General features: G+C 36.9%; 1 protein-coding gene across 2 annotated transcripts; it reads left to right on the top strand.

Annotated features, from left to right (window-relative positions):
- The first annotated feature begins 1,359 nt into the window (after positions 1–1,359).
- Positions 1,360–29,005, top strand: LOC100916972 (zinc finger protein 852-like). Of its 2 annotated transcripts, none has more exons than XM_023498014.2 (5): positions 1,360–1,505; positions 9,641–10,135; positions 21,869–21,995; positions 22,724–22,831; positions 26,970–29,005. In XM_023498014.2, exons 2-5 carry the CDS (start codon positions 9,755–9,757, stop codon positions 28,427–28,429), a joined length of 2,076 nt encoding a protein of 691 aa, XP_023353782.1. In that variant the 5' UTR covers positions 1,360–1,505; positions 9,641–9,754; the 3' UTR covers positions 28,430–29,005. The 2 variants fall into 2 exon arrangements, with proteins under 2 accessions (XP_023353782.1, XP_031815934.1); XM_031960074.1 differs by having other exon boundaries at positions 22,721–22,831.
- The last annotated feature ends 31,943 nt before the right edge of the window (positions 29,006–60,948 follow it).

Raw genomic sequence — 60,948 nt, 5'->3', positions numbered from 1 at the left:
TTTGACAAGAGCTGTAGTTATGTGACCACTATAACTTTGTAATCTTTGTTGATGGGGCCGTATGAGACTTTGTGTGAAGCATTTCTTTTGTGTGGAGAAAACAAATGCCCTATGCCTAAGCTACGCTGTAGCTGAAAACCTTTCTGTTCCCTTTTGGAGAGACCCTGGTCATGAGCCAAAGCTAATTTTAAGTAATTTTTCTCCAGGTCTCTGGGGTGGGAATGTAAAGAGGCAGAAAGCTCCATAAAGAGGCTAATTGCTCCTCTCTTTAGAGGGTAATACTGAACATGGCCCCTGCCCCTTGGATTCAGAGCGGAGGGCCTCTTTAGATAAGGAGAGAAAGCACTTCAGCTTCCCTGTGCCCATCTGTAGCTGTGTGTGGTTACACCCCTCCCCCACTTCTGCTACCCAGCTTCTTCATTCAAACAGTGGGCACCTGTTTTACCTTGCCTTTGGGGCAATGTTTAGATTCTAAGGAGATCCATCTCTTTAGTGCAGAGTGGGAAGAGGCTGGGGCTATTACAGGTATCAGGATCCCGATCCTTCGGCATCAGTGGCAGAACGCTGCTAACCTCTGGGGCAGCATTTTGCTGCGGTCAGACTTTCAGTCTTCCAGGGTTCTAAAAGACTTTGCCGACACCCCACAAGGGGAGAGGGAAGATAGCAGGCATCTGACTGCATCCCTTGTCCAAAATGCAGCCAACGCATGGAAGCCCCACGAGGTTAACTCTATTCGAGCCTTCCAGCTTCCTTGGTGACACTCTGAGATTCTTAATCTTGTCAGTAAACTTATTTTGTTGTTTTTAAGCATTTTGACAGCTATCTTTCAGTTAAACCGCCTTTTTTTTTTTATTATAATAACTTTTTATTGACAGATAAACCGCCTTCTTTTGTAACTCCATCTATTTTATTTAAAATGTGATTCTGGGAAAGGGTCCCTAGGTACTATCAGGCTGCCAAAGGGGTCAAAGACACTATTTTTAGGAAACCCGCAAAAGGAAGGGGCAGGTGTGGCGGCTGGAGGAGCTCTAAGGGAAACAACCTGTTTTTCAGGGACTCCGAGACCAAGTCTGTTTAATGTAAACTTCTATGCAAAGCCCCAAGTGTGCGTAGTCACCCATCCCCCATCGCGGGCGCTTTCTGGGGTTCAATATGATGCTAAAGGATCTGGTTTAACGTCTGGTCCCAGCCGGGGAAACTGGGGCTTAACGTGGGGCGGAGGGGATGTCCAGACCCGAACAAGGCCTTTCCCCTATGAGAGGGGGACAGGCCCCTTCTCTCTTTCCCCTTTCCCATCCAAAAAAGCAAACGAGATGCCGGCACCTCCGGGGCTCCTAGAGCGCAGCCGGAAGCCACCGCAGAGCCAGGCAATGACCGGCGCCCACTTCCGGTCAGCCATTGTTCTTGTTATCCTCCCGTGAATGGCGGAGGTCCTCGGTCCTGTGCCCTGCCCTTCCCTCTCCCTCCCCGTCGGGACCTTGGAGGTCGTTCAATCGCTGTTCTTTGTAAGTGTGGGTCCGGGTCCCAGGGAAGGGCGCGCCGCTGCCTAGGCGGCTTCCATCCTGGTCTTCAGGGGGCGGGCCCAGTCGCTCCCTCCTGCCCCCTCCCCGGCCGAAGCGGGGTGGGGAGGAATTAAGGAGGGTGGGGGAGGAGGCACCGCAGGGGCTGCTGGGAGGAGCTTTAGCCTCAGCCTCCTCCCCACCCCCACTCCATCACTTTCCTTTTACCCTGTTCTCACTCGTGCCTCCCCACCCCCACCCTAGAAACCGACATTGTCCCTCTGCCCGCGGTCCTTTGAGCGCTTGGGAGGAAATCTCTAATGTGCTTTGTAAACCTGGACGTCGGCGCTCGTGATTATCACCTTGCCAAAGCAGTCGTTTGGCAGCCAGTCTAAAGGAAGCATCTGTTAAGCACTGACCATGTGCCCCGCACTGGGGCATTCAGAGCAAGCCAGAAACCGGCGTTCCGTGCGTTGATACATGAATGACTCATTTCAGGTGGCGCGCTGGCTTTGGGCGAGGGGAGGGAGCAAGAGAGAGAAATGGAAATCAGAATTTCATAAAAGTAAATGCTGAAAACTCTATTTACATGTAATTGGGAAAAATAAAATGCGATTAAGTGGGGGAAACTGCGCTCAAGCCGCCCAAATGCAAACAACTGTTGTGCAAATAAGCATCATATACAGGATAATCAGTGGAGGGAAGACACCTACATTAAAGGAAGATTAGAAAAGGCTCCTCAGAGAAAATGGGATCTTAGCTGGGACTTTTTAAAAAAAGTGATGTGGAAAAAGGAGGGAGAATATTCCAAGATTAACGGAACGGTCATTGAAAATGCCTGAAGTTTCTCAGTAGGTGAGGTGAATTGGGCTGAGAATTCCGAACTCAAAATTTCCCCCAGAAATGAAATGTTAGGAATAAATAAGTAATGTATTTTGAAAAGAAGATGCCTTGTTTAAGGAAAGGAACTGCAAAAGAGACCAATGTTCCCATAGGCAGAGCATCTGGGAGGGAGTAGGGTTATCAGAAGACTGGAAAGGTGGGAAGGGACCAGGTGGTGAATTTTACCTTGTTTCTGGAGTTGATAGAAAGTCACTGGAGTTTATTGAGTAGTGGGGTGACTTAGGTCATCATCCTTTTAAAATCAGTCCCTCCTTTTCTTGACTTCTCTATTCCAGTTACTGCTATCTCCAGCCTCCTTGCACTTTGGGAAGATTAATTTGACAGCCTAGGGGAGGATGGATTAGAGTGAAGCATTTTATAAAGTGTTTACAAGAAGGGATCATTTGATAGATTTATTGGGCTGTAGAGCTGGAAAGATGTGTTTCTGGGATCACCAACCCTGTGGCATTGTGCCAGCTGGAAAAAAATTTAAATACTTAAAAACAAGAAACAAAAGAATTAAGTAAATGCAGCACTTAAATGACATTTTCTAGTAAGATAGATGTGAAGATTAAAATTATCCCACCCTACAAAAAGAGAAACTGAGGCCTTCTAGGTCTGAGGCAATGGCATTTTATTAAAGAAACAAGAAACAAAAGAATTAAGCAAATGCAGCACTTAAATGACATTTTCTAGTAAGAAAGATGTGAAGATTAAAATTATCCCACCCTACAAAAAGAGAAACTGAGGCCTTCTAGTCTGAGGCAGTGGCATTTTATTAAAGAAACAAGAAACAAAAGAATTAAGCAAATGCAGCACTTAAATGACATTTTCTAGTAAGATAGATGTGAAGATTAAAATTATCCCACCCTACAAAAAGAGAAACTGAGGCCTTCTAGGTCTGAGGCAATGGCATTTTATTAAAGAGTCCATGATTTCCTCTAATGAAGTGGATATCAGATTTTCTTCATGATCCAAGATGCTTCTTCCTTCCAGGGCCCTATTTGTATAAAGCTAGATGTCCGGTCATTCTGGAAGAGCTATACCAAATACAGAATAATTCCACTGAATAAGCAAAATAATGTGTCAGCAGGGTCAGAAATTAGCTGAAGCAAGGAATATCTCCATAAGATGCCCAGACCTCCTTAATTTGGGCAGGAGGAAATGTTACAAGCTGTCAGTGTCCTAAGTGGTTGTAAGATAGACATCTGCTCTTAATGGGCAAGTGATTAGTTTGGAGATACAAAAATATTTGGAGGAACTTTCCATGCAGTTGTCACTTCTGCCAAACTGGCTGGGGTCATCATCACAAGGCAAAACCAGGGTAGAGGACTTTTAGTTAACGTTCTATAGTTAAACAAGTAAAGTTAGAATCTGCAGCTCACAACTGTAAATTGATTAATACTAATTACAATAGAGTAGGGTTCCACAATGAATTACTTCTCTCATAGAACTGACAATGGAAGATAAATTGAGAGAATCTCTCAATTAATTTTCAATTAATTTTTTCAATTAATACTGGGTATTCTTGGGTTTCTTGAACCTGGCTCCCCAGATATCTCAAACTATTTAAGGGAACTCGGTTCAGAATGTATTTGTTCAATAGCTACTGGCATACATAAATAATACACAAATAACTGGTAGATTGTGATGAAGAAGAAAATGAAATAATAGTTTTTTTCTTTTCTGGGGGCCTTAAATTGTATATACAAATAAATGTAAAAGGGCAGAATGTAATAACTATAGGATATTGCAAGGTGTGATAAGAATCTAGAAGTGGTAGAGATAATTTACTACTGGAATGAACTGGGAAACATTCAGGGAAGAAGTTCAAGAATAATAGTGGATTTGGGTTATAGTGGCCTAGGAATAGAAAAGCATTTAGTTAACTCTTTTAATGCACTAAGCACAAGGATTATTAATAGAAAGTCAGTCCTTACTCTCAAGGAACTCACATTCTAATTTGAGGGGACAGCTCCTAAAGGTGTTCTTGATGGATTAACCAGATAGTTCTTAGGTTCTCAGGTAAATGATCAGGGCAGTAACTGGGGAAAAGAGTATGAATGGGTGGTAAAGGACATTTCAAGAAGATAGATTGTTGAGCAAAAGCAGAGCAGTGAGAATGCACATAGTGTACTCAGGTTGATGTCATATTATGAAAGGCTTTGGCTGTTAGATAAGGAATTTGAATTTTGGTATTGCAGGAATAAGGAAGTAAGGAAGTTTTTTGAGCAGGGGAATCAAATTAATTTGCATATTAGACTTTTTGGTAGAATGCAGGCAAATTCAAAAGAAATTGGTAACTGATTGGATGTGGAAGATGAGAGAGATTAATTGAAGATATTTATAGTGATTGGGAAGATAGAGATATGGGTGACTGAAACAGAAGTCAAGTACAGGAGAAGTTGATTTTTCATCATTTCTTTTTTTTTTTTTTTTTTGCTGCTGAGGCAATTGGGGTTAAGTGACTTGCCCAGGGTCACACAGCCAGGTGGTGTTAAGTGTCTGAGGTCAGATTTGAACTCAGGTCCTCCTGACTTCAGGGCTGGTGCTCTATCTACTGCGCCACCTGGCTGCCCCTGAGAAGTTGATTTTTAAAGGATGATCGGGATCTTTATTTTTTTTTTTAATAATAGCTTTTCAATTTTCAAAATATATGCAAAGATAGTTTTCAAAATTCACCCTGAAAAATACTGTGTTCCAAATTTTTTTCCCTCCCTTATCCCTTCCCTAGACAGCAAATAATCCAATATATGTTAAACATGTACAAACATATTTCCACATTTATTCTGCTGCACCAGAAAAATCAGATCAAAAAAGAAAAAAAAAGGAAAAGGAAAACAAAAAGCAAGCAAACAAAAAGAGTGAAAATGCTATATTGTATTCCACACTCAGTCCTCATGGTCTCATTGTTGAAAAGAGCCATGTCCATCAGAAATGATCATCATATATAATCTTGTTGTTGCTGTGTATAATGATCTCCTGATTTTTCTCATTTCACTCAGCATCAGTTCATGTAAATCTAGGCCTTTTTGAAATCATCCTGCTGATCATTTCTTATAGAACAATAATATTCCATAGCATTCATATACTATAACTTATTCAGTCATTCCTCAATTGATGGGCATCCACTCAGTTTCTAATCCTTGCCACTACAAAAAGGGCTGTTACAAACATTTTTGCATATGTGGGTCCTTTTTTATGATCTTTTGGGGATATAAGCCCAGTAGAGACACTGCTAGATCAAAGGGGTATGCACAGTTTGATAGCTCTTTGGGCATAATTCCAAATTGCTCTCCAGAATTGTAGGATCATTTCACAGTTCTACCAACAATGCATTAGTGTCCCAGTTTTTCCACATCTCCTTCAACATCCACCATTATCTTTTCCTGTCATCTTAGCCAATCTGAGAGGTGTGTAGTAGTATCTTAGGATTGTCTTAATTTGCATTTCTCTGGTCAATAAAGATTTAGAGCATTTTTAAAAATATGACTAGAAATGGTTTTAATTTCTTCATCTGAAAATTGCCTTTGACCAAGGATCTTTATTTTGGATGTATTAGGCAGAGAATTTCCCAGGCCAAGGAAGCAGGTGACTATAGAATGTGAGAAACTGCCTCTTCTAGACCCTCTGTGTATAATTACATTGGTAAATCTCTCCTGCACATATTTTTAGAAGATCAGCAGCAGCATCTTGTCATAGAAAGAGCCCAAAACTTAGAGGCAGAACAACTGGCTTTCGAGTCCTGGTATAATTCTGGGCTGTGTGCTCATGGACCAACTGCTTAACCTTTCTGAGTCCATTTCCTCATTTTTAAAGTGGGGCTTTACTTCACAGAGCCATGAGGAAGGCATTTTATAAGCTGTTAAACACCATGTAAATGAGGACTATGATTTCTGGTATTAGAACAGATATCTTTATTCATATAATATTTTATCTTTTCACATGCATTTGTTTCATTTTAGCTTCACAAAATCCCAGGAAGGAAAAAGAACTTCTGGGAATTACTCCATTTTACAAATGGAAAATCAGATTCAGAGAAGTCAAGTAATTTATTCAAAATTAGATCAAGAAATCTGGGAATAGACCCTAAGTCTTCTGAATTTTAGACCAGGGTTCTCATCACACCATCTTTTCCCAATAACGCTGTCTTTAAAAGTGGCCTCTTAAAAGTATTCTATAAAAGGGGTATCAGATAATTTTACTGAGCAGAATAAAACCTAGTCTGGTGGAAAATAAAATCATTCTCATAAAGTTTGGGATACTTATTAGAAATAATGTATTTTTTTTTTTTATTATTTGATTTCAAAATATAAGGAGTAATAAAAAAAAAAAAGACAGTGGGAAAATTCTTGTTCTAGGTTTAGAGGCAGTAATAGAAGTCTAGAGTTATTACCATTTCCTGGATAAGCACTCAAAGGTATAAGTTCATGTCCTACTGGAAATACAAAAGCAGTAAAAAGACTCAGAGGAGGCCATAAACAGAGACAGAAAACCATAAGGCCTTCGTAGAAGCTCCCCTCTCAGAGGATGTGAACTGAGGATTGTTATCAGGTCTTCTTTGACATTATACTGAAATTTCTTTCTCCTCCAGAGATCTACCAAGGTGCTTCCAGATTTGTAGTGCAAATCTGTGGTTTAGCCAGTGGTATCAATATGGATCATACTAGTTTATCATTTTCTAAATCATTGCACAGCTGCAGGGATGCACTTCTGTTTGAGTTTGACACTACTAGTTTATATTTCCCTCCAAAAGGCAAATAGTTGAGGCTGTTAAACAAACATTTTGGTGAATTTTCTCTTTTAACTTCCCAGGAATCTATCCATTCAACTTTCTGGTACTATTCTGGGGTCTTGGCCTTTTAAAGAAGGGAAACACTTGGGGCCATCAGTCCTTGGTATTGTTAGCTCATTGTATTAGTGAAACTTGACTTTATTCTTTTTTTGTTCCTCTGACTTTAAGGGACCACATGAACAATTCTTTCATTTTTCCAAGGGAGATATTGCTCGGGAGTTTCCTGCCCTTCCCTAGAAGCCTTTTGAACTTTTGAACTTGGCAACCTCTAATACTGCTATTGCCCAAAAAATCTCTCTCTGCCGTTTTAAAGGCCAGATTCTACAATAATGCTGCTAGGAAAGTTTCTCCCCCACACAAAAATGTGGGGTCAGAAAGAAATTTCTTGTATAGAGTGGCAAGCATATACATTTCTATGAGATATCTCATTACTTTCTTTTCTATTCTATATTTTACATATTTGTATATTACATATACATAGTTTACATAGTTACATATATGTATACATGTATACATATACATAGTTACATAGTCAAAATCCACACTCAGAAATTCTTCTGTTCAGGCAAGTAAATAGTGGGGGGAAACACTTGTATCCACTTTGTACTTTTGCCCCAAGTGAAAGGAGAGAAGGAAAGTAGAAACAGGTCTCCACCTCCAGACTTGCCAAGTCATGGTACTTTTGGTACTATGTACAGTCACTCAGGATGTTAGGGATCCCTTCTCCCTGTGTTGAGGTAGCTAATTTGCAAATCAGATGAACATATCTTCCATGTCTTTATCCAACTTATTGGCTTAAAATATAATACCGAGAACCAAGCATAAGTCCCTGCAGCAGTTCTCTGTAGACCTACTAAGTTGACATTGGAAAGTCATCAACCATTCAACTCCATCTTATTTAAGTTGATTCCTTGGGTTGAAAAATGTGCAAGAGAGCACTGTGGAGAGGAGACTGAATGTGGATTGAAGCATAGTATTTTCACCTTTTTGTTTGTTTTCTTGTGGTTTTTCTTTTCCTTTTCGTCTCCTTTTTCTTTTATAACATGACAAATATGGAAATATGTTTAAAAGAATTGTACATGTAAAACCTATATCAGATTGTTTGGTATTGGGGGAGAGAAAGGAGGGAGAGAAAAAATTTGGAACACAAAATCTTTTTTTTTTTTAAATAATATTTTATTTTTCCCAATTACATGTAAAACAATTTTCTTTTTTTTTATTATTATTATAACTTTTTGTTGACAGAATATATGCATGGGTAATTTTTTACAACATTATCCCTTGCACTCATTTCTGTTCCAACTTTCCCCTTCCCTCCCTCCGCCCTCCTCTAGATGGCAGGCAGTCTTATACATGTTAAATATGATATAGTATATCCTAGATATAATATATGTGCCCAGAACCACTAGAACACAAAATCTTACAAAAATGAATGTTGAAAACTATATTGATTTAACATATTTTTTTAAACATGTTTAACATATATTGAATTACTTCCCATCTAGGGGAGAGGATGGGGGAAAAAGGGGAAAATTAGAACACCAGGTTTTGCAAGGGTCAGTATTGAAAAATGATCAATGTACATGTTTTGAAAATAAAAAGCTTTAATAAAAAAAACTATATTTACATGTATTTGGAAAAATAAAATACTATTGGGAAAAAAATAAAACCCAAGTCCATAGATTGTTTTGGATCACTGAATTGCTGAGATGAGCTAAGTCTATCATAGTTGATCACAGTGTTGCTGTTACTGTGTATAATGCTCTCCTGGTTCTGCTCATTTCACTTAGCTTCAGTTCATGTAAGTCTCTTGAGGTTTTTCTGAGTTCATTCCAAACCTTTTGAAATCTCCTTTCTCCAGGTTTAGGTACGTTCATGTCATGCTCTGTCTGGCTTTTCTTTGCTCTAACACAAACAATGAAGGAGTCAGACTCAGTTCTTTGTTCTCTTAGGGGAAGGAAGAGGGAGAATTATCACATTGAACTCCCTTGATTAATTCCCACATCCTATTCATAGTATAGCATGTAAGCATCTGTTCAATGGTTCTGTCATAATTAGGAGAACACAGTGAGACACTGTGAATAATGTTGAAAGATTGGCTTTTGCCAGGCGTTGGCAGAGGCTAGGTAACATGCCCGCCCTTCTGCAAGGAATGAACAGAGTGAGAGCCAGCTGGGCTCAGTGGCCAGAGAACTCACTGGTCTTGGCCAAGAGGCCTGGGGGCCTGTCTTCAGGCCATTCCTGCCTTTATAAGGCTGGTGATAGACTCCACCTCAGTTTTCTCTTCTGTGAAATGAGGGAGTTAGACTACATAGTCTTGTCAGGTCTCTTCCAGTTTTAAATCCATGATCTTTTGGAAAATATTATTTTCCTTCCAGTGAAGATGACTTTGTTAGTCTGGACTTAAACTCTCTGTTACTTGATTATTTCTTAGTATTAACAGTGATTTCTAATGTCCCTGTAGGTGACATCAGCTCAGGCCTGAGACATTCAAGACAAAAGTTCTGGGATTAGACGTTTAATCAGGGCCTTTGACTGCTTGAGCTTCAGCGTATCCAGGTTCTGGTGAGAGGTTGTGATGACTGCAGAGGTGAGGAAAGCCATGTGTCTGGGTGTCCAGGAGAAGAGGGATGATCCCTGGGGACCAGGATCAAGCCTGCAACAGGACAGCCAGATCAGCTATGAAGTTTTTCGGCAGCGCTTTAGGCAGCTGTGTTACCATGAGACCTCTGGGCCACAGGAGGCCCTGAGCCAACTGCGGGACCTTTGTGGAAGGTGGTTAAGGCCAGACATGAATACAAAGATGCAGATTCTGGAGCTACTGGTCCTGGAGCAGTTCATCACCATCCTGCCCAGGGAGATCCGTATGTGGGTGCAGCTGCATCATCCAGAAAGTGGAGAGGAGGCAGTGGCCATGGTGAAGGACTTCCAGAGACACCTTGATGGACCAGGACAGAAAGTAAGAAGTAGAATCATTCATGGCAGTATTAGGGGTATAGTCCAGAGCTGCTTTCTTAGCAGATAGACTTACAGGGGCCCTTTGTAAACACAGCTTAAAGACATTTTTGCCTTCAGGTTTTCTGGATCAGCTGTATGTCTTAGTCATAAAACCTATATTTGAGTCTTAGCTCTGTTAGTTAGCTGTGTATGCCTGAGCAAACTATAGATCATTTTCCTCTCGTTTATGTATTTGGATTATATTGTATTTTTATTTTGTTACACATTTCCTAATTACATTTGTAAACATTTAATAATTGTTAATTTTTTAAAAATGAATTTTCAGTTTCAAATTTTCTCCTTCTCTCTATCCCCTCTTCCATTAAGAAGGCAAAAAATACAATACTTATTATACAGATGAAGATGATGAATGTAAAACATTTCCACATTAGCCATTTCCTCTAATTTTTAAAATGAGAAGAGTAATACTTTTGTTACCTACTTTGTATTATTGACATAAGGATCAAAGTGGTAATTATCTAAAAGTTCATAATATAAGCAATAGTTATGCATAATAAATGGTTTTTGTAGTAGCTGACATTTCTAGACTCATAGGTACAGAAGCATCATGTAGTTTAGCTTAGCTATATGGTACTTTCCAAAGTAGATTTCACAATTAAGTTGGAAAGAGATATCTTTGCTTCTGTCAAACATAGCTCTTGAAGACAATAAATAATATTACCAACTTGACGTTTACGTAGGATTCTATTTTCACCTCAGACAATGTGATGTTTGAAAAGAATTGTGATATTAATTAAAAACATTTAGGTTTGTGTCTATGCTATTAATAATCATTAGCTGTGTATTTTTTAACAAGTTATTTTATTTCTCTGAGCCTCCACTTTTTGATTTGTAAAATAGCAATAATCGTGTTTTAGCTCCCTTTTGGAACTTATAGCTAGGAGTAATTTGAAGAATTATCTGTGTCAAGCCCAAGATGGTATAGATGATGAAACCAAGGCTCAGAAAGATTAAGACTCCTGAGGATATATTGGTAAAACTTAAAGTACTATAAAAATGTTATGTATATACAGTCTTATTTTGTTCCTATCAAAATATTGTGAGGTAGACAGGAGTAGTATATAATCTCCATTTTGTAGAAGTAACTAGGAGTTGGGTTTTCAAAGTCAATGGATTCATTAGTGTCTAAAACTGAAATTATAATAGCAATTGACCTTTATGTAATACTTTAAGGTTTAGAAAGTGATTTATAAGCATTAATTCATTTGAATCTCAGTTTTAGGTTATGTGGGGGAAAGGGGTCAGAAAAGGGACAGGACATTTTTTAGGGTGGGCTGACAACAGGGAAACACATGGCTGCTTCATTCTTATTTGACTTGTTTTCTCTGTCAAGAAGAATGATCTTTGCCCTAGAAATGACTAACCAAAAATGGCTAACAAAGAATTAATGCCCAGAATAACTAAGGAAATAGTAAAAAATCACCTAGTTGCCCTTGGTGAATTTTAACCTCACTGACATCAAGATAAATTGCGTCCTTGGATACAGGAAGAACTGACAGATATGTTTGCTGAACCATTGTCAGTAATATTGGAAAGATTGTGGATAATTGGAGATGGCCCACAAGGTAGGAGAGGGGCAAATGTCCACATTTTCAAAAAGGGAAGATAACAGGGCAGGCTATAAATCAGTGAGTTTGACTTTGATTCCTGAGAATATTCTAGAATGAATAATTAAATTCTGATCATTGGCAGACATCTATAAAGAAAAACAATTTCTTTAGAGAACTGGCTAGCATGGCTTTATCCAGAACAGCTCATGCCAACCTAATCTCATTTCCTTTTTTGACCAGATTACAAACTACTAGATAAGGATATGCTGTGCATATCTGAGCTCAATTTTATTAAAGCTTTTGATAACTATCTCATTGTATTCTTGTGGAGAGAACAGATGTGTATGGCTAGGCCCAGGTTAGTATGAGTAATGAATCCCCTGAAGTGTTTGCATGTATTCTAATTTTCACTATTTGATGTTATGATTATGTAAAATATGGTAATTGGTTCTGCCCAATGGAAATATACAGTCTAAATTTGAATAATGCCACCATTTCAAGGGCTTTATTATTCCTGCTAAGTACAGAGCCTCACAGTAGTAGATAATAATGCAATTTGATAATTTCAGAATTGGTTGAATAGCTGGCCTCAGACTAGTTGGTTATGGTTAATTGTCATCATGGCAGGGGGTCTTCAGTGAAATACCCAGTGAATGACCCTGTGCTCTTTTTAAATAAATGACTTGCATACAGCCTTAGGAGGCTTATTAAGTTTGCTGCTGATAAAAAAAAATATATATATACATAGCTAAGAAAGCTAGCTCATACTGAATGGCAGAGTTGGAATCCTGAAAGATCCTGACAGGCCAGAATATTGGGCTGAATCTAACAGTAATTCGGTAGGGATACTTGTGAAATCTTACAAGGTGGGAGAGAGATAATTAGAAGTTGTTCTGAAAGAATTGTGAAGTTTAAATGCAAATCAAAGCATACCATTTTCACATTTTTTGTTTTTGTTTCTTCTTTCTCATGATTTTTCCCTTTTGTTCTGATCATTTCACAATATGACTGTTGTGGAAATGTGAGTATTATGATTGTACATGTATAACCTATATCAGATTGCTGTCTTGGGGAAGAGAGGGAAAGAGAAAACTATGAAACTCAAAAATACTATGAAAGTGAATGTTAAAACTAACTTTGCATGTCATAGAAAACAATAATATTAATTAGAAGTTGTTCTGAAAAAGATCTATGAATTTGAGTAGACTTGATACTCACTAGGAGTCGGTGGTGTGATGTGGCAGCCAGAATTTTAGGCTTGATTAAGAGAAGTCTAACCTCCAGGAACAGAAAGCTGGATTCTGCCTTCCTCAGACTTCATTTCCACATTTATCATGCTGCATAAAAAAAATAAGATCAAAAAGGAAAAATATGAGAAAGAAAATAAAATACAGGCAAACAGCAAAAAGAGTGAGAATGCTATGCTTTGATCCACACTCAGTCCCCACAGTCCTCTCTCTGGGTGCAGATGACTCTCTCCATCACAAGTCTATTGGAACTGGCCTGAATCACCTCATTTTTTTCCCCCTGAGGCAATTGGGGTTAAGTGACTTGCCCAGAGTCACACAGCTAGGTAGTGTGAAGTGTCTGAGACCAGATTTGACATGTCCTCCTGACTTCAGGGCTAGTGCTCTATCCACTGCACCACCTACCTGCCCAGAATCACCTCATTGTTGAAAAGAGCCATGTCTATTAGAATTGATCACCATATAATTATGCTGTTGTGTACAATGTTCTCCTGATTCTGCTTATTTCACTTAGCATCAGTTTGTGTAAGTCTCTCCAGGCCTTTCTGAAATCATCCTGCTGGTCATTTCTTATAGAACAATAATATTCTGTAACATTCTTATACCGTAACTTATTCATCCATTCTTCAACTGATGGGCATACAATTAGTTTCCAGTTTCTTGCCACTACCAAGAAGGCTGCCACAAACATTTTTGCACATGTGGGACTCTTTCTCTCCTTTATGATCTCTTTGGGATACAAGTCCAGTAGAGACACTGCTGGATAAAAAGGTATACACAGTTTGATAGCCCTGTGAATGTAGTTCCAGATTGTTCTCCAGAATGCTTGAATCAGTTCACAACTCCACCAAAATGTATTAGTGTCCCAGTTTTCCCACATCCTCTGAGAGGATGTATGTATGTAGTAGTGCAGATGTGTGTAGTGGTATCTCAGAGTTGTCTTAATTTGCATTTTTTTGATCAATAGTGATTTAGAACAACTTTTCATATGACTAGAAATGATTTAAATTTCTTCAAAATTTGTCTGTTCATATCCTTTGACCATTTATCAATTGGAAAATGGCTTAAATTCTAATAAATTTGAGTCAGTTCTTTATATATTTTAGAAATGAGGCCTTTATCAAAACCCTTGAATGTAAATTTTTTCCCCAGTTTATTGCTTCCTTTCTAATCTTGTCTGCATTACTTTTGTTTATACAAAACCTTTTTAATTTAATATAATCAAAAGTATCCATTTTGTATTCCATAATGTACTCCAGTTCTTTTTTGGCCACAAATTTCTTCTTTCTCCACAGTTCTCAAAAGTAGGCTATCCTTTGTTCTTCTAATTTGCTTATGATATCACTATGTCTAAATCATGAGCCCATTTTGACCTTATCTTGGTAAAGAGTATTAGGTGTGAATCAGTGGCTAGTCTCTGCCATACTAATTTCCAGTTTTCCCAGCAACTTTTGTCAGTGAGTTCTTATTCCAGAAGCTGGAGTCTTTGGGCTTATCACACACTAGATTACTATAGTCATTGGCTATTGTGTCTTATGAACCTAACCTATTCCACTGATTGACTACTTTGTTTCTCAACCAGTACCAAATGGTTTTGATGACCATTGCTTTATAATATGATTTTAGGTCTGGAACAAATAAGGAGGGCAAAATTGGTCCAGGTCAGACCCATGTTCTAGGAGAATCATTTGAAGGTGATAAAGATTAGTCTGAGGAAGTTTAGAAGGCTCAAGATTACACGACATATTGGACTTAGAGTCAGGAGGACCTGGTTTCAAATTTTACCTCTGATATTATCTGTGTGACCACAAATAAGTCACTTAACATTTCAGTCTTAGTATCCTTATCTAGAAAATTTGGAGTAAACAGGTAGATTGGTGGATGGAGCCCCCATCCATTTATACAAACTTTAGCTGTTCTTACTATCATTATATAGTGTCTTTTCCATCTCCAGATCTGTTATCTTGGGGTACTATAGCCATCTTCAGGCATTTGAAGAGATGCATTAGAAAAGGCATCAGACTTGTTCAGTCTGGCCCAGGAGGGTAGAACCAGGGACAGTTGTAAAGAGGCACTATAGAGTTAATGGTAAGAAACATCTCTTAATGATTAAGTGACCAAAAGTGGGATGGAAACTGAGACTGGATGACCACTTATTGGGTATGTTCTTGTTGGGATTTCTTTCATGGATGTGTTGAGATTGATTACTGCTGGGCTGCTTCCAGTTCTGAGATTTGTGTTGAGTCATTCTGTGAAGTTAATTACTAAGGAATCATCTCTATTTTGCTGACCAAGAGACTGAGATTCAAAGAGATTAAGTGGATGTCAGAATGAAAATCTGAAAGTGGGTCTTCCTAACACTGGGCCACATTCTTGCTGAAAACAAGATTTTCTTACTCTTCCCTCAAGATTTTTTCCCATTCTAGAAAACCAATATGTAATACATTCTTAACTCATCAATGTAAGGATTTGTTAAAATATGATTTTTTTTTATTATAGCTTTTTATTTACAATGTATATGCATGGGTAATTTTTCAGCATGGACAATTGGAAAACCTTTTGTTCCAGTTCTTCCCCTCCTTTCCCCCACTCCCTCCCTCAGATGGCAGGTTGATCAATACATGTTAAATATGTTAAAGTATATGTTAAATACAATATACGTATACATGTCCATACAGTTATTTTGCTGTACAAAAAACATTGGACTTTGAAATATTGTACAATTAACCTGTGAAGGAAATCAAAAATGCAGGCAGACAAAAAATAGAAGGATTGGGAATTCTATGTAGTGGTTCATAGTCATCTCCCAGAGTTCTTTCGCTGGGTGTAACTAGTTCAGTTCATTACTGCTCTATTGGGACTGATTTGATTCATCTCATTGTTGAAGAGAGCCATGTTCATCAGAATTGATCATCATATAGTATTGTTGTTGAAGTATATAATGATCTCCTGGTCCTGCTCATTTCACTCAGTATCAGTTCATGTAAGTCTCTCCAGGCCTTTCTGAAATCCTCCTGCTGGTCATTTTTTACAGAACAATGATATTCCATAATATTCATATACCACAATTTATTCAGCCATTCTCCAATTGATGGGCATCCACTCAGTTTCCAGTTTCTGGCCACTACAAACAGTGCTGCCACAAACATTCTTGAACATACAGGTCCCTTTCCCTTCTTTAAGATCTCTTTGGGATATAAGCCCAATAGTAACACTGCTGGGTCAAAGGGTATGCACAGTTTGATAACTTTTTGAGCATAGTTCCAAATTACTCTCCAGAATGGCTGGAAAAACATGAAAATTTTTTTTAAAATTCATTTTTGCAAGAATTTAAAATCTTTCCTGCCTTCAAAAATATATTTTACTTAGCTGTTCAAATAGTTTAGTTTAGAACCATGGAAATGTCTCCCTCATTTGTTATTTGCAAAAGTTTTCCAAAATATATTTGTTGTTATTGTTCAGCCATTTTGATTCTTCATGACCTCATTTGGGATTTTCTTGCCAGAGGTACCTAATGTGATATGCTTTTCTTTCTCAGTTCACTTTACAGATGAGAAAACTGAGGCAAACAGGATAAAATGACTTGTTCAGCTAGTCAGTGTCTGCAATAGTATTTGAACTCGAATGTTTCAGTCTCCAGGCCTGGTGCTCTATGCATTGCACTACCAAACATAGACAGTAATGTAATTGGAGCAAGATTCCAGGGGCAACTGGATGGAGAGAACAGGGAAGGAAGATGTAAGATGGAGTGTAATTCATATTTGAGCACACAGTATGTATGGGATAGAGAAGAGATAAGATATACAAGCACACACATATACCTGTAATAATGAAGTTTGATCAATTCGGAGCTGGTTTGTTGGCTGGCTTCAGGGTAGTTACGGTTTGGTGTCATCATGGCTGGAGGTCATATGGACAGAGAGATAAATATAAAAGTTCATTCATTTGTGGATGGCTGAGTGGTACAATGGGCAGAGCCCTGAATCTGGAGTCAGGCAGATCTGAGTTCAAATAGCAGCCCAAGTTCTAACCAATTAGACTCTTCCCTTCTGCCTGTCTCAGTTACTTCAAATGGGTTCATAATAGCCTCTATCTCACAAGGTTGTTACAAAGACAAAATGAGATAATATTTATTACAAAGTGCTTTACAAACTTGTGCTGTATAATTGTTTGCTATCATTATTATTATTATTATTATTGTTCTTATTATATTAAGGCAAGTCAAGGCAAAAATATTGTTGGTGAGTGGTTTCTTGCATAAGGCGGGCACAAAATCTGTTTGTTGATATACCTTGAATTATATTATAGTGTAGGGATGAACTCAGATTGTAGCTGCCTGACACCAAAAGTCTAGTCTATAGGCCTAAGCAGAGAGGAAAGGTCACAGTCAGATCTACCCATCTAGGTGCTAAGGAACTATTTGACCCAGAGGGGAAAAATCATAGGCTAAGATCCTGGAGAAACCAGACTTCTTATCTGACATTGCTCCTCTTATCAGTTCCTCAGTAAGTCAGGTCATCCCCCTGGACCTCGGCTTCCTCAGCTGCCCTTTGGTTGCAGGGCTAAAGAATGGGGAGGAGAGTGGATGTTTATATAGTGCTTTAATAATCGCACACTTCTTGTGCATTTTAATGATTACAAAGGGCTTTCCTCATGATGATCTTGTTAAGCAGATGCTTATGAGTGTTGTCATCTTGTATTTTGTGGATGAGGAAATCCATAGTATTGCTCATAGTCACTTGAGCTAGTCAGTGATAGAAGTAAAATTTGAACCCATCTTCTCCTACCATAAAGGCATGTTTCACTTTGAAGTCTTAGGACTTAGGAACATTATTTGATTCTCATAGCAAAAATTGGAATCTCTCCATATACCCTACTTCCCTTCACAGAATTGTGATGAGAGCCAAATGAGATAATCATGGTGAAAATGTTTTGAAAAACCAGAATTCAATTATCTCACATAAAAGAATCAAGAAAAAGTCTTTATAGAAGACGGAGGTGAGGGGGAGTGAGTGAACCTTAAACTCTCATCAAAATTGGCTCAGAGAAGCAATAGCATACACATTTAGTTGAGTATAGAAATCTATACCCTACAGGAAAGTAGGAGGGAAAAGGGGATAAGAGACAGGCGCAGGATGGTAATAGAAGAGGGGGCAGATTGGGTAGGGGGTAGTCAGAAGCAAAATACTTTTGAGGAGGGACTGCGTGAAAGGAGAGAGAGTAGAAAAATTAGGGGAAAGGGGATAGGATGGAGGGAAATACATTTAGCAGTAGTAACTGTGAAAAAAATTTTGAAACAAATTTCTCAAATGTTAAAGATTTAATGTATAAAATTTATAAAAATAAGAGTCACTCCCCAATTGATAAGTGATTGAAAAATATAAACAGTTTTTAGATGAAATAATCAAAACTAGCATTAGCCATATGAAACAATGCTCTAACTCACTATTAATTGGAGAAATGCAAATTAAAACAGTTCTGAGGTACTACCTCATACCTATTAGATTGGCTAATAGGTCAGAAAAGGAAATGACAGACGGTGAAGGAGATGTGGGCAAAATGAGACATTAAAGCACTGTTTTTGGAGTTGTGAACTGATTCAGCCATTTTGTAGAGTAATTTGAAACTATGCCCAAAGGCTGTAAAACCATGCATATTCTTTGATCTAGCAAAACTACTATTAAGTCTGTTTCCCAAAAGAGATAAAAAATTAGAAGGACCTGTATATACAAAAATATTTTATAGCAGCTCTTTTCTGGGGGTAAAGAGTTGGAAATTGAGGGGACTCCCATCAACTCAGAAAAACCTGGAAATACTTAGATGAATTGATAATGCAAAGTGAAATGTACTGTTTACAGAGTAACAGCAATATTATAAGATCAGCTATGAATGATTTAGCTATTCTCATCAATATAGTAATACAACATAACTCTGAAGAACTTATGATGAAAAATACTATCCACCTCAGAAAGAACTAATGATGTCTGAATACAACTTGAAGCATACTATTTTCTAAATTTATTTTTCTTGAGGCCTTTTTTAAAATTTTTTGGTTTATGTTGTCTTTCACAACACAACTATTATGGAAATGTTTTGCATGACTACGCATGTATAACTTATATTGAATTGCTTGCCTCCTCAGTGAGAGTGGGGCTGGGGAGGGGGAAAGGTAGAGATTTTGGAACTCAAAAATTTAAAGAACAACTGTTAAAAAATTTTTTATGTATAATTGAGAGGGAGAAATAAATTAACTAAAAATGAAAAAACAAGAAAAACTAGAATTCTACAAATATAAGAATAAAATCTTGCATCTCCCTTCAGAAAAAGTAGTTTTCATGGCAGTTTGTCATGAGAATTAGTAGGAAGGAATTAAAGAAGACTCCTGATAAACTTGTCACCTGGGTAGAATTATTCACCTTTTGATATTTTGTTTAAGCTTAGTGGGGTATTGCACCCCTACAGTCCTTACTACAGGGGAGACCAAGGCTGATGGATCTATTGAATCTGGGAGACTTAATTTGCAGTAGGGCTAAGGCAGACCAAGTGTCTATACAGTTTGTCACCAATATGGTGAGCCCTCAGAAGCAAGGGGCTATTAAGCTGTCTAAAGAGGGGTAAACTTGTTCAGGGTAGAAAACAGCAGTTTAAGCTTTTGGGTTGATTAGTATTAGAAAAGGATCCATGAGTGGCTGATAGACTTCTAGTGTGGATGAAATAGGGAGATTCCATTTTCTTTTTTTTCTTTTTTCTTTTTTTTTTATTATTATAATAACTTTTTATTGACAGAACCCATGCCAGGGTAATTTTTTACAACATTATCCCTTGCACTCACTTCTGTTCCGATTTTTCCCCTCTCTCCTTCCACCCCTCCCTTAGATGGCCAGCAGTCCTATATATGTTAAATATGTTGCAGTATATCCTAGATACAAGATATGTGTGCAGAACCAAACAGTTCTCTTGTTGCACAGGGAGAATTGGATTCAGGAGGTAGAAATAACCCAGGAAGAAAAACAAAAATGCAAACAATTTACATTCATTTTCCGGTGTTCTTTCTTTGGGTGTAGCTGCTTCTGTCCATCATTGATCAATTGAAACTGAGGTCTCTTTGTCAAAGAAGTCCACTTCCATCAGAATACATCTTCTTCATACAGTATCTTTGAAGTATATAATGATGGGAGACTCCATTTTCAAAAAACAAAATTCAATTTAACAAGAATTTATTTATTTATTTATTTATTTATTTATTTTTATTTAATAGCCTTTTATTTACAGGATATATATATGGGTAACTTTACAGGATTAACAATTGCCAAACCTCTTGTTCCAATTTTTCACCTCTTACCCCCCCCCCACCCCCTCCCCTAGATGGCAGGATGACCAGTAGATGTTAAATATATTAAAATATAAATTAGATACACAATAAGTACACCTGACCAAAACGTTATTTTGCTGTAGAAAAAGAATCAGACTCTGAAATATTGTACAATTAGCTTGTGAAGGAAATCAAAAATGCAGGTGGGCATAAATATAGGGATTGGGAATTCAATGTAATGGTGTTTAGTCATCTCCCAGAGTTCTTTTTCTGGGCATAGCTAGTTCAGTTCATTACTGCTCCATTAGAAATGATTTGGTTGATCTCGTTGCTGAAGATGGCCTGATCCATCAGAACTGGTCATCATCTAGTATTGTTGTTGAAGTATATAATGATCTCCTGGTCCTGCTCATTTCACTCAGCATCAGTTCGTGTAAGTCTCTCCAGGCCTTTCTGAAATCATCCTGTTGGTCATTTCTTACAGAACAGTAATATTCCATAATTTTCATATACCACAATTTATTCAGCCATTCTCCAACTGATGGACATCCATTCAGTTTCCAGTTTCTAGCCACTACAAAAAGGGCTGCCACAAACATTCGTGCACATACAGGTCCCTTTCCCTTCTTTATAATCTCTTTGGGATATAATCCCAGTAGTAACACTGCTGGATCAAAGGGTATGCACAGTTTGATAACTTTTTGAGCATAGTTCCAAACTACTCTCCAAAATGGTTGGATTCGTTCACAACTCCACCAACAATGAATCAATGTCCCAGTTTTCCCACATCCCCTCCAACAATCATCATTATTTTTTCCTGTCATCTTAGCCAATCTGACAGGTGTGTAGTGGTATCTTAGAGTTGTCTTAATTTGCATTTCTCTGATTAATAATGACTTGGAGCATCTTTTCATATGACTAGAAATAGTTTCAATTTCTTCATCTGAGAATTGTCTGTTCATATCCTTTGACCATTTTTCAATTGGAGAATGGCTTGATTTTTTATAAATTAGAGTTAATTCTCTATATATTTTGGAAATGAGGCCTTTATCAGGACCTTTGACTGTAAAAATATTTTCCCAGTTTATTGCTTCCCTTCTAATCTTGTCTGCATTAGTTTTTTAACAAGAATTTATTGCCAGCTATGTAGAAAGCACTTTCTTGGATACTAAAGGAAACTCAAAATTGATATAAGATAAGAGTCCTCATCTTTATGTGAGTCTAGTATGTGTACAGTCCAGTAGAATAATAACAGCTCATTTATTTGGCACATAATGACATATATTTGGTCCTTTTGGCTTCTAACATTCTTTGATTTGGCCTATTCACAAATGGCCCATCCAGGTATCTATCAGGAGTTCCAGTTGCCTTCCCCAAATGCCTGGACCTCTCTTGCTCAATAATTCTACATGAGCCTGATCTTTTCTTGTGTATTATGTCTTCTGTACCCACTTAGAATGTCTACCAGCAGAAGTACCACACACATACCCTTTCTTCTCCCTAGTCCTTTAGAAAGAAATTAAGACCTGAAATAATACTTACAACACAAGAACTTATTGTTTCAGGATTTGGTAACATTTGAGGATGTGTCAGTGGACTTCACCCAGAAGGAATGGAAGAGTTCAACACCTGCTCAGAGGGCCTTCTTTCGAGATTTGATGCTGGAGAATTATCGAGATGTAGTATCACTGGGTAATGATTCTGTTGACCCACTTATAAATCTTTATTTGGGGGCTTGCTTTTGTTTCATGTCTGTTGCTAAATAGTTTCTGTTAATACTTTTAAGGGTTAATAAGAATCAGAAAGTTCTAAACCTCTAATTTCAAAGCTTTCTAGATCCATAGAGAAATAAAGCCCAGAAAATTATTTCTTAAAAAAGTTTTCTGTATGTAAGTTTTGATCCTTTGGAAGCTTTACTTTATGTAAGAATGGTCTAACTTTCTCTTCTTCCCTTCCTAAAGACCTCCTTAGGGCCCAGGAAGTTATTTCTTAAAAGTTTTCTATAGATAAAAGTTTTAATTATTTGGAAGCTTTACTTTATACATAAGAGGTCTATCCTTATACATAAATTCTGTACTCTTCTTCCCTTCCTAAAGACCTCATTAGAGTACCCATTCTCAGCTTTTCTAAGCTGATATTTGTTCCTACTATCCCCAAATAGTTTGCTATTGATTTTTTTTTTTTACCTAACTAGGAAGGAGAAAATAATAAAAGCTAATTTTGAATCTAGTTCTAAAAATTATTGGATTCTGCCTTAGCTTTCTTGGTTTCCAAGGCCCCTCTCTGGGGGTCATACACCTCCCTCTTACTTTATCTGGACATTTAATTGCCTTCCCTATGGGTTCTTTCTAGACATAGGAATTAAATGGCTGTCTGTGATTTCAATCATTATTTGGGTCCATTTTCTTCTCCATAAGCAGGATTTCCATTTTCAAAACCTATGGGGATTTCCCAGAGAGAAGAAAAACCATGGGGCCTAAATCATCAGGCACCTCTGGCCTTGGAAGATGGGAAAAGCACCTGTACTGGTAAGTGAGGGAAGATTCTCCTCTTCTTACTTCATTATATCTTCAGATTTACTTACTGAATTGTTTATTTTTCTGGACCAGATGTGATTTCATTAGCATTCTCAATTAGGAAATTTTCCATTAAAACAAATGAATACTTTCATTGCTCAGTCCTAGAGAGTTGCCTGTGGCACTGAGAAATTGTGGCTTGTTCATACCCACAACCAATAGATGACAGAAGTAGAACTTGAAGCTGTATCTTATTGATTCAAAAACAAGCTGTCTATCCACAATGACTTGCTGGGTCTCATAAACTTAGCCAGCAACAAAGACAAATAAATATATGTGTATTATGTGTATGTGTGTATTATGTGTATGTGTATATTATGTGTATGTGTGTGTGTATACATATGTAGAGAGAGAGATAGAAAGACATAAAACAGACATAAAATTGTTTTTATGACTCTTTGTACTTAACAAAGTAGAATTTAATTAGCAATCAGAAAATGTGTTTTGTGTCTTTTTGAAATTACATTTCAAATTCAGATGTTTTTGATTCTGTGTGTGTGTGTGTGTGTGTGTGTGTGTGTGTCTGTCTGTCTGCATGAGACTTTAGCCTAATGGGTAGAACTGACTTTGGAGTTAGAAAAGAAGGAACTGGCTCAGGCTATTTCCAGAGTTAGGACTGAATATAAGGTCATATGAGAAGCAGTGTGCCATCAGGGATGGAAAGCCTGCCTCAAAGTCAGGAGAACCTGAATTCAAGGCCCTCTTGGGACACATACTATGATCTTGTCAAGACATTTAACCCCTTATTGCCCCCATAGAACTCCTTCATACCTTGGAAATTGCAAAATAATTACTGATCTGCACTGGGAGAGAAAGTTTCTTCTACCTGAATGAAATCACAGGTATTAATATGTAATATATGCCAATATATATCTCTACAGAGAGAGAGAGAGAGAAAGAGCGATATATGTGAAGAACTAGTTCTAATGATTTGGGATTTTTTGTTTTGCATCACTTAAGTTAAATCTTTCTATGTTTCCTTTTCTGCTTATATTTATCATTCTTTATGACACTTTGATATTCCACTACATTAGTGCATGATAACTTATTCAGCCATTATCCATTTCGTATATTTAGTTTTTTTTGAAGTTTTTACTATTACAAATAAAGAAGTTGTAAAATTTTTTTTATAGATAGGTCCTTTTTATGGTATTGATTAAGATAAAATTAAGTTTTTTTTAAGTCATTGTATCAAAAGACAAGATTAACCTAGATATAGTGCTTGAATTCTCTTAAGCTTTGAGACTGTCTAGTGTAGCCCCTCATTTAGGAGACTGAAGCTCAGAAAAGATAGTGATTAACCCACAGCCACCTAAGTAAGAAGCAGAAGCAGAAGGCAACAGGGTCTAGTGTCCTTGGATTTGGAATCAGGAGAAACCTGTATTTGGGCCCTGTCTCCAGGATCTGGACTGGTTATATGGCCTGTAAGCCTCAGTTTTCTCCCAAATAATAAAAGGGACAATAATATCGGAAAGGCCTAATTCACCAGGATCAATCAAATTAACAAATGTAAAGCATTTTGCACATTTTTGAATGCTGCATACAGGCCTGCCAAGAAAGATATTGATTTGAGGATGATGCCAATGGCCACTCTGCCCTTCACAATGTTTGCCCTAGTCTATGGTTCCATTCACAACAGAATCAAAGGCAGCTTGGGGTTGGGTAGAGAGCACTGGATTTCAGTTCTGCAGAAATCAGCTCTGCAGCCTCTTGGACCATTCATCTCATCTCTCTGGAAAAGGAAAGGGGGCATATAGATGAGTCATGAAGTCCCTTCCAATTCCTCAGTCTGTGATCTTTTGTAATATTGGTGCCTTTTCCCCTATTGCTGCAACACTTTGGAATTTTATTATTTTTTTCTATTTTCTACTGTAATGGCTGTTGTCTTCATTTATTAAAATGTTGAAAGTACATTACTGAGAAAGTCATACTCTTAGAGAAGGGAATTGCATTGCCTCTTTCCTGACAGCTCTCATTGTTAGAATTTGTTTTAAAATAATGGAAGACTGCCTTCTTATAACTTTATTAGTTTTTAGTTTATCTCTTTGGAATCAAGTAGTCCTCCTAGCAGGTGAAGAAATGGATCATGTTCTTCCCAAGTCTTATCTCTTTCGAGCTAAACCTTGTTCCTTCAGCTATGCTTAATTAGGATATGTAATTGAATACCCTCACCAAGCTGTTCTTTCTTTGGAATACTCCAGTTAAAACCCTGCCTTACTATAGAGGAAAATAGTTAAGTAAAACCAACCAAGGGAGTGCCCATGCCTGATAGTTGATGTAATATTTCACATCTGTGGTCTGCTAGCTCTCTGCTGAGAGGAAGGAGGTATATTCCATCCATTATCTTTTCTGTGAAACCAGTATTAGTAATTGTCTTTAATCTGAGTCCAGCTGTCTCTTAATGTTGTTTTTTCTTGTTTTATTGTAATCATTGTGTACTGCATATCATTCTCCTCAATCTATTTTCTTCATTGTCCATCAGTACCTATAGGTCTTTCCATATTTAAAAAAATTTTGTTTTTGTTTGGTTTTCTTTTTTTAGTACAATAAAATAATATGCCATAATTTGTTGAGTCACTCTCAAATTGATGGACACTGACTTCTTTCACATCTAAATTTTTTGCTTTCACAGAATATGCTACCATAATGTTGTAAATGTGTAAAAGCTTTCTTTTTGGCTTGGAACTCACTGGAGATACCAGCAGGATAGTAGGAATGATGGGTCAGAGGGTTATGACTAGTTTTGTGACTTTTATCATGTAATTTCAAATGGTTGTACAGAACAGTTAGTGCAGTTTAGTATATCTGGATCTTTTTAAAAATCCTTTTTGCTATTTGATGAGTATAGGATGATCAGAGTTGTTTTCATTTGCATTTTTCTAATAATGAATTATAGTATTTTAAAAATGTAGTTGTTGATGATTTATCGGTTTTTTTAATGAAAACAATTTGTTCATATCCCTTAACCACTTATTTTTTGGGCAGTAGCTAGCTCTTACTCATCTGTTTGTATCGCTTCCCAGTACATTCCTTAGTATATCTTATTCATACTCTTATTAGAAGTCTTAGGATCATAGATTTATAACAGAAGAGACTTCAGAGAGCAATAAAAACCCCCCTCATTCTACAGATGAGGAAACTGGGAGATTAAGTGATGTGCCCAGGGTCATTCAGATCAGTATAGAGACAGAATTCCAATCCATGGGTTCTGTTTAGCAAATTCAGTGCTTCGTGCAGTATACAGCAGAGATCTTTAATTCACAGCACATCCTTTGCCCATGGGATCCGGCAACATTATTCAGTCAGCAGGTGATATTTCTGTCCTTTTTTCTATGGAACAGAACTAGGCTCTGAGCCCAAGGCTAAGGATATAGTACACCCTTAAATAAATTCATTTAGATACTTAGTGAGTAGCTCTGAGGCACAGTAAATAGAGCTCTGGGCCTAGCGTCAAATGCAGCCTCAGGTGCTTGCCAGCTGCACCACTTTGGGCAGGTCTCTCAATCTTTGCCTCAATTTCCTCAGCTGTAGAAATGAAGATAAAAATCTCTCTTACCTCCCAGACAGATGTGAGAGTCAAATAAGATATTTGTAAAGTATTTAGCATAGTATCTGGCACTTAATAGGCACTATATTATTGCTAGTTGTTATTGTTACTGATACTAGTGTCACTATCTTCATGATATGAGCAAGATATCTGATGGAAATATCCTCTCTTCCCCTATCCTCCTCTTTTCTTATTATTCTAATTGCATTGATTTTATTTGTGGACAAAGTTTTTAATCTTGGTAGCTTTTGCCTGTCCTACTTCTGTCTCTGTCTAATCCCTGCAGTTTCCTGTCTCATTATTGACTAATTTACATCTATTGATGATATTTCTGTCTATTTGTGAACAAATCCCAGCTCTATTTTTCATTGTTCAACTGTATCATCTCATTCCCTACTCATTCAATTGATATCAATTTTTTTTCAGATCTATGGAATTCATAAGTTCCTAAAATACTTTAATATTATGTGGTATAATTCTGTTCCTATTCCCAGACTGGAAATGGTGACAGTTACATTTTCTGGTTTTTTTTTTTTTTTTTAGAATGTGATAATGTCAGTGAAAATGAAGAGTCCACTTCAAAGCAAGGAAATTTTGGTGAATCAGAATCACATAAGAGTTCATCAGAAGTTCTACAGAAGGACCTTTCCAAGGCATCTGAAGCTGGAGAAGCCTCTGAAAAAGAAATCATATTAGAGCAGCAACAAGGAACACTTCCAGAGGAAGAAATTAGGACAATTGACAATGAGTTCATGGAAGTGATAGTCCAGAATAAGAAAATCCCTATTGAAGAGCGAGATGAGAAATGTAAAGAATTCTGGGAAAGTTTTAGCCTTGTCTCAAACACTGTTACACAAGAGAAAATTCCTAGAGGACAGAAATCTTATCAGTGTAATGAATGCGGCAAATATTTTAATCGGAGCTCACATCTTATTGGACATCAGAGAATTCACACTGGAGAGAAACCTTATGAATGTAATGAATGTGGGAAAAGCTTCAGACAGACTTCTCAGCTTATTGTACATTTGAGAATACACACAGGTGAGAAACCCTATGAATGTAATGAGTGTGGAAAAGCTTACCGTCACAGCTCACATCTTATTCATCACCAGAGACTCCACAATGGTGAAAAACCTTATAAATGTAATGAGTGTGTGAAAGCCTTCACTCAGAGTTCTCAACTTATTGATCATCAGAGAATCCATACTGGTGAGAAACCCTATGAGTGTAACATGTGTGGTGAAGCCTTTAGTCGCAGTAAAAGCCTTATTCGACATCAGATACTTCACACTGGTGAAAAACCTTATAAGTGTAATGAATGTGGGAAAGCCTTCTGTTCTAACAGGAACCTTATTGATCATCAGAGAACTCATACTGGGGAGAAACCTTATAAGTGTAATGAGTGTGGCAAGGCTTTTAGCAGGAGCAAATGCCTTATTAGACATCAGAGCCTCCATACTGGGGAAAAACCTTACAAATGCAGTGAGTGTGGGAAGACTTTTAGTCAGGGTTCTCAACTTATTGATCACGAAAGAATTCACACTGGAGAGAAACCTTTTGCATGTAGTGAGTGTGGCAAGGCATTCAGCTTGAGCAAGAGCCTAATTCGACATCAGAGACTTCACACTGGAGAGAGACCTTATAAATGCAATGATTGTGGAAAGTCCTTCAATCAGAACTCACACCTTATTATACACCAGAGAATTCATACTGGGGAGAAACCTTATGAATGTAATGAATGTGGGAAGGTTTTCAGTTATAGCTCTAGTCTTTTGGTACATAAGAGAACCCATACTGGGGAGAAACCTTATGAATGTCATGATTGTGGAAAAGCTTTTAGTGACAGCTCACAACTAATTGTACATCAGCGAATCCATACTGGGGAGAAACCTTATGAATGTAAGGAATGCGGGAAAGCTTTCAGTCAGCGTTCAACTTTTAACCACCATCAGAGAATTCACTCTGGAGAGAAACACTCAGCTTTAGTCCACTCAGTCTTTTAGATTGTGGTACTCATAATGGAGAACGACAGAAGATTTTAATTTTATAAGAAAAAACCTCACCCTTATTTTCACATGAAAACTCTAAATCTAACTGATCCAAAATTTCAAAAATATTTGCTTTTATTTTACTGGGAGATCAGTGGAACGTAGATGGCTTGAGCATACTGATGGAAAATGGACAACACATTAACTTAACACGCTTGGTTTGCTTTGTAAATATCTCATGTCCATTCTTTATTTCTGTTTTATCTCCCCAAGCACATTTTAAGATCTGCATTGGCAAATCTCCCTTTATTCAGACTGCTCTCCTTTAACGCATATATCAACCACTTATTTGATTTATTTTGCCATGTCTCTTGGCTACAAGTCCATTTCTCTCCATTTCTCTATCATTTGAGGCCAAATACTTAGTACATTTAATTAAACTTTATTAGAATGGGTGATCCCTGAAGTTGGGCCTATTGCCTCTGCCATATAGGAAGTTGCCCAAGAATTGGGGGTCTCCTTTCCTTCTTCCCTTGAAATACTTAGTCTTTTCCTCTTTTCATCACTTTCTCTTCAGGGTTTTTTTGTTTTGTTTTTTGCTGAGGTAGTTGGGGTTAAGTGACTTGCCCAGGGTCACACAACTAGGAAGTGTTAAGTGTCTGAGATCAGATTTGAACTCAGGTCCTCCTGACTTCAGGGCTAGTTCTCTATCCACTGTGCCACCAGCTGCCCCTCTTCAGATTTTTTAAAATGGAGTCCAAAACCTATGTTTTGGTAGAAATATTCATTTCCTTTTTCCCACCAGTAGGTTTTCAATGTTTTTAAAGTTGTACTTTTATTTCTGTGTCACCACTTCAAAGATCTGTGACTTAGTCTGTGATGTCCACAGATTGCAACTTACCTGAAATTTAATAGATATCTTAGACAACTTTGTGATAATCATTAAGTGTCTAACCCAGGAGTACACAGTATCAAGAGACAGGATTTGAATCAGGTTTTCCTGACCCCAAGTCCAGCATTCTCCACTATGCCATGCTTGTCATATGACCTAACAGATGCTGATAATTTTCCATGTCATTAATTATATTTTTTTGCCCCAGATGGAGTGTAGGTTCTTGATGGGACTACCCCTTTCCTATCATACTTAAGCAACGATTGACAATAAAGATCCTCAATAAACATTCTAATATTAATATATGATAATAGTGTGATAATCCAGTGGTGGACTCCACATCTACATTACACTGGGAACTTTCTAAGGGTAAAGGATATTTTCTTCTTTCTGTCACAGGACATGTTTATGTGTGGAATGGTCACAGGGAATCAACTGGCCTTTATGGTAAAGAACTTTACCTTATTTTTTATGTTATTATTTTTAAATTTACTTACCTTCTTGTTCTTATTTTATAGAGTGCTTTGTCTGGATGTTTTGTATAATTGTTCATCTTTATAACCTCAGGCTCTTAATAATGATAGTTGAATTGACTAGATAAACATGGACCCTATTTTGATGGAGCTTATATATTTGTAAAGAGATAAGAGACATGCACAAAGCCATAATAATCAATATTCCATGAATAGTCCTCATTTTGTCCACTAGAAAAGTGGACAAAATTATTTTAGCCAGAGATGTTAGTCTGACTAGCAGGCCTGCAAAATTCCCAAGTGCTTCGGAACCAAATTAAAATAAAATTGAGAAAGGTTTAACAAGATAAATAAAATACAACATAATGGTAATAAATGGCTTTCTAAATCAATATGTGACCCACAGACAGGATTCCAATTCTACTTGGATTTGAAACCACTGCTTTAGACAGTTAAAAAAAATGTCAATTAAATTTACTTTTTACAAGTAATTAAGTTTTAAAGATCTTTTTCTTGTGGATAACCATTCTTTTTCAGATATTCTGATTTCTTTTTGTCAGTGACTCCTGTTATAAATTGAGTGGATTCTGATCCTGGTTTTACTTTCTTCCCTTTTCATTATTCCATATTTCTTCACTTAGATTTATATTCCTCAGGGAAACAGGCAGTATTTTTCTGCTGTTTCCATGGCAATATTTTCTGCTCCTGTGGTGCTGTGGGCATGTCTGTCTGCCTAGTTGGATACAAATAACATATTTATGAACAGACTAAGTTAAAGCACAGACAAAACCCTTTGTCTTCATCATTTCTATGCAGTTTTCCCACTCTGAAAGGCTTAAGGAGAACAGTTATTTTGCATATTGAGACTTTTTATATTGCCAGTGTGAGAATTTGTTTTGCTTGATTATACCTGTTTGTAATGGACTTTTTTTTTTTTTTTTTTTTTTTTTTTTGATTAGGGACAGGGGGAAGGTGAGGAGAAAATATATTGTTTCATAACCACTGCTGAGGCTCTAGCTTCTCCCACACTGTGATGGCTTAGGGTATTGATGGACAGATATAAAATAGTTCTGCACTTAGTAGAATATAAGAGTGAAGCCTTCACTACATAATGATACTCCTTGATTGGCAGTCATACTACTTTTTATCCATGGTGTTTGTTGTCTAAACAGAATATATACTAAAACTTTTTTTTAAAATAGGTTTATTTCATTGTATCCTAGAAAGCAAAACAAAAGCAGTGGGTAAATATTGCAAAGTATCAAATTTTGGATCAAAATTGATTATAGGAAAAGCTTCCTAACAAAATTATACTACAGTGTAATTAGGAGGAAGTTCTCTCTTTTTATATATTCACATGGAGATTGGAAACCTGTTTGTTGAGTAAGTTATAGTAGTTTTCCATTCAAAGCTAAATCAAAAGGCTGTTTTTGTCCTGCCTCTCTCCCTCTATCTTAGTCTTCCCCCCAGCCTTATTTAAGTTATATTATTATAGTTGGTGACTCATATTTTCTGAACCTAATATCAGGTTCATCAGCTGTCTGTGCAATAAATCTAGGAGTTATGTTAGCTCAATATTGTTTGAATCATTGTCATCTCCAAGCATCAAAGTATCCATTTCTAGAATATAGAATGTGCACCCACATTTTTTGTGAGGAATTTATTATTCGGTGTGTGTTTCTACATACTTTCTGACTCTAAATATCTGACTTAAATCACAACTCAGAAAAAAACAGTTATCAATGCTCATTAGATTAATTTACATCTTTAAGACATTTCATTTATAGAATTCTACAGCCTCACTTTGACTTGGATACAAAATGACCCCTAGTCCCTTTGCAGCAGTAGTAAGTATCTTAAAAGAAATCAGAAAGTTATAAAACATTCTTTGGTATTGCTGCTCTTTTACCCATTGCTCTGAATCTGCCTTTCTTGGGTAATATTCTCTACATGGTAGCTCTGCTAATTACTTGAAGACTGTTAGTGTCAAAGGCTTATAGATTTTGAGCTCACTCCCCTTGTATTTTTAACACTTTATCTTCTCACTGAATGACATCCTCATTAAGATTAAATTGGAACAAATTTAATTCCAGAATATGTTTGGGTCCCAGAAACACATTTCAGACACATAATTGTCTGAATTCAGGTTAATCTAGGTCTCTATAAGACAATTTCATTATTTAAAGAACATGGTTTTTTCCTCACTGCACAGAAATAATCAAGTACTCTCTTAAACAAATAGTATTATGTATTCAGCAGGAACAAAAAAAAAATCAGATTCAAGTCTCCCTTCTGCACTTGCACTCTTGTGAGATAAAATGTTTTATTACTAAATCTATTCCCAACCTTCAATAAGGACTTCTTCATATTATAAAGATAAGGTGATAAGGTCATTCCATTTTTATAATCAATTCCTTTATTTTGAGTAAAATTTATAAACTTCCAACCCAAATTTCTGACAGCTATCAAAATATCTCATTTCTATTACTAGATCTCTTTAAGTTCAGGCCAATGACCCTTTATTTTTTAATTTAAAAAATTTTAATTTAGTGTTTCAGACCTTCCATTTTTAAGAAGTACCAGTTTAAAATATGCTCTGTAAATAATCTATGGCTTCTGGGCTAATTATTCTGTGTATTAAAGTTCCTAAGAGGTACCAGGGACAACCAGAAACTCCAACAGTAAAGCTCAAAAATCTCCAGTAGATGTGGCATTCTCCTTAAAAGCATTGCTATTCTATTAATTTAGTAATGCCTTAATAGGTTATTGCTGTAACACAAGGCTTGTTGAGATTTTAACATCCAAGTTTGGCCATTTACAGGTTTTACCAGTTCTCTTATTTTCTCCAAATTTGACAAGTTATTTTGCTGGTTAAAATTGTTTTCATGGGACAAGTGGAACTCCCTCAACCACCAGTATCCGTATAAAGTTCATTCTAAGGGAATAAAATCTGGTTTAGGAAACTGTACCGCCAGCAAACAGTAACAGTAAAACAGTAAACTGCAGTTAACAGTAAAAAGGCAAAATCCAATAGACACCAAAAACAAACAAATAAAAAAACCCTAAAAACCAAAAAGCAAATGGTTCAGTATATCTTATTCCCTTTTAATATATGAGAATAGCTAAATCAGTTACTTCAAATTAGATGCTTTCTGTGTGGTTTGTCTCTCTCCAGTCATTATATAAAGACTATTGACAGTGGCCAGCTTCCCAACATCATGGAATAGGATTCTGTTTTATAGAGCAGAACCCTACCTTCCCTTATACCACATACATATAAGGCCATCTACTCAGAGTATCAAATTAGATTATTGATGTTAAAATTACATCAATTACACAATGTCAATTACAGCATTAATTATATGGTATTAAACTAAAGTAATGGTCTGATGAAGAGTATGCAAGATAATATGAAACAGGGGCTTCAAATGTTACTCTGTCCAATGGCAGAATTTCTTTTATAGATTGCTATACCATATATACATATATACACCTTAAACCTTAAATGTACTTAGTTTTGACAAATGCCCAAAGATTAAAACAAGTCATCTTCCACAAACCAGAGCCAAAACCCTTCCAAACCAACACTCTCTTGAGAGTACTGGAATTAACACTTGTAAATATATGAGGAAAAAAAATTCAGCTCCTATACTTGCTTCTGGAAGTGAAAACTAAAGAGCAAGAGGAAAGTAAGTTTAAAAAGGGGGGAAATTATCTAGAAGTATTAGACATTACTGAGGCAATAAAAGTATTGTTTTCTATATGGCTTGTCTCCTTGGTCACAGTCCAAAGTTTCTGAGAAGGTTTAGGAATATACAGATAGAAAGTTTGGTCTGTCATTCCTAATGGGACTGTAAATTGAAGAGCAAAGCTCTGTGTTCCCTTGGACTACTCACAATGGTCCACAATCTGGAGAGTTAACTACCCAGGGAATTCTGGAATTTTGGAATTCTATTTTGGAATTTTGGAATTCTATTAAAAAGAGTGACCATAAGACCAAAATTATGATGTAACAAAAAGATATTTGCCTTACTAAGCAGCTACATCATGCAGTTTATAGGATCAAGTGCTGGGCCTGGAGTTAGGAAAACTAGAACTTAAAAGTTACTTTTAAACTAATTGAATTTTTAAAATTGACTGTTAGCTTTCACAAACTGGCTCCAAATTCTTCCCCTGTTTTTCTCACACTCCAATCAGAGCTGCTCATGCCATCCCCCTCATGCCTATGTCCATTCTTTCGCACAAGGTTTCTTTCAACCAGACTCCCTAGCTCCTTTCAAGGTTACAAAAGCTTCCCCTTCTGCTCTTTAGATGTTTCCTCCCCCAAAAGTGACTTTGCATCCCCTCATTTATCTTGCTTTCTGCTCTGAAAAATGAAGGCACCAACTAGTACAGGGATTAAAAATTCTTGTCATGGATCCCTTTAGATCTAGTGAGGTCGGGGGCTCCTTAGAATAAGGTTAAATGCATCAAACAATGCACAGAATTACAAAGAAAAGCAATTACTCGTTTTTTAAAAAATCAAGTTCTCAGATTCCAAGTTAAGAATCCCACATTTGGACGGACCCCTAAAATTCCTTCCAAAAGATCAAATGAGATACTTTTTAAGTGCCTGGTCCATAGCAAGAGCTTAGTAGATGTTTGTTCCCTTCCCCACTCAATCTTCCAAATATGAATAGTTTTTTTTTTTTTATTTAATAGCCTTTTATTTACAGGATATATACATGGGTAACTTTACAGCATCAAATATGAATAGTTTTTTTTAAAAAAAGTAAATCCAGCCCCTGGACAGCAGTGAATTTCCTTCTTGCCTTTGTGTCGCTACTACCCGCCGTTCCCTACCCCCCATTCCCCAATTCCGCAGAGAACTGCACACAGCAAGCGCTTAATAAATAGATGCTTGTTATGTTTTAGTCATAGTTTATACTTTGAGGTCAAGTGGGAACCTGGGTGCACTCAAGAAAGGGTGGGGGCAGCCCCGGATCAGGTCTGGCGAGAGAATCCGCTCTGCCCCCCACTCCTGCACATGCGCTTTGTAAGCGGTGACAAAGTGTTCTTTGGCGGGGGGGGGGAAGACCACGGAGGGTGGAAGCAGGACATGCCGGGAAACAGAAGCCAGGGGGAGCGAGGCCAACGAAGTTAGTCAGTTTTAGCTAAAATATAACTATGCTAACTTTGTGGGAAAAAAGGATATTAAGAACCCAAACATTCATATTTGTACCAGAGTGAGAGAGGGGAAGGGGTCTTGCGCTTCTGCGCAGATGCACATCCAGACCGATGAGGGGGGAGGGAGCGGCTTCTGCGTAGGTGCAATTCTTGGCTGGGAGAGGAGGGGCGGCTTAGAGCCGAGGAGAGGCTTCTGCGCAGGTGCACAGCTTGGGGCCTCGCTGTTGGGTTCCAAAGCAGGTCCTTAGCAACAGATTCTGGTTGTCAAGGGAAGATTTAACCGTTTGTTACCTGCCTGAGAGCTAGAGCGCTGCCTGTAAGCGTAGGGACTGTTTCTGAGGACAGCCATAGCATTGAGTTGGAGGAAACAAAGTTATTCCTTCCTGTAACTTGGTATCAATCTGTAACAGCGCTGACATTCAGTTGAATAAAACAAGTCTCAAGTGGTTATTGTGTGCCAGTCACTGGGCTGAGCTCTGGGAATGTGCAGAGAAAGAAATGAGAGCAGTTCTCAAGGAGGCGAACGCGTTTCTCCCGCCTTCATCTCAGTTATAAACTTTAGTGCAAGAAGGAGTCATTAATCCAATCCCCTCCTTATTCAGAGAGGAAGAATGGGATTGCAAGTGCTTGGCACACAGGGAGTGAGCAAGGGGACAAAGACGGTCCGAGCCAGGACCCCTGACCCCCAAGAGTGCTCTCTCCCGGGAAGGAGCTGCATCCACTGACCAGTCCCACTGAAGAAGCAGGTTTGGGTGACAGACTGGGGCCTTGCTCACCATCCATTCTGGACCAGAGGACGGAAGGCTGCACTGTCTCCCCTTCAGAGACAAGGCGGAGCAGACACTCCAGTCGCTCAATCACTCTTTCCCATTACCTTCCCTTTACTCTCTATGTGTCTTATAGATAACGCAGCTAGGGTGCTATAGATGGAGCATCAATCCTGAAGGGATTTAATACTTAATACTTCCTAGCTGTTTTAATTAACCCTAGGCAAATCGCTTAACTCCAATTAGCTCCGAAAAAATATATAGTTTTTTACATGATGTCAGTTCAGGCTTACTCTCCCACTGAAATATGAGCTCCTTGAAGACAGTATGCTGTACAATTCCTGGTTCATAATAAGTTTTTAATAAATGCTTGTTTATTTGTGATGGATTGGCTAACAGCTTTCCTATTTATCTGTCACCTGCTATGATTCCTAAGGCTAACAATATCTAACATTATTCTCTTCTTTTCCCCTCTATTATTAAATTATGGTGATCTAATAGAAGTCAGTTATTCCCAATCCCTATTTCCAATCCTTAATCATAGCTCTTTTTACATCCTCCTTCCTAACTTTTGAGAATTCGTCTTTTTTGAAAAATGGTTTTATTTTTTCTCAGTTTCTCAAGTCTTAACATTTGTATTTTATCATTTTTGTGTTCCATATTCTCTCCCTCTCTCCCCTACCATCTCCTTAAGAAAGAAAGCACTGATATAGATGGTCATGCAAAATATTTCCATAGTAGTGTGGCATTCTTTTAAAAATGTTGTTGATGTATTTTTATATGTCCATATTTTTCCAGCACACCTCCCTCTCCTCCCTCTCCCTCACAAGAGCTATCCCATATAATAAATAGTATTTTTAAACACAAAAAGGGAAAAGGAAAAAAAGGAAGAGGAGAAAATCAGTATAAATAATATGTTTCAGAAGAAATCTGGGCATTATAGTTTAAATAGACTCTTGTGAATTCACCCAGGTTCTGTTGGAATTGTGTCCTTTTTTCCTACATTCTCTCTTTTAATAACTTTATTAACTTCTATGAACACAATTATCATCTCTATGAAGATGGATCACAAATCTGTATGTCCATCCTTTCTCTCACCTGACATTTAATCCTTTATGATTAATTTCCTATTGGAATTTTAAGCTTCACAGGTCAAAAACAGAACTCATTATTTTTCCTCCAAAACTCACTTGACTATAAATAGAGGATTTCTAACATATGGGGATACAAACACAAGCAAATAAGAGATTTCCTTCCCTCAGGGAATTTAGATTCTAATGGGAGAAGATAACACAAAAAGAGGAGTTTGAGGGGGAGAGAGGAGGGTAGCAGGGTATAAAGATGGACCAGAAATTTTGGAGATGTGTTTCTGGGCAAGATGAGGCAAGAGCTCATCCATTAGAGTCCTTCTGAATGCTATATATCCAGCCTGCCAACTCTTGCTGTTTCTACCTCAACAAATGCTCTCACATATGATCTTTTCTCAGTGTTTTTTTCACTACAGTGTGAACTCAATTTAGTCCATCAGCGATAGCAAAGTGATTTTTAAAAAAACAAAAAATTTATCTGTATTCTCCATTCAATCCCACCCTACCTCCCATCCAACTCCAATGGCTTTCTATTACCTATAGGTTAAGATAAAAATTCTTATTAACTTTTAAAACCTCCTATAACTTTGCCCCAAACTGTATGTCTAATTTCATTTTATGTTATTTCTGGCACCCCCAATCCTGTCAGATTTTATTTTGTTCCTCACACAGGACACTCCCTCTACCATCTTCCTGCTTTCACACTGGTCATTTATTTCCACACTTAAAATGCATTTCTTCCTGATTTCCATTTTATAGAATCCCTCTCTTCTTTCAAGATACAATTTAAGCCTCATTTTCTTTCTTGATTCCTCTAAGTGGTATTGTCTGACTTTTAAAATTATGTTTTATTTATTTTGTACTTATTTATATTTATATCATTTTACATTATTTCCTGTATATGTATATGTATATATACACATGCACACACTCTTATTTCCCCCATAAAATGTAAGGTGCTTGAGAGCAGGGATTATATCATTTTTTTATATTTGTATTCCCAGCACCTAGCACAGCATCTGGCTGTAGTCAGTCAAGTAGTATTTATTAAGCATTTAGTATGTGCCAGATGTGCTAAACTCTACAGAAACAAACAAACAAAAAGAGCAAAAATATAGTCACATTCTAATGAAATATAGTTAATAGGATTAGGGTACTCTATCCAGTTCTATTTTTAAAAATCATTTATCTAGGACTTTGTAATATGAGCAAAGCAAAAGTTAAATAAAGTCAGCATTCCACAAGGCATGAGCAATAACTTGATTTATTACAAGAGAAAGGTACATGTATGCAGGAACTACCTATACCAAGGAACCAGCACTACAGATTAAGCCTTGGGTATTTGTGGGGCACAACTTCTCATAGGAGAAGTGAAGGACAATTCTCTTCCAAAGAGGAATGACATGGGAGTTGGAAGGGAGGTAAGTTAAGGAGAGGGAGCTGGAGGGCTATGTGTCCGAGGCAAGACTTAAACCCAGTTCCTCATCTGATATTATTGTTCATTTTTGAAGAGGACCAAAGATGTTTTGACTTTTGAATGAATTGAATTTAAGTGAGGCAAAGCTATAGAAAGTCATCTCTCTCCCAGAGGCTTGGGAGTCCAGTGGCAAAACTTAAGATGACTGGCCATGGCTCAGGATGCAGTGAGAGATCTTGCCCAGGTCTCAGCTTGTCTGGGGCAATACTCATTCTAAGGGCTTAGCAGAACAGAGAGGATTGAACGTGCAGCTGTGAATCTCCATCCTGTACAGCTTGCTTCTCCTTCCAAGTATATAACAGCTTTGATGTGTTTATTTTCAAGATTGTCTGTTTCCAACTAATCATCCTTCTGTTCAGTTAATTTTTAAAGTGCTTCAAGGATTTTTTTTTATCTGTTTGCTTTCCTTATGCATTTTGGTAGCTCTAATACTAGCCTCCCTCTTCTCTCCCTCTCCCCCTCAATAGAAAAGCAAAGAAGGACTACATGTATAAAGGCAATAGTAGTAGATGATGGAATATTGTATATTGAAAACTGTGGGTGGAATATTATGAAATTAGAAAGATAGTATTAGAAAGGTGGATGAGAGTCAAAATGTGGCTGCCTTTAAATGTCAGGCTAAGGATTTTAAAATTTATTCTAGAATGATTAGGAAGCCACTGAAGATTTTTGAGTAGGACAATTACATAGCTATATCTATATTTTCAGGGGAAATATTAATTGTTCCATTTTGGGATATATTAAGTTTGAAATACCTAGAGGGCAATCAGTGGAGATATCCATCACTCAGTTGGAACTAAAATTCTGTAGTGAATATGTTTTTAGGCAAATCAATCAATCAACAAGTTATCAATAGCAATATTCCAATAGCAATCTACTATGTGCCAGAAACTGGGGATTCAAAAACAAAATAATGAGAGGATGCTGGATGATAAGGAGCTAGTGGAAAAGGAAGAGATTGACTGAAGACAAATGACAGAGGAGTTGACTTGAGACTTGCAAATTCTTCCTATGCAGCATTTCTCACATGAGATTGCTTCTATTTTTTCTGTCATGATCCTAGTCCTAGTTCTCACAGCCACATGTCTAGATTATTGCAATAATCTCCTAGCAATTTTCTACTTCACACATTTCAAGACTAATTTTTCTAAAATCAAAGTTCTGATCTAAAGTAACTCCTATGTGTATACATTTCATATCTACTTATTTGTATGTATATGGCTTGTCTCTGATAAAATATAAATTCCTTGTGAATAGGGACTTTCATTTTTGTATCCCTATTCCTAGCATGGCTTTTAGACACATTTAAATATCAAATGGATCTCTGGTGTCATCAATTTGATTGTTCTCTCCAATGATGCAGATTGCCATTTATACTTGTCTGCTTATACTATGCAAGCTCTTTTCTGATAGGATTCACTATAACGCTTGCCTTGTATCTTGCCCATTGGAAAACTTGCCCAGCAACAACAGAAACTTTGCCCAGTAACAAAGGCTGTTTTTTAAGGATTCAGGGCATGTGACTAATCTGCTGTGAATGGACTTCTTGTCACTAGGCAACCTTGCCTCATTGTGGCTATTATGCTTCACCACTGTTGCCATGCTATCCTGTTTGCATCTTTGTCTAGCCAGAAATACATAATCAAGGTTTGTCCCACTGCCTAGAGTCTCCTCCTAGAGGAGATTTTAACACATATGTTTAATTTTTCCCTCACAATGGAATAAAGAAAGCTTTTTGCTTATAACTTGTGTGAGCAATTTGATATTTTTGCAATTTTGCAAAAGAGATTGCAAAATCTCTGTGACTCTTTGGTCATTTGTTATCAGAGTATTCCTTAAGGTTCCTTCCAGGTTTAATCAAGATCAAGAGGTAAAGGTTCTTGTCCAGCAATGTTGCTAATATATGATATGAATCTAGCTCTCCTGACTCTTAAGTGCAATAAATTTCTTAACGTATCTGTGAACAGAAGTAGACAATGAGTGGACACATTTTGAAGCCATTGTAAGAAAAAACCTTTTAAAATTGTTTTCATAATTATAGCTTTTTATTTTTCAAAATACATGCAAAGATAGTTTTCAACATTTACCCTTGCAAAATCTTGCGTTTCAAAATTTTCTCCTCCTTTCCTTATATGGCAAGCAATCTAATATAGGTTAAACATGTGCAATTCTTCTAAACATATTTCTGCATTTATAAGAGAAATCAGGTCAAAAGGGAGAAAAATGAGGGGGAAAAAACAAGTAAGCAAAAACAACAAAAGAGGTGAAAATACTATATTGTGATCCACATTTTAGTTCCTCCCTCTGGATGCAGATAGCTCTCTCCATCACAAGTCTATTGAAATTAGCCTGAATCACCTCAATTGTTGAAAAGAGCCAAGTTTATCACTGTATACCAAGATAAGGTTGAAATGGATTCATGATTTAGACATAGTAATATTATAAGCAAATTAGAAAAACAAAGGATAGTTTACCTCTCAGATCTATGGAGAAGGAAGAAATTTGTGGCCAAAGAACTGGAATTCATTATTGAATACAAAATAGATAACGTTGATTATGTTAAATTAAAAAGATTTTGTACAAACTAAACTAAAGCAGACAAGATTAGAAGGGAAGCAATAAACTGGGAAAACATTTTTACATTCAAAGGTTCTGATTAAGGCCTCATTTCTAAATTATATAGAGAACTGACTCAAATTTATAAGAATTCAAGCCATTCTCCAACTGATAAATGGACAAAGGATATGAATAGACAATTTTCAGATGAAGAAATTAAAACCATTTCTAGTCATATGGCTTTAAATCATTGCTGATCAGAGAAATGCAAATTAAGACAACTCTGAGGTACTTCTCAGATTGGCTAAGATGAAGGAAAAGATAATGATAAATATTGGAGAAGATATGGGAAAACTGGGACACTAATACATTGTTGGTGGAGTTGTGAAATGATTTAACCATTCTGGAGAGCAATTTGGAACTATACCCAAAGGGCTATCAAAATGTGAATGCCCTTTGATCCAGCAGTGTTACTACTGGGCTTCTATCCCAAAGAAATTTTAAAGAAGGGAAAGGGACCTGTATGTGCAAGAATGTTTGTGGCAGCCCTCTTTGTAGTGACTAGAAACTGGAAACTGAGTGGATGCCCATCAATTGGAGAATGGCTGAATAAATTGTGGTATATGAATGTTATTGGAATATTATTGTTCTATAACAAACAGCAGGATGATTTCAGAAAGGTCTGAATTGATGCTAAGTAAACAGAACCAGAAGATCATTGTACATGGCAACAGCAAGATTATATGATGATCAATTCTGACATGGCTCTTTTCAACAATGAGATGACCCAGGCCAGTTCCAATGATTTTGTGATAAAGAGAGCCATCTGTATCCAGAGAGGACTATGGGAACTGAGTGGATCATATAGCATTTTCATTCTTTTTGTTGTTATTTGCTTGCATTTTATTTTTTCTCATTTTTCTCTTTTTGATTTGATTTTTCTTGTGCAGCAAGATAATTGTATGTATGCATATATTATATTTAACTTTTTTATTATAGCCTTTTATTGACAAAACATATGCATGGGCAATTTTTCAACACTGACCCTTGCAAAAACTTCTATTCCAACTTTTTCCCTCCTTCCCTCCACTCCCTCCCCTAGATGGCAGGTAGTCCCATACATGTTAATTAACTATGTTAAACACATATCTTTTAACATGTTTAACATGTATTGGGTTACTTGCCATCTAGGGGAGGAGATGATTAGAAGAGGAGGAAAAAATGGAACCCAAGGTTTTGCAAGGGTTAACATTGGAAAAATTAGCCAAGTTCATCATAGTTGATCATACATAATCTTCTTGTTGCTGTATACAATGTTCTTTTGGTTCTACTCACTTCATTCAGCATTAGCTAATGTCTCTTTCTGAAATCAGCCACTCATCATTTCTTATAGAACAATAATATTCCATAACATTCATATACCATAACTTAATTCAGTCCTTCTCCAACTGATGGGCACTCATTCAATTTCCAGTTCCTTGTTACTACAAAAAGGGCTGTTACAAACATTTTTGCACATATGGATCCTTTCCTCTTTTTTATGACCTGTTGGATCAAAGGGATGCACAGTTTGATATCCCTTTAGGCATAGTTCCAAATTGCTCTCCAGAATGGTTGGATCAGTTCACAACTCCTCCAACCATGTCTTAGTTTTCCTACATCCGCTCCAACATTTATCATTCTCTTTTCCTGTCATCTTGGCCAGTCTGAGGAATGCGAGCGATATCCTGAAGTTGTCTTTATATTTCTCTAATCAGTAGAAATAAAAATCTTTTAAAAAATAACCATTGTCCAAGATTATACGATGATCAAGTCAGATGGACATGGCTCTATTCAACAACGAGATGATTCAAACCAATTCCAGTTGTTCAGTGATGGAGAGAGCCATCTACACCCAGAGAGAGGACTGTGGGAACTGAGAGTGGCCCCCAACAAAGCATTTTCACTCTTTTTGTTGTTGTTTGCTTGAATTTTACTTTTTTTTCTTGTATGGCAGGATAATTATATAAATATGTATACATATATTGGATTTTCTATTTCTATTATATTTAATTGGACAAATTACCATCTAGGAGAAGACGGGGGAAGGTGGGGGAATTGGAACACACGGCTTTGCAAGGGCTAATGTCGAAGAATTGTCCACTGTTTTGGAAAATAAAAAGCTTTAATAAAAGAAAAAAGGAAACAAAAACCTTGTCCCAAAGTGAGTGAGCGGGACTGAGGGTTGAAGGAGTGGAGAGACTGCGCTGTTATTTTTCAGGAGAGGAAGCTCGCACCGAACGCGTCTCCTCAGGCGAAGCCGGATTGTAAGAAGAGAAGGCAGAAACGGAAAGGCATTTATGAGGCATTTATTCAGTCTTTATTATGGGTCGGACATTGCGGGAGGTGGAGAAAGGGGAAGTGGGCGAGAGACAGGGGTGTAGAGGGAGAGAAAAGGGCCTAAGTGAGGGGGAGAGAGAAGGGCGTAAAGGGGCCGTGGGGCGGTCAAAGTGAGGCAGGGTCCCCCGCCCCCATCCCCTGGTCCGAGAATTGGGAGCCCAGCACCCGGAGCCCCACGTGGGCTCTCAGTCTTCAGACGGGAGAGAATGAATCAGAGTCGTACTTTCCCCGCCCACGCCCGCCAACTTCCTAGAAGGAACACAGGTGAATCAGACGCTTCCGGCGCGACCCCGGGGCTTTTTGGGGTGGGGGAAGTGCCCGGGTGCTCGGAGCTCCCCCAACCCCCCCCCCTCCCCCGTCCCCGCTCGGTGAGCCTCGGGATGTGCCCGAGGACCGGGAGAGGAGGGGCGGAGCCAGGGAAGGCGGGATGGATGGAAGGATGCTCCTCTCCGCTGGGAGGCCTCGGGAGGCCTAGGGAGGGCGCCCCGAGAGCCGCTCGGCCCCGCCCCTGGAGTTGGGATTGGGAGTGGCCCCGCCTTCGGCCTTCGAGGTCGCTTAGGGGTTAAAGGTGGCACCCGCACCCGCAGGCGCAGAGAGGGCAGAGACCCCCGGAGGGGAGGGGGCGCCTCCGCCAGAGTTGGGAGACTGAGTCAGCGGTGGCGCGTCAGGGAGAGGGAGCGCTGGGAATGTCGGGATGGGAAGACCCGCATTGGTTCCAGACTCCGAGGAGTTACCCTTTGGGTCAATGGGAGGTTAAAGGTCGGAGTGGCTGGGAAGTGTGGAGGGGAGCGCCCAGTGAGGGCGGCAGAGGCCGGGTGTCCTCGCCCCGCTTTCAGGCCGAACCGCCTTTGGGGAGGCCGGGGAGAGGGACTGATCACGGACCCAGTGACGGAAGAGCGAGACCATTTGGCGATGGGACGTGGGCGTAGTGTGGAGCGGGGCGGGGGGGGGGGGGGGGGGGGGGGGGGGGGGGGGGGGGGGGGGGGGGGGGGGGCTAGAACAAGAGGGAGCCTAGAGGAGGGAATATTCCAGCAAAGGGGCAGGCCACAGAAGCAGGGACACACACACGCAGGGACACACACACACACACACACACACGTGGAAGAACGCGGCAAGGGAATAGGAACCCGGAGCGGCCTTTTGTTCTGACGTCTGCTTCTGAAGAGCGATCCGCAAATAACGTCATTTCCCTGGGTTTTCATTTCCTCGTCCACAAATTGATGGGGCGCGATTCCGTGATGCCCAGAGTCTGTGGAAGTTCTAACGTCCTAAGACGTTACATCCTGTGGGAACAAGGCAAAAAATGTCCCCAACTAGAATGGCCACAGGAGGGGGGGGGGGGGGGGGGGGGGGGGGGGGGAGATTGAGTAAGGAGTAGCATGGATCAGCTCGTTTCAGTCAGTCTCTGAAATCGGAAAGTTTGGGCAAGAAGGATAGGATGAAAGGAGCCACGAGAGACTTAAAGACAAACCATGAAGTGCTGTAGAAATTCGAGTTAATGTTTCAGAAGCCTTTTTTATCAGAACGAAGGCCTTGACGTTTATTATCATGCATGATGTATCTTCTTAGAGCAGACTACGATAATTCCTTTGTGTCTCAGTAGATGACATAAGCTTCCATATGCTCCTGGAATCTGTATCTTTGCTGGGGAGCAGTCAGCCCAAGTGAGAACATGAGCACCTAAGTAAGAATACTCACTATTTAAGTTACAGCCCTGATTTCTAAAGTCTTGGGTACCCAAGAATAGGAGGATAACCAGTCTTGGAGACAGAGATCCAACTTTTGAGGAAATATCATTACTGTTAGTGAGATCTTCCATTAATGACTTTGAAAGTTTCAAAATTAGGAGACATATTATGGGACTCCTGAGGCCTGGAGTCACCTCTGAGACCTTTATCGAAGGTAGCCGAGATGTGAGAAGCACACAAAGTCAGAGGTTGTGGGTTGCCTGATGTTAGAGCAGTTCCTGACCTTCCTGCCAGGAGACATTCATACCTGAGTCTTTCTGTTATTGTCAGAAAGGAAATTAGCTTGTTAGATGATTTCCAGAGATAACTTAATGGATCAGAATAAGTGAGTTGGAGAAAAAAAAAATTTACTTTAGGAAGTACTAGTCATCTGCTGAATATCCATTTTAGCCAAAAATACACAATAACTTTGAATGTGAAGCAACTTGCCTTTTCAAATTTCAAAATTCTAGAACTTTATTTCCATGTGGGTGCTTCCTCCACTGTTAAGATGTCAGTCTTTCCAATTTAGTTAATGGCATCTTGTATTCTGGTTATCTCTTGTAAAGCCTTCCTAAGCTAGACGGATCCTCAGCAACTTACCTGCTTACCAGGCTTTTAAACAAAATGATCTGTTGACAGATCTTTGTGCCAGATGCTGAAGGAAACAGAATCTGGGATTCTCTCCCTATAGATCTCATACAGTGCGTGGTTAGACAAATGAAACAAAATTGACCATGATATGGTCTCTCCCCCTATAGATCTCACACAGTATGTGGTTAGACAAATGAAACAAAATTGGCCATGATATGCATCTAAGAGACTCACAGTAATGTTTTTAATTCATTTTGAACTTAAATATATAAAGCCAAAAAAAAGTTTTTTTTTTTCCTTTTCCTCTAATCATCTTGGAAAACAGACTTATTATTGGTCTTGCTGGGTCAAAGGATATAGACAATTTAATATCTGGGTATAATTCCAGATTGCTTTTCAAAATGGTCATATTAATTCACAATTTCACCAACAGTGAACTAGTGTCCCAGTTTTCTCACATTGTGTTCAACAATTGTTGCTTTCCCCATCTATCATTTGAGTGAATTATAGGTGTAAAATAATATCTCAAGGTTGTTTTAATTTGCATTTGCCTAATTAGTGATTTAGGGTATTTTTATATGACTGTAAATTGTTTTGATTTCTTCATTGGAAAACTGCCTGATCGTATCCTTTATTTTATCAATTGAGGAATGTCTCATGTTCTTATAGATTTGAAGAAGTTCTTTAACTATTTGAGATTGGAGACCTTTAACTGAGAAACTATATAAACTTTACCCAAAATTTCTGCTTTCCTTCTGTTCTTGATAAGACTAGTTCTGTTTGTATAAAAACTTTTATAATCAAATAATCAAAATTATTCATTTTATGCCTCACAATGCTCCCATTTATTCATAAATTGTTCACCTTTCCATAAGTCTGATAGGTAATATATTCCATTCTTCTAATTTTCTTGTGACATCTCCCTTTATATCAACATAGTAGTGTTTATTGAGGTCTGGACAAGGGAAAGACTGCTGCAAAGGATTCCTAGGATGGATGGTCGGCATGTTAGGGGCTGGTGAGGGATTAAACAAAAGGCAAGGGGAAGGAAAGATGTTACAGATACTGGTAAAAATATCCTTGATATAATCCTGATCTTGAAGTTTATCTTTTTGGTAAAAGCTGCTTGAATTTTTGCTGTGCTGGCAGAATCTTTGCGCATTCAGGGTTACTTCCAGGCTCCACTGAGAACCAAAAGAACTTCAGTAGCAGAACTTACCAAAGAAGGCAAAATCTTTTTAAGTGGCCAAAGAGTATACTTCATATGTCCCTTTGAACTTTGGTCCCTTAGAACTCTATTATTTAACATTTTATAGACTTTCCATGTAGAGAGTATTAGGATTATTTCTTGAAATGCAAAGGAACAAAATGAAATAATTCCTTGTCCTGCAGGAGCTGGTATATTTCCTAGGCAGAGTGGTATATATAAATGTGTATAATATGAGGTAGGAGGTGAGAGAGATTATGAGATAGAATATTCTAGTAGGAAAATTTGAGGGAAAGTACACTAAAAATGATGCGCAGGGTGTGATCTGGAAATACTTCATGGGGAAAGTGAGACCTGAGCTGGGTCTTGAAGAAAGAAAAAAATTCTGAAGGGCAAATTCAAAAGTAATAATACATGTCAGGCATTGTGTACAGTGTATATGAATGCATGGAAATAAAAGTTGACATGCCTAGTGAGGAACTAGGAAGGAAGTAGGCCTCTGGCTGACACATGGGTTTTATGCATAAGAGTAATATGCAATAAGGGTACAAAAGAAAGTAGGGGGCCAGATAAGGAGGGTCTTAAATACTGTACAAAGGCATAAAAACAGTGAAGAGAAAAATGCTTCAAAGCAGAATTGGTCAAATGGATGAACACAAATTCACTAAGCATGGAGGAGTCATGACCATAATTATAACTAGTAGGATGGGAGCCAGTTCTATTAAAACTGAAGTGGAAGAAATTATTGCCAGGGTAAGTACCTAGAAGAAGCTAGAGGGAGATGGATTAAGGCTACACAGTATTAATAGTTTAAGTAGTCTCCTAGATTGGATAATAATAATAGCATTTACATGGTACTTTAAAGTTTGCAAAGTGCTTTACAGTTATCTTGCTTTATCCTTACCACAACCCTAGGAGGAAAAGATTCTCTCTATGTTTTTTAAACAGATTAAGAAACTGAGGCAGATAAAAATTAAGTGACTTAGGTCCCATGAGTCATGTCTCCTCCCTTTCCTTTCCTATCCTCCATAGTCTGTTCTCTGAGGTTTAGAGGCTAATTTTAGAGAGTTTCCTTATAAGCATTCATTTATATTTCCTATTCCTTTCTTAGCTACAAGAAATGCCTTTGGTAGTGATAGCCATCCTGAAACAGAAGAGGTACTTCTACAGTATTCATGACATTGCTCATCAGCTGAAATCTACCTGGATCTGTATAATTTCTGGACTGTGCCTTGTTCTCTTAATTTCTCCATATAGACAACCTGGCCCTCATGATTTTATATCTCATACAGGGACTGTGATCAGGTTGTTCCTGGGATAACAGGCACATGTTTCAGGAATTGGTGACATTTGAGGATGTGGCTGTATACTTCACCTAGAAGAAATGGGTAGCTCAGAGGACCCTATGCAGAGATGTGATATTGGAGAATTTTGGGAACCTAGCTTCCCTGGGTAAGGCCTGTCTGCCCCTCTGACTTGGAAACTATATACTGAAACTTCTTTCCTAAAAGCTCTTTAGCACCTGTAGAAACAGCTCTGTGTTGGCTGGGGACTCATAATGTTAGGGTATGTCATGTGGAAAAGAGATTAGACTTGTTCTACTTGGCCACAAGGGGAGAAGTAGACAATGAGGGAAAGTTACAGAAAAGCAGATTTCAACTAGTTACATAGAAAAAAATGTCCCAATTATATTTCGCTCTAAAAATGGAATGGGCTGCCTCAAGAGATATTGGTTTCCTCATTAACTGGAGGTCTTCAGCCAAAGGATGGATGACCACTTGTCAGAGATGTCATAGAGCTGACTCCTGTTTTGGTGTAAGTTGAACTAGTTGTCCTGTGAGGTTCCTACCAAGTTTAAAGCTATTTATCTTATTGAGGTGCATGACAGAATGGCTTTTCAGTTTAGCTAGTAAATGACCAATAGTAAATTTGAAAATAAATCTTCACATATGACTTATTCCTTTAGAATTTCATCAAAAAAATAAATTTTCATTTTAAAAGCATGTGCTTTTGTTTAATAACAAAAGCAGCCCAACCATTTTTATGCAAAGATTTGTTTTTAGAAAGTGTATTTTTAGAAAATGTATCAATATGCACAGACAGAAGGGAATGAGACTCAACCATAGAGAATATATTTTTATTTGATGAATATATTTTGTATTTTTAATACTGTAAGTAATTTGATTATAATTTATAGTTTTATTCATTATTTGAACGTTTTGTTGATGAGCATTAAAATTATAACAATCACTTTTAAAGTGATGAGCAAAGGATAGTTATAGCAGATGATTAATTATTCTAACCTCGTTAGTCCTAGTGAATAGCAGGACTAAAGATGAATATTTTCAGCCCAAATCATCTTTTCCTGCTCATGTTACTATATCTTTGTCTAATTTTTATCCTTCCTTGTATCTTTTTTTCCCTTGTTTCTTTTTTCAATTTCTCCTTGTGTCTTTTACCAGTAAGTAGATATATTGTAGAATTAAAGTGTACACAAACACATACATATGTTTCAGTTGTATGATAGTTATTTCTTCTATTTAAATATGGACATTATAGTAATATATATATATATATATATACATGTATACTTTAATTTTATAATATTATATATAGCTATTGTTTAAATTTGCTTTTATTTTTTGTGATTCTCAATTTTGTTTTCTGGGTATCAACAACTTTTGAAAGAAAAAGATTCTCCTAAGATAGGTAATGTTTTCTTATTTCTGATAGTGTCTTATTCCCCTTGACAAAGAGAACAAAGGAAATTATGATTCTAAGGCCAAATCATCCTAACGTCATTGCTTCAGTCTTCCAGTGGGCACTATCTTGAGCCACCTTCATAGGAACCCATATGTATATCTTTTCTTCTACATATTCCTTTGATATTTCCTTTCTTCCTGTATATAGAAAAAACAGGGCTGAATGCCATGAATCTTACAGAAAGTTTTCTGTATTTCCATTCTTCATTTGATACCATTTACCCCCTACAGCAAAACTTCCATTTCTAAAACATGCTGTGATTTCATCTAGAAAGAAGGGAAGGGCCATACAGGCTGGATTTGCTAGAAATTCTGGGAAGACATATATGTACAGGTGAGAAAGAACTTGCTATACAACTCCATTGCCAAAAATAACTTCTATCATTTAATAATGGATAAGTTAATACATCAATGAGGACTTGACTGTCTGCTGTGTTTCAAGGAATCACAAAAAAAGATTTAGAAATTTTGATACACTTCATAGAAATAAAGAAAATGATAAGAGCCATTCTTTTAGTTTTTCAACCTCTAGAATTTAGGGAGCATTGCACAAATTCACTCAACTCATTTTAAAAGAAATAAAATTCACCTACTCTTCTGATTTCCTCTCAAAAATGTATTTGCAGAAAACTGAGGGCAAGAACTTTATTTTTAAGAATATTGCTATTTAGGAAGTAGCAGAATATCTACAAAAGAAAATCTTCATCTTTCACCTAGTTATAATTCCTATTTCTTGGTCATCCTTGTTTATGCCTTTCAAACAAGGATTTCTTTTTTCCTTGACAATATTTGGTCCCTTCTCATAATCCTGATGAGAATCCTCATAACTATAATCCTTAATTCTCCCTATTAAGAATATTGCTATTTGGGAAGTAGCAGAATATCTACAAAAGAAAATCTTCATCTGTCACCTAGTTATGATTCCTATTTCTTGGTCATCCTTGTTTATTCCTTTCAAACAAGGACTTCTTTTTTCCTTGACAATATTTGGTCCCTTCTCATAATCCTGATGAGAATCCTCATAACTATAATCCTTAATTCTCCCTGTTATAATTCCTGCATTTCCATTTTTCACTTTAATTGGCTTAAAATGCTTTTATATATTTATATATAGATAAATATATATGTATATACACACATGTGCACACATAGTATATATTCAGTATATATCTGTATATATATATATATATACAGATATATACGTCTGCTTGTCTATATAAAAAAAAATATATATATATATACACAGAGAGAATATATATGTGTGTGTATATATATCTATACCTATCAGTCTACATATTATATATATATACTTCCTAATTAATCTGGCCATTCTTCTTTCTTGAACATGTCTTCCCATTTGCCTTTATTTTTCCATCTTTTGGTTTCATATTCTACAAAGTAAAAAAGCTTCAAAATGGCACTTTGCCCATTGCAGTAGATAATCTCACACTTTTCCAAAATTATTAAGCCATTCTCTAGATTTTGATTAAACTCCCTAATTAAAATTGGAAAAAGGTGATATTTATATTTTTAATTTTACTTATCACAATTCAAGACTACAACTGTGAAAGATGAAATGATTTCAAAGCCAGGAATTTCAGAACAGCAAAAGTCCAGAAAATAAGTGTTAAAGGACTCCAAAGAAATATTTTCCTGGCACCTAATTTGGAAAAAAATCCGTGAATAGGAGAGAACATTAATAGAACAATAAAGAAATGAACAATGGAAGAAAGCAAGGAAAGAAGAGAGATTTTATGCATTGTACAGTTAAGGAAAAGAAGAGCCTCAAAGAAGAAAGAGATCCAGAATGTGAGGAGTTTGAGGATGGTTTTAATTTCAGTTGTACTTTTACTGTAAATCAAAAAATTCTAGAAGTCAAAGAGACTATGAATATGAAGCATGTGGAACACAGTTCAACCAGAGTCTTCATTTTGTTAGCCATAAGAAAATTCATAGTAGCAAGTATCCATATAAGTGTAATGAGTGTGGGGCACTTTTCACTTATTGGTCACATCTGCTAATACATCAGAGAAAATACTCTGGGGAGAAACTCTATGAGGGTAGTGAGTGTGACAAGGCCTTCACTTATAAGAATAACCTTGTTGATCATCAGAGAATCCATACTGCTGAAAAACCATATGAATGTAATGATTGTGGGAAGACTTTCTTTTTAAAGAAAAGTTTCATTGCGCACGAAAAGGTTCACAACAGGGAGAAAGCAGATAAATGTAATGACTGAAAAAAGTCTTTAGTGGCAGATCAAAACTTCTGGTACATCAGCGAATACACATTGGAAAAAGACCATACAAATGTGATGATTGTAACAAAGCCTTCACTAGTAAGAGAAACCTTGATCATCGAACAGGCCATACTAGGGAAAAACTTATTAGTATAACGTATGTGGAAAAGTTTTCAAACATTGTTCAATTCTTATTTGCCATAAAAGGATACATATTGGGGGAAAGTCTTTTGAATGTAAGGAATGTAACAAAGCCTTTGCTACTAAAAACAATCTTGCTGAACACCTAAGAATCCACACTGGAGGAGAACTCTATGAATGCAGTGATTGTGAGAAATCTTTCATTTTGAAGAAGAGTTTTATTGGCCACCAGAGAAACTCCATAGTAGGGAGAAATCTTATAAATGTAATGAGTGTGAAAAGGCATTCAGTTACAAATCTAGTCTTTTAATACATCAGAGAATCCACACTGGGGAGAAACCCTATGAATGTAATGATTGTGACAAAATCTTTGCTAGTAAGAGCAATTTTATTGATCATCAAAGAATCCACATTGGTGGAAATCCCCACAGATGTAGTGATTGTGGGGTAATGTATAGTTTGAGGCAAAGTTTCATTAGATATCAGAGACTAAATAATAGAGAAAAATTGTTTGAATATAATGAGTGTGAGAAAATATTTATAGGTCCAAACTTCTTGTATACCAGTGAATTCACATTGGAGAGAAAGCTTTCAAATGTAAAGATTGTGATAAAGCCTTTACTCATATGAACAATCTCGTTGATCATCAAAGAATCCATACTGGGGAGAAACCATTTAAATGAAATGAATGTGAAAAAACTTTCAAATAGCTCAGATCTTACTTGCCATTAGAGGATTCACACTGGGGAAAAACTCTTTAAATGTAGAGAATGTGGGAAAACTTTCAAATGCAGCTCAGATCTTACTTGCCATCAGAGGATCCACACTGGAGAGAATCCTTATAATTGTAATGAGTTGTGGAAAAGCCTTTGCTACTAAACCAAATCTTATTGGTCATCAGAGAATTCATATCTCAATAAAACCATATAAATGTATTAAGTGGAAATGCCTTTAGACATAGCCAAAACCTTCCTGCACATCAGAAAAATCCACGTGATAAAAAATCTTTTAAATATCATGAATAAAGAATGCATTATATTCAGTTGTCAGGTTTTTCCTCCTTTCTTGGTTCCTCCTCACCTTTAAAAATTGAACAAAATATTCAGATGTGATTCAGAACTGAAAAAAAGTGATCATAAATGTAAACATAAACATTGGGGTTTTGTTTGTTCTTAGAGGAAAATGAGAGTAGTAGCTGAACAACTGTAATAATATCATCCTGCTAATTTCTGTCACTATTAATTAGGTTTAAAAATTTTCCAACTTTTTTCATTTAACAAGCATTTATTTTCTTTTTCTGCTTTGCTCACCTTTTGCAAAAAGAAAAAAAAACAATTCCCATAAGAAATATATGTATTCAAGCAAAACACATTCTCATATTGATTATATAATAAGTGCCTCATTCTGTACCTAAAAACATGTCACCTCTTTATGTGTTTTGGAGTTGTAGTTGGTTGTTGAATTGGACAGAGTTAAGTCTTTCAAAGTTATTTGTCTTTACAATGTTATATTAATTATTCTAGTTCTGTTTATGCTACTTTGCATCAGTTCATATAAGTTCCCAAGTTACTCTGAAACTTAACCTTATGTCATTTCTTATGGCATTATGATGTTTCATTACACTTGTATAATAACAATCTGTTTAACCTTAGTCCAAATGATGCCTCTCCCCATTGGGAAATAGCTTTTATTATAAATTGTAAGAGATTCCTTATATATCTTGGGATGACACCTTTTCCAGATAAGTATGCTGCAAAGATAATTTCCAGTTAATTACATTCTTTATTTATACTTACTTGACAAAATCCACCTATTCCTCCTATCTTTCCCTTCCTTCTCTCTGCCTCCAGTTGGGAGAAGAAAAATAAGATCCATACAGCAAATATATAGTCAAGCAAAACAAATCCCCATGTTCAAAAAAATGTTTTTTGCTTGATTATAATTTGTTACAAGAGAGAATTTCTATGGGGAGGTGAGTTTGTAGATAGCAGAAGTGCAAGAAAAATACATCAGTAAAATAAAAAAATATAGAGAGAAGAAAATAAATATTACTTTTAGAAAAGGTCACAAATAGAGCAGTTTTGTTAATGTGTTGAATTTAATTTTTTATAAAAAGTTTCATAATTTCATATAGTCTTATATACTGAAAAGTTCATGTTGATTATTAAAGTTCATAATAATTAAAAAGAAAAAGTGGATCAATTAACTAAGTATGCATTTTAAAGCTTAGAAAATCAACAAATTAACTCCAAGTGCCCAAAAGAACTTTTAAATATTGAAGGTGACAGATGAAATGGAAAATAGAAAGTTTTAGTTGATAAAACAGTTGGTTTTTCATTAATAATGAATAGATAAGTCATTAGCTCACGATTTTTTTTAATTAAAAAAATTAAGTTGCCAAAATAAAAAACAAGGTGAAATTAGGATGAGAGAAAATGGTTATCAGAAATTACTATACACAATTACATGACAGCCACACTGAAAATTTAAATGGATGTTTAGCTGCTAAAATATAAAATGCCAAATTAGTAAAATAAACAATAGAACTATTATCTCCATTTCAGAAAAATTAAGCAATCCACAATGAAGTACTGAAAAAAAAAAAAAAAAAAAAAAAAACCTTGGTCCAGATTTATAAGATAATTCAATCAGACTTTAAAAAGAGCAATGAATATTGACCTTATCAGTTTTTCTCAACAGTAGAGAAAGAAGGTATTCAAATAGACTCTTATGGCACTAGAACTACCTTCTTAGAAGTTTTCCAGCACAATAAAAGCTCTGTGTGGTCCCATCAAATTTGAAGGAGACTTTAAACATGGGTCCAATGATTCACTCTAGATTTCATATTTAAAAACTAGTCATTTCAGTTCAGAGAAGCTCATCACAAGAGGTTCCCCACAGAGCAATATGTTCAACTCTCCAAGCCCACCACAACATTGTAAAGAGATTGCAGTTTGAGTTTTAGTGAATATCCACATTGACAGAAGTAGGGATTCTCAAACAATAAACATTTTGTAACTTATGTGATATTGCATTTGAACCCCTTGATGGCAGAGTCTCTTTTCTGGAGTCCAGACTAAGTCTTGTATATTTATGGTCCCTACTACCTTACATAGTACTTGGGATAGAACAGGCAGTCATTAAATACTTATTACTAATGTATATGCATGACCCCTTTAGATAGACAGTAAACTCGCTGAGAACATAAACTTATATTCGCTCCTTTGTCTCTTCTGTAGCACAGTGCCTTTTTAAAAAAGTAATGACTTTATGTTTTGTTTGTTGTTTGAAATTCAAATGAAATTCAGTGAAATTGAAATGGTTGTTGAATTGAACCAAAGAGAAAGGGATCATCTATAACTGGAGAAACCAGTTGTGAAAGAAATGGCACCAAAGCTAGACCTTGAAAAAGATAGATAGGTTGTGTCCCCATATTCAGAGGATAAAGAAGTTAAGGAGAATGCTTATCCCACACTCCTCAATTCCACAAGGAGATAGATAATATAGAGACAGTGATGGAGAAAGGAAGGCAGAATGAGATTAGAAAACAGTTGTTCAATTTGCCTGAAGTTGCCAAAGGGAAATGCCATGAAATATAAAGGGTAGAAGGCTCGAAGAAGTAAAAACCTTGGATTGCTTCATGTGTAAAGAAACATTTGAACACATAGACCTGCACAACTGGCCTTCACTCAATCTATTTCTGCCTCCCACTTTGACTTTTCTGATGCACCTACAGAGCAGGCCATGTTATAGTGAAATAAACAATGGATTTGGAGTAAAAGGATCTGAGTAAAAGTCTCAATAACAATTCAGTTTCCTCTCCCTCAGTATTAAGTTTCTTCGTTTGTAAAATGAATGTTGGATTAGATCATCTCAAAGTTCCCTGACTTGATTCTTAATCCTATGAAGCTTCATACCTCATGCTTAGAATTACAACTGTCTTTTATGTTGTCTATTTTCTATAATTTTTCTTGCTTCAGTTCTGCCCATGTTGCCAAATTAATCTTCACAAAACGCTCTTTAGTTCATATAGCATCCTTCTAGGAGATCCCCTCTCAAATCACAATGATTAGATCCCCTAAATAATAACTACCTTAGATTCTGAGTACTCTTTGGGTTTGCATTGCTAAAACTAGCTCACAACCTGCACCACAATTTCTATTTCAAGTAGTCAAAGGTACAGGCACAATGGGCCATTTAAGCTCTCAAAAGGGCCAAATCTGAAGAAGGCTTTTTCCTCTACCTTTCCATTGTATCAAATGGCCTTTCATTTTGAAAAAGAGATATATGAATTATGTTAGAACCCCTAATATGCTTCCACAGTGCCTACATTCAGAGGGACTAAGAACTAATCACACTCTTATACACATGCTCAGCCTCTGGAGTTTTCTCCAAAACATCAGGTGCCAGGCAATCTGGGAATTTGAATGTCCCCAAAGTAGGGCTATATTAAGAACTTTCACTGGCTCCCCATTATCTAAAGAAAAAAATTCAAATTCAAATGAAGTGAGGAGGTGTCAAGGAAAATGACAGTATGTACAAGGACTACATCTGACTGAATAATCATAATACCTGAAAAAAATACAGAAAAAAAAGGAAAGTAAGCAGCAAAATTCACAGGATGCATCAGTTATCTTACTTGTAAATTTTCAAAGGATCAATGATTTCTTCATATTTGGAAGACTGTTTGATTTGGGAACTCTTCCACTAACCTAAGTAAGCTTAATAGATAAATCTTAGGGAATTGTCCAAATCTCTGAAAGATTAAGGGACTTATCTAAGGTCACACAACTAGTAAATATCCCAGAAAGGATTTAAAACTAGGTCTTTCCAGTTTAGACTCCCAGTTTAGTCCCTATTTAGTTTTTAAATTATTTCTTTAATATTTTATTTTTCCTATTACATATAAAAATGATATACATAACTTAAAAAACAAACTAAAAATAGTGGAAATTTATAAGTCCACTTGTAAATTTTAATTCTTGTTTATACTTATGCTTTTGTTGTTGAATTTTTTATTTTTTAAAAAAGAATTCCTAGCACTTCTCCAACTTAAGGTAAATTCACTTACTGCCGGCACCCCCAGTAATCAGCCAGATAGACCAGGGGGAAGTTTAGGACCCCTGTTACTCCCTTGTTAATAGCTCCTGCCCCACTGTCTAAATGTTGTAATGACTAATTTCTTTTGGGGTTAATCTGTTTAGTAAGCATCCCAATGGCTAGCTCATTAGGAACTTAGTCTACATAATGTCATCTTCTCCCTTGTTAACAGCTAAAACTCACTTTTGGAAATTAGCCCACTGCCAGCAGTGTAATAATTAAAAAAAATCTTTCTTCTTGATTTGGAAATGGTTTAAGCCTTCAAATTCTTTTGAGACACCTTGTGATACCAGCCTAAATCCCAATGTATTTTTGGGGTCCAACCCCCGAACTCTAACATTTTGTGGCCCATATGGGGAGAGTCCTAGAACTCCAATATATTTTTGGGGAGTTCAATATTTCTGTACTCTGTCATATGAACTTGTTCTGGTCAAATTGATATGTTCTCAGTATATATGATACAATATGAATACACAGTCCAGCTTCTATATCTTGACCCACATTATCCCCTTTATCAAAAATGCTTAACTTTTTTTTCCTCTTTGCTTTTGCAGTCCCATCTTTCCTTCAGTACCCAATTCAAGTCTCACTTTCTCCATGTATTTTTCTTTTGACTGTACAAATACTTTAGTACTTGTCTTTTAAGTCTTTTAAGTATTTGTCTTTTAAGTCTTTTAAGACTCTTTTCTGAAATCCTGTAAAAATTTATGCCCAATATTGTACTTTAAAAATGCAAAGAAGATACATGAGTTACAATGAAAAATTTGATAAAGAAGAAGTCACTTCAACCTCTATAAAAGTCCTGCACTTATGGCTCATAGTGGTATGGAAGTGGCCTTGGAACAGACTTTTTTTTTTTGCAGGTCATTCATAATGACTATTTTATTTTATTCTACATACTTCAGTTATCTTTTGTCTCTATGATTTTTTAAAAATTCAATTTCATTTTATTTTTAAGTTTACATTTTCTCCCTCCTACTTCTTCTCCCATCTGTTTAGGAAGCAAAAGCAACAAAAATTATTACCAACATGTATAATCCAGAAAAAATATTCTGCACTGGTCATACCAAAAAAAATTTCAATTTGTACTTTTGACTTTATCACCTCTCTGTCTGGATTGGTGCCATGGTTTCATTATGACTCCTTTGAAATTGTGGTTGGTCATTTTGTTGATCAGAGTTTCTACGTCTTATTATTGTACAATTTATTCTTTTGGTTTTGCTCACTTCATTTTGCCTTAATTCATACATGTCTGCCCACATTTCTGAAACTCTCACTTCAGGACAACAGTATCCTATAACATTCATATAACTTGTCATTTTCCAATTTATGGGCACTCTGAGTTTCCACCATAGAAGGAGCTGCTATAGTTTTTGTACAAATGAGTTCTCTTCTTTTTCTCTTTGGTGAATAGACTTAGTAGTGGTATTCTGAGAAATACCACTTTAATAACTTTCTGGATATAAAGCCAAATTGCCCTCTGGAATGGACTCGTTTAATTCAAACTATTTACAGATGAAAAAACTAAGGCCCAAAAATGTCAATTTGTCCAAAGTGATCCAAGTATCAGGATTTGAATTTAAGACTTCTCTAACTCCAGAGACCTACTCCTTTGCATCACATTGCCCTCTTTATTGCACCAAAAAATAGGGAATAGAAAAAAATCTAAATTATATCCATTCAAGATTTTTCTTTGGCAATCTATGAAATAAATTACAAGTGGAGATACCTATTATCAAAATTTCTTATGGAAGTTTAACATACTTCAAAAATGAGACTTAGAGCCTAGAACTCACCACAATAAGATCAGTTACTTGATTTGTTGGCAAGTGGAGAGGCATGGCAGGCAAGGGTTAATGCTGGTTCAGAGTGTAGAATCATTGACAAAACAAAAAATAGGGATTGTGAAAAAGGCTAAGTGGTATCACCTCTGAAGCTGTGAGAAATGGGAGGAAAAACAATTTTAGAAAAGGTTTGCTGAGACCCCCCCCCCTTTAAGCTGGAATATCCTAAGAACATTTAAAGTTTAAACTGAATATGATTTTGGAAAGAAAATGCCATCTGCATTCAGAAAAAGAACTAAGGAGACAATGTAAATCAACACTTGCTATGTTCATTTTTCTGGGTTTTTTTCTCTCCCATGGTTTTTCCCTGTTGTTCTGATTCTTCTCTCCCAACAAAAATTCATAAAACAAAGTATATTAAAAATAAATTTTAAAAATTCAACTGAATGGACTACAAAGAGATGAGTAGATTTTATTAGATTCTCTAGTTCTCCAAAATTACTTGACTGCTAGTCAGTGTTTGAAGTTGAATTTGAATGAAGGTTCTCTTTACTGTGCTCTATCCACTGTGCCACCTGCTACCCAGGGTACTATTAGTATTTAGTGTTTGTTAATGCACTTTGTCTTTATATCGCCATTATTTCTAGGAAAAGAATAAAGTTCCCTCCAGCCTCTAGACTGAACCTTCCCTTGGGACAAATTAAAACAAAAATGTTTGATACAGTAGCTGCCACTGACAGTATTAGCCTGCACCTTGTCCTAGAAGCATCCCCCATTTTTGCGAGTTCGGGATCTGTTCTGCACGAGCTTTTTGGCTTTTCAGTATATCCAACTCTGACTTCCTTTTTATGGTCTTTTCATTGTCAAGAAGACTGGACTGTAGCTCCCCCTTGTGACAAACATTGGCATTGTCATCCTACCTCCTCAGTCACTGGCTCTCTCTTATGATGACAAAGGTAATAAAGAAAGCTGTTCCCATGAACTACCGCGATAGTTGGAAAAAAGAGAAAAATAATATTTATGGCAGGCACTTCACTGCATTGGTTCCAAGTTATTTTCACATGGTGACCCAGGACTCCTGAGCAAATCTTTTGTCCTGCCCTCAATCCATAGAAGTTATTGTGAGGCATTTATTTATTCATTTGTTTGCTCCCATGTTTATTTTGGTATAAGCCTGTAATTTCATTAGCAAAGGCAGTTCCTCTTCTTGGTGAGGAAACATTCATTTCCAATGCAAATCTGCAATAGTTATGAAGTTTCTAGTCTTAAGAGATTTTCCTGCAATACTGAAAAGTTGTGACTTTTCATATCACAAGTTCTCAGAGCAGTGTCACAGATAAGACTAGATGTAGAATATTGGACCAAGGCTAGCTTTCTCTGCACTACACTAGCGACTGTCAAGGCATAGATTATATATCATTACAATAAGAGATTCTAGAGATCACCTAGATAAGAGATGAGATGGAATCAGTGTCTAAAGAGGAGATAACCATAATTAGGAGGACAACTTTGCTCAAGGGAGCCATTGAGACATAGAATAAAATGCCTATTCACCAATTTCACTAAATGTCCTAAGTATCCAACTCCTAAGAGAGTATTATAGGAGTTCTGGGCTAGCACTAATCATGCTTCAATTATTGTCAGTAGATGCCTACAAAGGTATCTTAACGATTTATTTTGTGGCTGGGAAATAAATAGCTGTCCTATATTGATCTAAAAACAAAAACTGAAAACATTAAGTCTGTGATTTACCAAAGGTCAAAACTGTTCCCTGTGGGAATAATGCATCTATGGACTGACTGACGGTTTCCTGAGAGAAATCCTATTTATTTATACAGAAAGCTAATACTGGATTGGGCCAGTAAAGTTAAAGAGAGGGGCAGTTGGGACCCATGACTAAGGATTCTCCCCATATGTAAGCACTTTGATATATTTTGGCATAACTATCATGTAGCACAATAATTATACCACTAAATGTCAGATTGATGAATATTTTATTTAAATGCAAAATTCTGTTCACATAGACTCCATCTCTTGCATCAGGGACTGCCTGTCCTCTTAGTATGCTCTACTTCTCTCTTTACTTCCTTCACATCCCAGCTAAAATCCAACCTCCTTCAGGAAACCTCTTCTGATCCCCTTTAAGATTGGTATTTTCCCTCCATTGTTTCTGATCTATTCT

This window comes from Sarcophilus harrisii, chromosome 1 (genome assembly GCF_902635505.1).
Source record: "Sarcophilus harrisii chromosome 1, mSarHar1.11, whole genome shotgun sequence".
Classification (NCBI taxonomy): Eukaryota; Metazoa; Chordata; class Mammalia; order Dasyuromorphia; family Dasyuridae; genus Sarcophilus; species Sarcophilus harrisii.
The sequence above is the reverse complement of the archived record's forward strand: the minus strand, read 5'-3'. Positions and strand labels throughout refer to the sequence as shown.

Coding starts and splice junctions, on each gene's coding strand:
- LOC100916972 (XM_031960074.1), top strand. CDS start 9,755: ATGACTGCAGAGGTGAGGAAAGCCATGTGTCTGGGTGTCCAGGAGAAG. Junction 21,996..22,720: donor TCGAGATGTAGTATCACTGG/GTAATGATTCTG, acceptor CTTCTCCATAAG/CAGGATTTCCATTTTCAAAA. Junction 22,832..26,969: donor TGGGAAAAGCACCTGTACTG/GTAAGTGAGGGA, acceptor TTTTTTTTTTAG/AATGTGATAATGTCAGTGAA.